At 41.8% G+C, this 72,089-nt stretch overlaps 1 protein-coding gene across 2 annotated transcripts; it reads left to right on the forward strand.

Moving 5' to 3' along the window:
- Positions 1-17,749: 17,749 nt before the first annotated feature.
- On the forward strand, positions 17,750-50,454 carry LOC121874013. 2 transcript variants are annotated; one of them, XM_042377891.1, is made up of 12 exons: positions 17,750-17,857; positions 17,994-18,097; positions 23,214-23,310; positions 23,951-24,105; positions 24,279-25,241; positions 32,332-32,679; positions 32,822-32,963; positions 33,445-33,608; positions 40,749-40,844; positions 41,205-41,321; positions 41,522-41,933; positions 49,168-50,454. In XM_042377891.1, the coding sequence occupies exons 1-12, from the start codon at positions 17,797-17,799 to the stop codon at positions 49,173-49,175; spliced, it is 2,667 nt and encodes an 888-aa protein (XP_042233825.1). In that variant the 5' UTR covers positions 17,750-17,796; the 3' UTR covers positions 49,176-50,454. The 2 variants fall into 2 exon arrangements, with proteins under 2 accessions (XP_042233825.1, XP_042233824.1); XM_042377890.1 differs by lacking the exon at positions 49,168-50,454 and having other exon boundaries at positions 41,522-42,566.
- The last annotated feature ends 21,635 nt before the right edge of the window (positions 50,455-72,089 follow it).

The raw sequence follows: 72,089 nt of genomic DNA on the forward strand, positions 1-72,089 counted from the left end.
CAGGTATAGGTATAGGTATAGGTTGTGTTCTGACCTCACTCAGTTGTGTTCTGACCTCACTAGGGGAAAGGTCACGGCAGGGTTAGCTCCCGAGGGATAATTATCAGATATGGCCAGCGTTATGTGTGGTCTGGGGTCTGAGAGTTTGTTGGCCAAGCTGGAATGGGCCATGGAAGAATTGGAGAGGGCCAAGGAAGAAATAGAGAGGGCCACGTTGGAGAACCTGAAATTAAAAGAAGAGATGGCGAGATTGAAGGGGGAGGCGGGACAGGGAAAGCCAGTGTCTGACGAAAATTCAAGAAAGCCAGTGTCTGACGAAAATTCAAGCGAGTGGAAGGTTGTAAGGAGAGGGATGACCAAACTGGTGATGAAGAAACACACCAAGGATACGTCAACAACGACATCAGCAGCTAAGTGTACCAACTCGTTCAGTCCCTTGATAGACGAATTGGACATTAGTACAGTCAGGGACAGGGCTAACAAGGAAGGTATAAAAACTTTAATTGTTGGTGACTCACAGGTAAGGTTCTTGGACAGGGCTTTTTGTGGTAAAAACTTTATTCAGAGATAGTGAAGAAAACAAATTAGGAGAGATAGTAGTGACTAGTAACGATGTTAGTAAGCAAATAGACAAACCAAAGCCTAATAAGTCACCTGGTCCCGATGAGATATTTGCCAGAGTATTAATGGAATGTAAGGAAGAGCTTAGTATGCCCTTAGCAAAGTTGTTTAACATGTCCTTAAAAACAGGTGTAGTACCAGAATCCTGGAGGATAGCGAATGTAATACCGATTTTCTAACTACTGCCCAATCAGTCTAACATCAATAGTAGGCAAATTAATGGAAGCAATCATTTCAAACTCTATTCGAAATCACCTGGAGAAGCACCGATTGATCAATGATTCCCAGCATAGCTTCACAAGCAGACGTTCATGTCTAACTAATCTATTAACATTCTTTTCATCAGTTTTCGAATCGGTGGACGAGGTGCACAATTATGATGTGGTATATGTCGACTTACCAAAGCCTTCGACAGAGTCCCCCCACGAAAGACTAATTAGAAAGGGGGATGCACATGGCATCAAAGGCAATATCCCTAAATGGATTAGGGCGTGGTTACAGGACAGGAAACAGCGAGTGAGCATTAATGGCACTAAGTCCCATTGGAGCAACGTCACAAGTGGAGTTCCCCAAGGTTCAGTACTTGGACCATTATTATTTATTATATACATAAACGACATAGATATCGGCATAGACAGCAACATAAGCAAATTTGCAGATGACACTAAAATAGGACGTGTTATTAAATCTGACGAGGACTCCACAATACTTCAGGAAGATCTAAACAAATTTTTCGAATGGTCTGAAAAATGGTAGATGAAATTCAACGTGGACAAATGTAAAGTACTCAGTATAGGAGATGTAAACAGGGAAACCAGATACCAGTTGAACAACGATGCCATAGAGAAATCCAACTGCGAGAGAGATTTAGGAGTAATGATAAGTAGGAACCTTAAGCCAAGTTAACAATGTGTTTTTGCTCGTAACAAGGCTAATAAAGTACTTGGGTTCATACAAAGGAGTGTTAGTTACAAGACTAGCGACGTCATCCTAAAACTGTATCTTGCTCTTGTGAGACCACACCTGGATTACACAATTCAGTTCTGGTCACCGTATTACAGAATAGTTATAGAATCCTTGGAAAGAATTCAGAGGAGAATGACAAGACTAATCCCGGGCATTAGGAACCTTGAGTATAGAGACAGGTTAAAGCATCTTAATTTGCACTCCCTCGAGAGACGTAGAGCGAGGGGCGACCTGATAGAGGTGTATAAGTGGAAGACAGGGCTAAACAAAGGGGACATTACAAAGGTACTCAAACTATCCAACCAGGAGCGAACTCGTAACAATGGTTTTAAATTAGACTAATTTAGATTTAGGCGTGAAATAGGTAAACACTGGTTTGGAAACACAGTAGTGGATGAATGGAACAAGTTACCAAATATCATCATTAACTCGAATACGCTGAATAGCTTCAAACATAGGTTGGATGCTTATATGAGCAATAGGGGTTGGGTGTAAACGGGACTGCCCAGTATGGGCCAATAGGCCCCGCTGCAGTTATCCTCCATTCTTATGTTCTTAATGACCCTACTAATCTTCAAAAAATCACTGCAGCGGTCGGTAGTGATGTCGGAGGGTAAACTGACCCAACCTTCTCACCTGGTTACAAATCTTCTTAATTACGAAATTATCCAATTTATACACACCATTATTCAAATTCATGTTGATGGATTCCGTATGTTTAAAGAGACTAGATTCTATAATGTTCCTACTGTCAATTGAATTACAAGGTAATATTGAGGAGGCATTATCCCAGTTAATGGAATGCTTATTATCCCTCAAATGAAAAAACAGAGCATTGGATTCCTGGCCTGTTCTAACACTATATTTATGTTACATAAGAATATATGAATGGAGGAAACTGCAGAGGGCCTCTTGACCCATACTGGGCAGTCCCGTTTATACCCAACCCCTATTGCTCATATAAGCATCCAACCTATGTTTGAAGCTATTCAGCGTATTCGAGTTAATGATGATATTTGGTAACTTGTTCCATTCATCCACTACTGTGTTTCCAAACCAGTGTTTACCTATTTCACGCCTAAATCTAAATTAGACTAATTTAAAACCATTGTTACGAGTTCGCTCCTGGTTGGATAGTTTGAGTACCTTTGTAATGTCCCCTTTGTTTAACCCTGACTTCCATTTATACACCTCTATCATGTCGCCCCTCAGTCTACGTCTCTCGAGGGAGTGCAAATTAAGATGCTTTAACCTGTCTCTGTATTCAAGGTTCCTAATGCCCGGGATTAGTCTTGTCATTCTCCTCTGGATTCTTTCCAATGATTCTATAGCCATTCTGTAATACGGTGAACAGAACTTAACTGCGTAATCCAGGTGAGGTCTCACAAGCCCTAGATATAATTTTAAGATGACCTCGCTAGTCTTGTAACTAACACTCCTTTGTATGAACCCAAGTACTTTATTAGCCTTGTTACGAGCAAAAACACATTGTTTACTTGTCTTAAGATGTCAACTTATCATTACTCCTAAATCTCTCTCGCAGTTGGATTCCGCAATGGCATCGTTGTTCATCTGGTAACTGGTTTCCCTGTTTACATCTCCTATATTGAGTACTTTGCATTTGTCCACATTGAATTTCATCTGCCATTTTTCCGACCAATCGAAAATTTTTTTTAGATCTTCCTGTAGTTTTGCAGAGTCCTCGTCAGATTTAATTAAACGTCCTATTTTAGTGTCATCAGCAAATTTACTTATGTTGCTGTCTATGCCGATGTCTATGTCGTTTATGTATATAATAAATAATAATGGTCCAAGTACTGAGCCTTGGGGAACTCCACTTGTGACGTTGCTCCAATGAGATTTAGTGCCATTTATGCTCACTCACTGTTTCCTGTCCCGTAACCACGCCCTAATCCATTTAAGGATGTTACCTTTTATGCCATGTGCTTCTACCTTTCTAATTAGTCTTTCGTGGGGGACTCTGTCGAAGGCTTTGCTAAAGTCGAGATATACCACATCATAATTGTGCCCCTCGTCCACCAATTCGAAAACTGATGAAAAGAATGTTAATAGATTAGCTAGACATGAACGCCCATTTGTGAAGCCATGTTGGGAATCATTGATCAACTTGTGCTTCTCCAGGTGGTTTCGAATAGAGTTTGAAATAATTGATTCTAGTAATTTACCTACTATTGATGTTAGACTCATTGGGCGGTAGTTAGAGGATAGTGATCTATCCCCCTTCTTGAAAATCGGTATTACATTCGCTATCCTCCAGGATTCTGGCACGACACCTGTCTTTAATGACATGTTAAACAACTTTGCTAAGGGCATACTAAGCTCATCCTTACATTCCTTTAATACTCTGGCAAATATCTCATCGGGACCAGGTGACATATTAGGCTTCAGTTTGTCTATTTGCTTATTAATATCGTTTTTAGTCACTACTATCTCGCTTAATTTGTTTTCTTCACTATCTCTGAATGGAGTCGGTGCCTCGGTATCATGTTTAAATTTTCGGTGATGAAAACTGTTGAAACATATTTACTCAGATTATTGCTCATTTCTCCGTCGTTATCAGTTAGCTCGCCGGTATCTGAACGTATTGGTCGAATCTTATCTCGTGTTTTAGTTTGATACATTTGGTAGACTCCTTTGGGGTTTGTTTTTACCTCCCCTGCTACCTTCAGTTCATAGTTCCTCCTGGCTTTTCTTATCTTGGTCTTAACCCTACCGGCCAATAACTTATAATACTCCCTGAGGTAAAATTCGCCACGATTTATCCTTCTACCTATAGCTTTCCTTTGGCCAATAATGTTCTTTAAATAACTGTTTAATCATTTAGGGTCATTGTTGTCTGATCTGAGTTTTTTGTATGGTATGTTCTGCCTTTGTGCATTAAGTAACTCGTTATTTAAATTTTCGTGGAACTCGGCAATCTCAGATCTCTTTATCAGGTCGGTGTCATCTTGGTTCACATCCAAACGTGATACCCCCTCTCTCAGCTGCCTCTTTAAACTATCAAAGTTTGCCCTTCTGAAATCTGGGACTTTAATGGAATTCCCTTTACGTCTGACCTGAAAATCTAACTGGAATCTAATTTCGTTGTGATCGCTGTTTGCAAGTTCGTTCCCTACCTCGATATTGCTAATGAGGTTTTCTCTGTTTGACAGAACTAAATCGAGTATATTATTACCCCGGGTGGGTTCGTTTATATGTTGACTTAGGAAACAGTCCTGGATCGTTTCGAGGAAATCCTCTGATACAGAGTTACCCGTAAGGTCAGTCCAATCTATTTGGCCAAGGTTGAAATCGCCTACTATACAGACTTTGTTGTGTATGGAAGCCCTGCGCATTTCATCCCAGATAAGTCGCTCATTAACTCTATCAAGATTGGGAGGTCTATATATTACTCCTATGATTAATTTTTTCCTACCGTCGATTAATTTTATCCAAATTGTTTCTGTATTCCACTCAGTTTTTATTTCCTTATTTATTTCGCACTTCAGATTATCCCTGACATAGATTGCTACTCCGCCTCCTTTCCTGGACGGCCTATCAGTATGGAACAATTTGTATTCCGCAATTTGGTATTCGACAGGTAACTCACGTGAGTCTAGGTTGATCCATGTTTCAGTGAATGCTATTATGTCGATTTTTTCGGTACATACCAAGGCCCTAATATCATCCATTTTGTTTCTCATGCTTCTACTGTTCGCGTAGTAGACATTTAAGTTAGTCGTGTTCTGAGTCCTCTCTTTACCGCGGTTAGGTTTAAATTCCCTGTCTAATTTAGTTTTGTCATCTTTCCCAACACTATTTCCCGGTAATCTTTCACTTGGTTTATCCGCTACCTCTGTAGTCTCTTCCACCCCGTGTCCATATGTTCCCCGAGCAGTTCAAAGACTTCGATATCTTTTGAACTGCCCCCTGTAGAGACCCAGCCAGGGTTGCCACCCCCTCCCGAGACAGGTGTACCCCATCCGTAGCATAAAGGTCCCTTCTGCCGTAGAAGTTGTCCCAGTTGTCAATGAATGGGACTGATATTGACTTGCAATATCCGTCAAGACGGCCGTTGACACCAACCACCCTTGACAAGCATTCATTGCTAACTTTCCTTCTAAGCAACACACCACATATGATAGGGATCCCTCCCTTAGTCCTAATACGATCTATAGCTGTCTTGAACTTATCAAGAAGCTCCTCACTCCTACACCGGCCAATATCATTGCCTCCTGCACTGAGGCAGATAATGGGTTTGTTCCCATTACCAGACAAGATATTGTCCATCCTGTCAACTATATCCCCCACCCCAGCCCCTGGCAAACACACCCTCATCCTATTTTTATTTTTACCACAAAAGGCTCTGTCCAGGTACCTTACCTGTGAGTCACCAACAATTAAAGTGTTTATACCTCCTTGTCAGCCCTGTTCCTGACTGTACTAACGTCCATTTCGTCTATCAAGGGACTGAGTGAGTTGGTACACTTAGCTGTCGTTGTCGTTGTTGTCGTAGCCTTGGTGTTTTTCTTCACCACCAGTTTGGTCGTCCCTCTCCTCACAACCTTCCATTCCCCAGAGTTATCGTCATTCACTGGCTTTCCTTGTCGTTTAAGTCTAATTACAAGATCTTTACCTGTCTGGCCCAAGTAAAACATATTACAATCCTTGCAAGGGACCTTATAAATGCAGCCATTTGTATTGTTGGGGGAGTTCTTGTTTAACATTTGTTTAACAGTGCATGTGGTCGCATGGCAGGTAAATCAGACTGCATATTGACTCGAACTGTTCATATACGTTTCTTATTGGAAGCAGTGGTGATGATTGTGTGGATATTATCATATTACATATTAATTTTGTAGCTAAAAGGTGGCGTAGCAATTTTGTGTCTCATAGTATGCAGTTTTTAGAAAAAAATATGCTCGTATTATGTTGATCAAAAGCATTGATTCAAAACTAATTGGCAACGCTAATTTAACACAGGGTATAATCTTTTTACTAGTCTGACATTATTGTCTAGTACAACCAACTTTTTTTTCTCAAACAAGTGAAAATCTTTGTTAAAACAATCACAACGTCTTTGAATGCTTAACACACACGCCTAAATACATCAGGTGAACGCGCAATGGTTGACTCCACATAATGCTAGTTTCTTTATTTCAATCAATAAAGTCTTTCCCGCGACTTGGGCAAACAGTACCACCCTTGACTCGACCGCCAGCGACTCAGTCCTCAAGTTTACCTCGCGTTGTCAACAACTCTCTTCTGAGACCTGCAGTCACTCCATCTCCACTGAGACTGTAGGACGCCATTTATTACTCATCTTTATTAAGGTTGTGGTACTGTACTGTTACTGCTTGTATTGGGTGACGTGAAAAGATGAGGGAGGGTCATGTGTGGTGTGTTAGATTACGTGTTGTCTTTACTGTACTTAAATTTGCCCCTCAGGTAATTTATTGGTTTAAACACTTAAATTTTACTCTTTCCTTCCATTGTGACGTTTAACTATATTTCTACAGTAATGCTATAGTATTCTATAGTATGTATATTGGGTGTTGTGATGGGTCGATGCATAAAGCCCTGAATTAAGGTTCATGTAGGTGAAATATCAATTTCGTCTTTTTGAAAACCAAACAGTGTGAATATTAACTGTCTGTTCAATCATCCAAAATGTCTAAAACATGAAACGTGTGAGCGAGTTGATTCCCAAGGAAATTAAGAAGCAATTCGTTAATAAGATCGTGTATTGTGTTTTACATGTAAAAAGAAAATAACGAATAAGACATGTATCGTCGAGCAAAATACTCGCATATTAAAATTACTATTCTTTACATTGATTACTGAAAATATTATCTGAGCATTTCCTCATTGTTGCTAAGATGTATTTCAAACACTTATCATTATTGAGGAATCTTCGTCCATGAGACGGAGGCAGACGTTCATGGCCATCGAGGGTATAGTGTTGTACAGGGTGATTTAAAGGCCTGGAATCACACGATTATTTTTAAAATTTAATACAATAAATGTTCAAACTACGAGCCCCTAACAAGCACAGGTCAACTTTTGAACGCAAGTTTCGTTCAACGTTTCCTAATACAGACACATCAGTCAATTTTAGCACATTAATTCCTGATTACACTACTGAAGATCTAAAGACTGCACTCAGGCGCCAATATGCAACTTACTTTCAAGAATCAATATGTGAATACCTGTCAGAGGTTTGACGTTTCATTAATAGCATTGAAAAATAAACATTCATATGAATTCGGATTTCTGAAATAACCCTACATTAAGCGAGAAAGATAGATAAGAGTTGTCTATCCTGGGTGAGATAAATAATATCAAAAGTTATATCAGTAACAATAATGTCATAAATGTGACAATAATATACCATACGTACTGCATATGTGTTATGTGTTTTGGGGATAATTACACTTTAGCGATCACTTATATATATTCCTTCGATTTCCAAAATTCAATCTTATTTGTAAGTTGGGCTGATGGTAAAGGTAACCATACTACAGATTGCAAATGAATTGCGTCACACTAACCTAACCTAACCTAAGCCAACCTAACCTAACTTAATTTAAGTATATATTTTACTCAGTATTTAAAAAGTGTAACTTTCATATTCGAAATCTACAGTATATCCTGTTAAACAGTCTTTGGATAAGCAGTGTCTTGTAACACTATTACATTCACATATTTTGTCTTTGGTTAACTATTATAACTCTCTATGGGTCTGCCTACCTAATTATCTACCTAAGAAAGGTCAAACAGTGTTGAGCAGGGTTTCCAGGCCTATTTTTGCTCTGCCACTGGGGACTCTCACTACCCCATATTTGATGGAATTACATTGGCTTCCAATTAAGGCTACAATAGAGTTGAAATCTGTCTAATGAATTTTAAGACACTAATGTTTGGAGAGCCTAATTACAGTATTTGGCCACCCTATTAATTCCACTGACTAAAATTCTAAAAGGACTTTGCGTAGTAGTGATGATCCTTCACACCTTGAGAAGCCTAGAGCAGTATGGTAATGTTCTTTTACTGCTCGATCCGTTTCCTATACAGCACCCATGAAGCAACTGACTTTTGTGGTGGCCTTTAAGAAACAACTTAAAACCTTTTTTTTTTTTTAAAGCTTATGATCCTGAGCAGGGTACAGTGATGGAGAATTACAGTGTTTAGGAAGTATTAAAATTAAGGTAATATGAATGATATAACTCGAACTGCCACTTTTTGTGATCTTAGGGAGGTACTACCGTCTTGGAAGATATTGGAAGCATAATGTGTTGTCTAATGGTAGACCCTGCTGCTATATGGCATCACAAAAATTGTGACCAAGTCCAAGGTTGATGATCTGACTTTATGCCTCATTTACAAACAATTGCAGGGTCTCAATTGTTTCTCTTTCTATTGGCAATACAACATACATACTGTATATCGTATCTCACATTTTTTTTTAATATTTGTATTTATTTTTAGTCCTTTGGTATTATATTATATTATATTATATTATATTTTTATTTAATATTTTTTTATTTTTTTTCATTTATTATTATTATTATTATTATTATTATTATTATTATTATTATTATTGTTATTATTATTATTATTATTATTATTATTATTATTATTATTATTATTATTATTATTATTATTATTATTATTATTACTAAAGCTTGGTAAATTATACAACAAAGGAAAACAATTTCATCGAGGAATAGTAATACATAAAACTCATTTGGAAGAAGTTCACACACGTTCGAAGATGAACATCTCAAAAAGCGTAAAATATGGATGAACCTTTTAAAAGATACTTGACGTAAAGTGTCGTCACAGTGCACAATACCCTACTGCATGATTATGTACTCGGGGCCAAATTCGGAATAACTTGTCTCTTGAAAACGATCTAGTGTAAGCTATGTCCAATAATATTTGGTAACTCAAGATCAAAAATGAAGACTATGTGTGTATGTGTTTGTGTGTGTGTCAGCCAGGAGTTATGACGGTATGTGTGTGGTCCATGGGTTATATGATGCACTGTATGAGGTTCACGTGTTATAACTGTGTGTGGTCCATGGGTTAAGATCGGGTGTGTGACGGTCACCATGGGTTTTGATGGTGAGTGTGAGCCATAGGTTATATGTTATATGTGTGCTTAGTCTATGGGTTATATGGTGTGTTGTCCATGGGTTATATGGTGTGTGGTCCATGGGTTATGTTGTGTGTGTGTGGTTCATGGTTTATGTGTTGTGCGATTGGTGTGTGGTCCATGGGTTATGTGGTGTGTGTGTGGTCCATAGGTTATGCAGTTAGTATGGTTCATGGGTTATGATGGTGTGTGTTTGTGTGTAATAATAATAATAATAATAATAATAATAATTAACGGTTTATTGAAAGAGCTTGGCAGCCAGAAGGCTGAAAATATACAGTTACATATTTGGGGAATGGGTTTCGAATTACAAATAATATACAAGTAACACAAGTGATACAAATAAGATAAATAATAACTAGATGGGGAAAAGCTCAAACTACAGTTCATTTCAACATAGTGACAGTGCAAGGAGTAGTGTTTACTGGGAGTGAATACACTGGTTTATTACAAGTTATTGATAATTTTACAATGGTTGGGACTGGGCTGTTCTTATAGCGATCAGTTCGTGCACGTATGGGCTGGATGCGGTTGTGGTGTCGAACAGCAATTCTCGGGCTAGGGATCTCAGGTGGTAGTAGGAGCCGGTGTCGACGATGGTGTAGAAGCTTCTTACCAAATTTGCAGATGAGGTCGTGGTGATGGTCAGTGAGAGTCGAAAGGGTCAGTGTGTTGAGCGCTTCTTGATATGTGGAGTAGGAAGGGGAGTGAATAATCTTGCATGCCCTCTTTTGCACTTTTTCTAGGTGTTTACGTTGTGTGGCATTTAGGGAGGAAGACCAGGTGGGGGAGGCATCGGTGAGCTTGGGAAGTATGAATGTTGTGTAATGTGTGTGTGTGTATGTGTGTGTGTGTATGTGTGTGTGGTCTATGGGTCACTATAGTGTGTGTAGTACATGGGTTATGGAGGTAATAATAATAATAATAATAAACGGTTTATTAATAGAGTTGCAGCCGGTGGCTGAAAATATACAGGCTTACATTTAATTTAGACATAATGATATAATATGCATTGAATACATTTACAGGGCTGTGCAGTACATAAATCAGGAGTTGTTTATTAATTTAACAATAGATGGGATGGTGCTGTTCTTATATCTATCGGTGCGGGCTCTTATGGGCTGAATTTTGTTGTAGTGGCGGACTGCGCGAGTTGGGTGGGGGGCTGCAGGTGGCAGGAGGTGGCGATGGCGAGGGTGGTGCATTAGTCCACGGCCAAACCTTTCCAGTGCTTGGTGGTGGAGGTCACTGAGGGATGGCATTTCCAGGGTGGAGAGAGTGTTGGTGTAGCCGGAGTATTCTGCGCCGAGCATGATTCTGCAGGCCCTTTTCTGTACCTTCTCTAGCTGACGTTGTTGGGTGGAGTTGAGAGAAGACGACCAGGCTGGTGACGCATACGTTAGTTTGGGGAGAATAAAGGCGTTGTAGATGGTCCTCAGCTCTGGCGTGGGTGTCCCAAGTGACCTAAGTCTTCGTAGCATGTAGAGACGGTACGAGGCTGCCTTGACTGTGTTATTTACATGGGCCTTCCAGTCAAGTTTGTTGTCTATAGTTACACCCAGGAGTTTGGCAGACTGCACCAGCTGGAGATTTTTTTTATTTTTTTATTTTTTTTTTTTAGGTTAAGGTGGGGAAAGGATGGAAGGCATGCTGGGGCTCAAGGCACAGCCAGACATGAGGGATGGAGAAGTCACAACATATAGTCGTGGGGGGAAAGGTTGGAAAAGAAGTTTAATGAGTTAATTGGAAAATAAGTTTAATGAGTTAACGGCACCCACTGTGACTGCTGGGGCTTGTACTGGAGTGGTGGCGGTATTGTGTGTGTGTGTGTGTGTGTGTGTAGTCCATGGGTTATGATGTGTGGGTGGTCCATGGGTTGTGTGGTGTGTGTGTGAGTGGTTCATGGGTTATGTGGGTTGTGTGTGTGTGGTCCATGGGTTATGTGGGGTGTGTGTGTGTGTGTGTGCGCGCCCATGGGTTATGTGGGGTGTGTGTGTGGTCCATGGATTATGTGTGGTGTGTGTGTGTGGTCCATGGGTTATGTGGGTGTGTGTGTGGTCCATGGGTTATGTGTGTGTTTGTGGTCCATGGTTATGTGGGGTGTGTGGTGGTTCATGGGTTGTGTGGGGGGTGTGTGTGAGGTCCATGGGTTGGTGACAGTGTGTGTTTGTGAGCGGTTCATGGGTAAGATGGGGCGTGTTTGTGTATGGTCCATGGGTGTGTGTGAGGACCATGGGATTATATGTGTGTGTGTGTGTGTGTGTGTGTGTGTGTGAGGGACCATGGGATATATGGTGTGTGTGTGTGTGTGTGTGTGACTATGGGATATATGGTGTGTGTGTGAGCGGCTTATGGCTTATATGATGTGTGTGTGTGTGGGGGAGGGGACCATGGGATATATGGTGCATGTGTGTGAGTGGCTTATGGCTTATATGATGTGTGTGTGTGTGTGTGAGTGTGTGTAGTCCATGTGTTATGTGGTGTGTGTGTGTGTGAGTGGCTTATGGCTTATATGATGTGTGTGTATATGTGTAGTCCATGTGTTATGTGGTGTGTGTGTGTGTGGTCCATGGGTTATGATGATGGGTGTGGTGCATGGGTTATGATGGTGTAAGGGGTTAATGGGTTATGAAGGTGTGTATGGGTCATTGGTTATGTGGTATTTGTGTGTGTGTGTGTGTGTGGGCGTGTGTGTGTGTGTGTTACCCGCATGGATGACGGTAGACTGTCAAAGCAGCCACTTTACAGTCACCTAAAGAATAGTAAACTTAACACTGGCTGGCAACTGAAAAGGTATAAGGATAGTCTTAAGACAAACCTGAATAAGTGCCAAATTGATCCCCTCACCTGGGAGACGATTACCCTACACCGTAGTGCCTGGAGACGCACCATACGAGAAGGTGTCAGTACTTTCGAGTTAGCCCGACTGCATACCGAGGTAGAAAAGCTCCACCGCGGAAACACGCTGACATCGCCCCCCAACCGCACTAGATGTAGCCCTCTACACGTGCAACATCTGTCGACGACCCTGACGGTCCCGTATCGGCCTCTCGAGTCACCTCAGAGCTCACCAACGAAGGTGACATCCTTAATAACTCATATCATTGTATAATAGGAGGATGATCGTAATACTCGATTCCGAATGAGAGTAAAGTAGTAGTAGTAGTGTGTGGTCCATGGATTACAAGGTGTGTGTGTGTGGCCCATGGGTTATGACGGTATGTGTGTCTCATGGGTTATGATGGCGTCTGTAACCCCATGGATCATGACGACGAGTTACCCTTAAACCAGTGCTGTGGACGTATTATAACCCATGAACTGAAACAGTGGATGTGGATATGCATAACCCATGGGCGAGAGTGACCCATATGGTCACCGGGTTATGTGATTCATATGTCAGTATGGTAGGTGAGATCCACCCATTAATCAGACCTCTTATTGTGTTTGACTGACAGATAATACCAGGTTACAATTGCAGCCCAGGAGTTAACATCAGGACAAGTGTGATGTATGAGCCAGCGGTAAGGGTTAATGTAACTCATGAGGCAGAATGATGAGTAAAAGTAACTCATGAGGCAATTTCACGAGTTAGTGACTAGTGGAACAGCATGATGGGTAAGTATAACTCATACACCAACAAGATGACTTACAGGAACTCTTGGGACCCCGAAAATGTGTATTGTACATGTTGACACAGGAGAGGAAAGTATATTACCTACAGTGATAGAAAGTCGGTGTGTGACCCATGGCACACATAGCATTATGTCTGATCTAAGTTAAGAACATTGTGTCTGCATGGTGTGAGTCTTGGTAAGAACAATATCTGTGATCCATTGGCATGTATAGGACATGTGGTTGCACATGGCAAAAAAAATAGTGTTTGCGGGTGGCGAAGGGCAAGAATGATGCCTTGGAGTGCGTGTAAACCAAGGATGTGATTGTGCGTAACCTACAAAAATTTAATGTTTGTGAAAGACCCACGGCAAGAATAACGTTTATGTATTACTCATGGTAAGAACACTGTGCGTGATCCACTGACATGCTCAGTGAGTTTGAGTGATTTATGGCAACAACGGCATTGGTGCGTGCATGTTGGGTAGATGTGACTGACCCACGAGCCAGCATGGTTGGTCGGTGTGTCCCACGAGCCAGCATAGTGGGGTGGGTATTATCCGTGAACGAGCTTGGTGGGTGACCTATGAACCACTTTGAAGGATATTGGCTACAAATATAGCAGATGAAATGTAAAAATTTGCAGTTCAACACAAGATGCGTAAATTTTTCAATTCCACTAAAACGATATATAGCCCAACTACTCATGGCGTGGCCTTCTCTGTGCAACTGTTGGTAACTCCCTAATTAAAGAAGAAGAAGGCATCCCTCAGCAATGGAAAGAGCACTACCATTCGTTGCTCAACCGAAGCAATGATGTGGATGTCCTGACTACCCAGCAGGTTCCTCCCACCCAGAGCAGACCCACCTCAGCAATCCTCCACCCCTGGATGAGGAAGCAACTGTCATCAAGCAAATGAAAAACAACAAAGACACATGGCTTGATGGAATCCTAGCCACTGTGTATAAAACTGCTGTCCGCAGCTGGCAAGTTTATCACCCGAATCCTCCTAAACAGACTTTTTCTTTAGGCGGAAACTTCCTCCCAGAATATCAATGTGGTTATACACCATCACATGGCACCACTGACTTGATCTTTGCTCCCCGCCTTCATTGACTTTACTAAGGCCTTCGATTCGGTCAACAGGTAAGGCTTATAGCTGACCCTGAGTCGTTTTGGGTACCCACCAAAAATCATTGCCATTGTGAGGCAAATCCACGATGCCATGAATGGCAGTGACCTGAACAATAGCACCCAGTCTGAGTTCTTCCCCATCTATATGGGAATAAAATGAGGATATGTACTAGCACCGACTCTCTTTTCCATTTTCTTCGATCCTTTCCTTACTCGTGCCAGTGCCGGTTTACCTGGTGGGGTGGACATCCAGTATCAGATGAAGGGACTTTTCAACATAAGATGACTCCAGGCAGACGACCTCACTCTCGTCGCTCAGAGTGAACACGAAATACAGGAAATCCTGAACACCAACACAGATGTGTGTGTGTGTGCACAATTTGGCCTTGAGGTGAATGCACGTAAGACTCAGATCTTCTTTCAACCTGTCCCTGGTTCAACCACACCTTCACCATCCATCCAGCTTAAAGCTCTCTCTAATGTTACCCCCTTCCAGTTCCTTGGCTCCCACCTTCTCCACCACCGTGTACATCGATGAAAAGATTCAGCATCGAATCAAATGTCCATCTCAAGCTTTTGGCAGTCTCCATACACATGTCTTCAAGTGTAGAGAACGAAAATTATCAACAAAGTTGCACGTTTATCGAGTACAGGTCCTCCCCACCCTGCTGTATGGGAGCAAAACATGGGGCACATACAGGAGGTACCTGAAGGCACTTAAAAACTTTCACCTACGTAGTCTTCGTTTGATCCTCCGAGTTCGCTGTTAAGACAAGAGATCAAATGCCAGTATTCTCCCTGACACCAATTGTGGAAGCAAAGAGGCTAACATTATCCATGAACAACTACGTTGGACAGGCCATGTTACCCGCATGGACGACATTTGACTGCCAAAGCAGCTACTTTACAGTCACCTAACGAATTGTAAATGTAACGCTGTCAGACAACGGAAAAGGTATAAGGATAGTCTAAAGACAAACCCGAAAAGTGCCAAATCGACCCTCTCAACTGGGAGACGTTCATTCCACGACTGGTTTAAGAATCAATCATGTGAAACACAAAAACTTGCAGATCAGCACAAGATGAGCGAATTTTTCAATTCCACTCAAACATTTTATGGGCCAATCATTCATGTCGCAGCCCCCCCTCCGCTCATCCGATGGTAACTCCCTAATTAAAGATGAAAAAGGCATCTTTCAGCGCTGGAAAGAGCACTACCATTCACTACTCAACCGAAACACCAATTTGGATGCCCTGACTACCCAGCAGGTCCCTCAGCATCCAGAGTTGACCCACCTCAACTATCCTCCATCCATGTATGAGGTAGCTATCGGATCAAACAGAAAAAACAACAACAAAGAATCAGGGCCTGATGGAATCCCAGCCGAGGTATATAAAGTAGGAGGACCTCTGCTTACTCGCCGTCTCAACTCTCTCCTGGAAAATATATGGGAAAAAGAAGAAATCCCCAAAGCTCCGAAAGACGTCTCCATCGTCAATATTTATAAGAACAAGGGAGACCGGTAAGACTGTGGCAACTACCGTGGGATCTCGCTACTCTCCGTAGCTGGCAAGATTATCATACGACTCTTCCTAAATAGAGTTCTTCCCGAGGCGGAATACTTCCTCCCAGAATCTCAATGTAGCTTTAGAGTTTAGACCATCACGTGGCACCACTGACATGATTTTTGCTGCCTGCCAGGTACATGGCCTTCATCGACCTAACCAAGGTCTTCGACTCGGTCAACAAATAAGCCCTCTGGCGGACCCTCAGCCGTTTTGGATGCCCACCAAAATTCATCACCATTGTGAGGCAACTCCACGACGGCATGAACGGCAGTATCCTGCACAATGTCACCCAGTCCGAGTTCTTTCACATCCAAACGGGGTAAAACAAGGACGTGTGTTGCCACCAACTCTCTTTTCCATTTTCTTGGCTGCCTTCCTTACTCGTGCCAGCGCCAATTTAGCCGGCAGGTGTGAACATTGAGTACTTGATAAAAGGGAGGGTCTTTTCTTTATAAGACGACTCCACGCAGGAACAAAGTTGTCGTTTGCTCCCATTACTGAACGTCAGTATACGACGACTTCACCCTTGTTGCTCACACTGAATGCGACCTACTGGAAATCGGGAACATATACGCAGATGCGTATGCATACTTTGGCCTTGAGGTGCATGTACATAAAACTCAGATTCGCTTTTAACCTGTCCCTGTTTTAGCCACTCCACCATCCATCCAACTTAACGGTACAACCATCTTTAATGATACCCACTTTCGGTATCTCGGCTCCCACCTGTCCACCACTGTGGACATCGATGAAGAGATTCAACTTCGGATCAGATGTGCATCTTAAGCCTTTGGTAGACTCCTTACCCGTGTGTTCAGCTTTAGGGAGGTGAAATTATCTATAAAGTTGCACGTATATCGAGCAGTAGTCTTCCCCACCCTGCTATATGGCAGCGAGATATGGAACACATACAGGAGGTGCCTCAAGGCACTTGAAAACTTTCACCAACGTAGTCTACTTTCCATCCTCCGTTGGACTGGCCATGTTACCCGCATGGACGACATTCGACTGCTACTTTACAGTCATCTATTGAATAGTAAACGTAACACTGACGGGCAACTGAAAAGGTATAAGGATAATCTTAAATCAAGCCTGAAAAGTGCCAAATCAACCCCCTCACCTGGGACACGATTACTACACACTATAACGCTTGAAGGAGCACCACACAAGGTATCACTACTTACGAGTTAGCCTGACTGCACACCGAGGCAGACAAGCGCCAACGCCGGAAAGATGGTGCCGCCGCCCCTCTCGCACTAGATGGAGCCATCGACATGTGCAACATCTATGAACGACTCTGACGGTCCCTTATCGGCCACTTTAGTAAACTTGAAACTCACAAACGAAGGTGGCGTTTTTTATAACTCATACCATTTTACTATAGCTGGATGATCATCATCCTCGATTCCGAGTGACAGCAAAGTAGTAGTTGTAGTAGTAATAGTGTGTATGTGTGTGAGTGCGTGTTGATAGACCGTGGTTTATGAAACTTCTTTGTTTTAGTTATATTAAATATGGCTTAAGTTTAGTTTACAGCTGCTTAAAGTTAACCGAGGATAGCCAAGAGGATCGTTTCAAATGAATCATTCGAGTATCGTTTTAGACTTTCCAAATAATAAAAATGATGTAAAGGAGTTAAGAAGTAAAATACTCGCCATCAAAGTGTAGTAATTTCTCTCACTTCAGGTGTAAGTCATAGGTTATTGACTACTAGAGGGAGTGAGTAACATAAACGATGTCGCCAGGAGTCGTCTTCTTCTGCTCGCTCGTCATGGCACACGTGTTCCCTCTGCCTGGTAAGTGTTACACCAGCGCAGTCTTACCTGCAAAATTACATGCCACATAATTTCTTGTTCAACTTATTGATCTCACTGAAGAAATGCGAGGCATTCTTAAGTTTGAAACAGATTTTTCTTGTTTTGATTTATTCAGTGACGGGAAAACAAGTGAGGGTGGTGAGGTTTCAGCGAATGGAGATGGCGTCTAATGACAGCTTCCTTGACAGCGGGGAGAACGCCTTCCCAGAGCTCTCTCAGGTACTTGGTGCTATATCCTTTTGATTTCTTTCCATATGCTATTATTTAATATATTTCAACATCCCATGATTTCATGTATTTCAGCACACTGTAATTTTCTCTATATCATTATGGTCCGATTTAATTTACGAAACAATGCTCTGATTCTATTTACCTATACAGCAATTATAAATAGTTTTAAGTTTACGGGCTAGTTAGAAACAACGTGTAGTAGCTAAAAAAGATATGTGGCAGGGTGGGTCCGACCCCAATACTTGTAGTCCGTGGTCTCATATTGTTTCAGATAGAGTATGCACAGATACTTTTTTTAGCTACTGCACCTGTTCATAGTGGACCTCCCACACACCGACTTAGTCACGATAAGCACAGTAAAATTTTTTCGTAAATTGGAGAATATTATGGTTTCTCCCCAAACAGACACAATTTGCCAAAGAAAAAAATATATTTTGACACACACACTCACACGCACACACACACACACACACACACACACACACACACACACACATGGTATGCACAATTTCTTATTTCATATCCTATCATGGTTATAAATTTTTTGTATACATTTATCAATTTTCTTGTACATAGAATATAAGTATAATTTGTTTTTGTTTTTATTGTTCTCTTCACAAAAATTACTTACGGTGATATAATGTGAAGATCAAATATTTTAATGGAATATCCTTCCTTCCTTAGGCTATAGTAAGCCCCTTTATAGTATTTATACTGTATATACTTGTGACACTTGCCAGATGCTTCTGGTGTCATTGTACAGGGGTACCTAGTGACAGCACTAGGATCCCGCTTCCTCTATCAAGGAATAAACAATTGAAATTGATTGAATTGATCAAATATTTAAATTCAAAATATTATATTTTCTTGATAAAATAATTGGTTTTCATTCATAGATGAGAAAGGATTAGTATTTATTTTAACTAAAAAACATCGATTAAAGTATCTTTAATCCATAAGAAGTCTTCTGTAAGCTCTGGAGGTTATATTTTCAGAGTACGTATAACATCCTTCACAATTGGGAAACAAAGATTCTGAGCATAGCAACCACGACTGTGAATATAACAACCACGACCATGATCAAAACAACCACGACTATGATTATAACAACCACGACCATGAATATAACAACCACGACCATGATTATAACAACCACGACCATGAATATAACAACCACGACCATGATTGTAACAACCACGACCATGAGTATAACAACCACGATTATAACAACCACGAATAGGATTATAACAACCACGACCATGATTATAGCAACCATGCCCATGAATATAACAACCACGAATATGATCATAACAACCACGACCATGATTATAACAACGACGACAATGATTATAACAACCACGACATTGAATATAACAACCACGACCATGATTATAACAACCACGACCACGATTATAACAACCACGACTATGATTATAACAACCACGACTTTGATTATAACAACCACTACCATGATTATAACAACCACGACCATGATTATAACAACCACGACCATGATTATAACAACCACGACCATGATTATAACAACACGACTATGATTATAACAACCACGACCATGATTATAACAACCACGATTATAACAACCACGACTATGATTATAACAACCACGACCACGATTATATATTAACAACCACGACTATGATTATAACAACCACGACCATGATTATATAACCACGACCATGATTATAACAACCACGACTATGATTATAACAACCACGACTATGATCATAACCAGGACTATGATTATATCAACCACGACTATGATTATAACAACCACGACTATGATCATAACCACGACTATGATCATAACCAGGACTATGATTATGACAACCACGACTATGATCATAACCAGGACTATGATTATATCAACCACGACTATGATTATAACAACCACGACTATGATCATAACCACGACTATGATCATAACCAGGACTATGATTATGACATCCACGACTATGATCATAACCACGACTATGATTATAACAACCACAACCATGATTATAACAACCACGACCATGATTATAACAACCACGACTTTGATTATAACAGCCACGACCCAATATATCAGTTGGGCAGGAGAAGAGCCACTCCAGATATGGGAGCAGTACTCCAAATTAGGACGAATGAATCCCTTATATACTTGAAGTAACAGCTCAGGAGTGAAGTAGCTACGGCATCTGTGCAGCATCCCCAGCTTTCGGGAGGCAGCTTTAGCAATGTTGAGGATGTGTGGCTTTTATGACATGTTTCAGAAATGGTGAGGCCTGGCATATTTATTTTATAATTTGGCAGAATGATAGCATCGTGAAATGTGATTGTTGGGAGATCATCTAATTTGGAAAGTGTAATTGGTAAATACTAAGTTTTATTAGTATTGAATTTAACCAAGTTTCTACCTCCCCATCCCGAGATGCTGATGAGATCCGCATGCATAGATGTAATGATATCAGCTCTAAAAACAGATCTAGCTCGAGAGTTAGGGGGAAGAGGAATGTGTGAAGAAGAATGAAAGAGTAGAATCATCAGCTTAAGAATTGATAGAATTAGTTTCAGTGTGACGTAAATCATTGATAAAAAGAAGGAAGAGAGTAGGTGAAAGAACAGATCCTTGTGGGACATCACTATTGGTAGAGAAAGAGTGACAACAACTGCCATGGATCGGTTCTCAAAGAAGGTTGAGATTAGAGAATAAAGTGGGGGAGTGAAACCATAAGAGGGAGGTTTAGAAAGCAAAGACTTGTGCCATACCCTCTCAAATGCCTTAAAGACGTCTAGGGCCCCGACGAAAGTTTCCCCATAATTCTTAGCAGAGGATTATCAAAGATGGGTTCAGTAGGAAAGCAGATAACCAGTTGATCTCGCATTGAGAAAGCCATACTGGTTATCCAACAAAAGAGAATGGCGTTCAAGGTGATGGAGAAAATGGGAGTTTAAGATAGTTTCAAAAATCTTAGCGAAGGATGACGTTATGGCAATGGGGCGATAGTTAGAGGGATTAGAATGGTCACCCTTCTTCGGGATGGGCTGAACCAAGGCATGCTTCGAAGAAGAAGGAAAAGGTTGGGGTTTTGAGACGAAGGTGAAAGAGGCGAGCAAGCACCGGGGCCAGAACTTCAGCAAACTCCCTCAGAACACGAGGGGGTATTCCGTCCTGCCCATGCGTCTTACTCGCATTCAACCTGGATAACACATCAGCAACCCTACTAGAAGAGATTATAGGAAAGTGCATAGGTTCAGTAGGGGTAGCAGGGTAGGAGGGATAGAGTTGGAATCGTCTAATATGGAGTTAGAGGAGAATAAGGTGATAAAGAGATTGGTTTTGTCAGTGGGTGAGTTGGCTATAAAGTTATCAGATCGAACAAGAGGGGGAAAAGATGGAGTGAAGAAGTTATTACAGATGTTTTTGGTTAAGGACTAGAAGAATTTACTAGAGGAAGAATGTCAGGACATCGGTCTTTCTTTTTATAAAATTCCGCTTGGCTCTACGAAGAGTAGCCTTACAACGATTCCTAGAAGTAATGAAAGAGGAGTGGGTAATAGGAGAAGGAGATAGTTTCATAGCTTGATTTGCCCTATGTCTCCCCCTGCATGCAAGAGAGCAGGAGCTATCAAACCATTATCTTAAAGTGAAAGTTTTGGTAGAAGCTAGGATAAATGCACTCATAATACCCTGTATAACCCCAGCAATGCTGTCAGCACATACTGAGGCGTCCCGAGTGGAAAAGCAACATTCATCCCAAGGAAAGTCGGTGAAGAATTATCGCAAGGATTGCCAGTTTCCCCCCGATAGTGCCATAGTTGACGTTTAGAGGGAGGTGGGGGAGGTGGTCGTGCCCAGTTTGATTTATAGAAATAAGATTGCGATCAGACGACCCTAAGGGAGCAAAAATTGGGTATGAATAGTCATCCCTTTCAGAGCCAAGTTACTCTCTGTGATGTACATTGAAATCCCCTGGGTAGAGAATCTCGGTGTTGGGGTGTGTGGATAGCAACGACTCATGACAAGATAGTCAAAGAGTTCCAAACAGTTGATAGAGTTGGGAAAACAGTATAGGAAACAAAAGAAAATAGTCATAGTTGGTAGAGATATTTTGAGCCAGATGACATTCAAGATCCCTGGGTCAAGCTATAGGTGTACGTGTGTTGCAGTAGGAGCATACACCTCCCTTAGAACGGAAAGAGGTATAAAGGTTGTAGTTGGAGAGAGACTTGAAAACGTTTGGGTGAAGCTGCTTTGGTCAGTTGAAGTTTCGGAAAGTAGTAAGAAGTCGGGGGAAGAGGTTAATAGATGGTGCTCTACAGAAGGAAAATTGGATCTCAGGCCGCGATTGTTGGAAAAATGAAGTGTGAAAAAAGCCGATCCTACAGCAACCGCGGTGGCGTCAGTTGAGGACCCATCCGAGAAGGCCCAGCTTCAATATTAATATCAACTGACATAGGAGAATAAAATAGAATGAATAGAACAGATCAAGAGTGAGTACGTTTATATTTGTTATGTTGTCAATAGTAAGAGAGACAATTGAGACCCTGCAATTGTGTATAAATGTGGCAGAAAGACAGATTAGCAACCTGGGACTTGGTCTCAATAAATTTTTGTGATGCCTTATGGTATCCGGGTCTACCATAAGTACCTCCCTGTTTGGTAGCTGCCTACTACCTACTACCTTAATAGCAATTATTGTGGTAACATAATGCTGTTTAGCTTCTTGTATGCGTTACTTGTAACATTTTATATATATGATTATATTTCCATGGTGATTATATATTTTATTTTATTAGCAATACCCAAAACACTCTCACATTGACGGCCATGTTGCAACCTAGTGATACTAGTGGTGTATTTCAGAGTCGTACCACATTTAAAAATTTTCAGTGCAGTCTAAAGAACAATCATCCCAAACTTGGTGCACAATCATGTCACTAATTTGCTCCACCACCAGTGATATAGTATTTTGTTAAGTGATTCGAAGCTCAATCATGCTTACATTATATCAAATATTAGCCTTAAGAAACTAATTCAAGTGAACATTGTATAACAGAAGTTACAATAATAGCCTTACCAACTTCGACACTCCCTCACCCTCAGTGGACTCTGTGTGTGCGGGTGCGACTGTTCCATTTAACTCGCCTCAACACAATCCTCAGCTACACCACCGGCGAGCACTACCAGGAGATTATGCTGGGTAAGAATTATTTTACTGAGTCAGCCTCTGCGTTGGTGTTGGCTCTGATGTGAGATCTCATTTTAATGTTTGGTTTGATAGTTAAATCACGGCAATGAATTGATGGCCAGTTATTTGGCTATTCTCAGGAATGTGTTAATGCTTAACTTCTGGTCTGACTTGAGATTTAAATTTTGGTCTGATTGAGTGAATATTCTAAAGTTTGGTGGGGTTTTATTTATGTCTTTGGTTACTTAATTTAGCTCTGACTTGAAAGATAAGTTGTGAATGGTGATTTACTGCTGTGTTTGTTGTGGAGCCCAAAGTTTGGTTTCAATTTAATATTTGAAAGTTGATTACGAGATTAAAGAGCCAGGAGGATAACAGTTAGAATTAATCCAAAAAATTTAAGTAAAAATTTAAAATGTGAATGATGAAGGTAAATAAGTAGAAATCCTAATTTGTTTGTGCTCTTTTCATTAAAGTTTATTACATTATTCTTACTTTTCTTGTGGTTATACGTATACCGTTTCTACATTGCGTATATTTAATGGTTAATTAATCTGCCATTACATTCAAATGAAATTTTCGTTCTTTCTTGTATGTGCTTCTAAATCTCGTCAGTGAATATATTTATTTCGTAGACTTTTTCGATCTGTAGGATTTGATTGGCCTCAGTCAAACCTGCGCCTGGAGTGTTGCAAGTACGAAGGGTTTATGGAGATGGCGGTGCCTCTCCGCCTGTACACTTGGCACCAATTATGTCTGTCTGCGGATATGGCCAAGGACGTCCAGTACATGATCTTTGACGGCCAGGTTAGTCACCAACTTTTTAATTATATAAAGACACTTCCTTAATGGATAAAATATGCTGCTTTTCCTTCAAAGACAGATGAAAAATATAAGTAAATTTTCAGCACCAGGTGATATAATGATGCCTAAAATGAAACTTACGCGTTATGAAATTTATTTATAAAATATCTTTTCAGGTGCATCAGCAGTTGATTCGTCGTCCCGGGGTTACACGTGAAAAACTTTACAGAGTTCGAGGCGGTGGTCGCTTTTATCTGGGAAACAACTACAACCCGGCATCTGAACTTATGGTCATCGAGACCTTCCATGGTGACCTGGCAGACTTCAAGTTTTACGATGTTGCTTTGTCCGTCGAAAACCTTAAGGCTTTTGCTGCTTGCCAACCAATGAATGATTTACCAACTCCTCTTTATGAATTTGATGTAAATATGACAAATTTAATGCCAAATGGTGACATCAACATATATCAGATGGATCTTGGGGACATATGCACAAAAACACCTGATCTAAATATGATCATACCCGAAAAAATTAATTTTGACACATCATTAACTATGTGTGGCTTCTTCACTGGGGGCATCATAGTACCCAATAATGATGAGGAAAGTGTAGCTATATATGACAAGTACGATGATTTCAACAACTATTGTGCAGATAGCTGGGGAACCTCGTTTTGGTTAGGCCTGAGGGCAAACCTAACAAGCAGATGGTGGACAAAAGTGTCAAACGGGAAACCTCTAACATGGGCCGATTTCGCCACAGGTTGGAAATACCCCACCGAGGAATACAGGTGCATGGCCTTTGGTTCCATTAACTTCAAGTATAAGTGGTGCGCATCACCCTGTGACATCCTCCAGTGCCCCATATGTAATTTCACATCAATCCCTCAGCTACACTTACGTGGACTTTGCGAGCTCTCGCAATTTGATCGCTACTACTATCCGTATGATTACTATAACAAAAAGCCAGTATTGGAAGGCCTTTTCTTGAGCAGAATGACTTGGATTAACGATACTTGGGTGATCAAGAGCCGCCTGGAAAATGAAGTGGAGGCCCGGATGAGCTCGAGGAACGCCGACGATTATCCCTTCGGTCTACATACTTGGAATGTGCAAGGCGACACCTGTACTCAGGAGCAGGTATGTTACTAGCGCATGCTTGGGTCTTCAGGGTTTGATGTTTCATTAGGTATTTTCGTTAGTTTCTCCCCTCAATATTTGTTTTTTTTAAATTTCGTTTAGATTTGCTTCACATCGGTAAAGATCAAAGCTGAAGTATTTGATAAAGAAAATATCTGCTAACTTATACAAAATATTTGTGTGTGTGTGTGTGTGTGATGCAATTCCTGCTTAGGTATATGAAGTAGGAGCACCTCCTCTTGACCACCTGCTTCCACTCTCTCTTGAAGAATATAATTATGGGAACACGAAGAAATCCCCAAGACCTCGTGAACAAGACAGACAGATTAGACTACAGCAACTACCGGGGGATATCATTTTGCCCAGAGCCGGCAAGTCTCACCGAACTTCTTAACAGACTCCTCTTTGGGGTAGAAAACTTCCTCCTGGACTCACAATGCAGATTTAAACCACTAACATGATCTTTGCTGCCCGCTAGATACAGGAGAAGAGCAGAGAACAACGTTAGAGCCTATGATCTAAAGATCGAAAAATGTACGTTTACCCCGAGTGGGGCAGGCAACCACCTGCACTACGCACGGAGGTCTAGAATCCGTTCACCCCACTTCATCTAAGTTTCAATCTTTAAATCAATTTGCCATACCCAAGAGGCCGCGTGTGTTTAATGCATGTATCAGCTACACCGAGATGAGGTGCAGGCAGCTGGGCACCCCACCCTGGGTACATTACCGACCGGGGGTACACGTACACGTACGTTTGGGCTTACTGTATACCTGGCCTTCATTAGGCTTACTAAGGCTATTGACTCATTCAGCAAGGAAACAGTTTGGTTATCCATCAAAATTATTCACGATTCTGAGGGAACTCCAGGACTCCGCAAAACTACAGGAAGATCAAAGACAATTTTTAGAATGGTCTGAAAAATGGCCGATGAAATTCAATGTGGACAAATGTAAAGTACTCAGTATAAGAGATGTAAACAGGGAAACCAGATACCAGATGAACAACGATGTTATAGAGAAATCCGACTGCGAGAGAGACTTAGGAGTAATGATAACTAGAAATTTTATGCCAAGTAAACGATGTGTATTTGCTCGAAACAAGGCGAGTAAAGTACTTGGGTTCATACAAAGGAGTGTTAGTTACAAGACTAGCGAGATCATCCTAAAACTATATCTTGCGCTTGTGCGACTTCACTTGGATTTCGCAGTTCAATTATGGTCACCGTATTACAGACTGGATATAGAATCCATAGAAAGACTTCAGAGGAGAATGACAAAACTAATCCCGGGCATTAGCAACCTTGAGTACAGAGACAGGTTAAAGCAACTAAATTTGCACTCCCTCAAGAGCTGTGGAGTGAGGGGCGATATGATCGAGGTGTATAAATGGAAGTCAGGGCTGAGCAAAGGGGACATTACAAAGCTACTCAAATTATCCAACCAGGAGCGAACTCGTAACAATGGTTTTAAATTAGACAAATTTAGATTAAGGCGCGAAATAGGTTAAACTTTGGTTTGGAAATAAAGTAGTGGACGAGTGGAATAAGTTACCAAATACCATCATTAACTCGAATACGCTGGATAGCTTCAAACGTAGATGGATATATAAGCAATAGGGGTTGGGTATAAATGGGACTGCCCAGTATGGGCCAATAGGCCCGCTGCAGTTTCCTCCATTCTTATGTTCTTATGTTCTTAAGTCTATGGAGCAGGAGGTCTTAAACTAATCCACAGTCTTGGGCCTTCTGGCTAAAGAGTGGTTGTAGTGGGGTGAGACACGATGAACAATACAAAAGCCTTGATCACATTCATACTAATGGAATAGTGGTGACGCAGTCACGACTCGCCTGGTCTCTTATTTCCTGTAAACAAACACTGGCATGGGTTGCCTGAGTAGTCCTAAAGCAAACCCTTGACATATACATGGGAAATGATTAAGCTACTGCATGCAAAAAAGTGAATACAATCTTAATATGTCAGCTATCTTGCCATTAAAGATAAAGTGTTGTGTTATTTCACACACAGTGTGCTTGGACCTGTCCCTAAAAGGATCTATCTTCACACAGTCGAGGACGTAGTATTCGAGTGTGTGGTCACATGTTTGACCACACATTTTGCATTTAGATTTGTTCACATTTGCTTTAGGGATATACTGCCAGAGGTACTTATATCCTAACCTTAGTCTAGCGGTTATATCTTGTAATCTGGTGTTCTTGTTACTTGCTCCATATACATGTTTCACTTGATACATCTCATCATGGTAAACAATGGGTTGACTAATGCCTGTTTGCACTTGTCTGATTGCATCAAATTCATCAATAAGTTCTTTCCTAATTACAGTTTTGAGGGTTCTTTTTGATAGACCCATATTGTATTCAGCAGTGACTTTGTTAGACGCGAGTTTGGCGAGGGCATCAACTCTCTCATGATTTTTGAGGCCACTGTGAGAGGGATCCACAGAGTTTGATCTTGACACCCCGATAAACAAGGTACGCATATTTTTATCTGGCTTCGGAGACAAGCGCGTGAAAAATTAAGTTGCATATCTTTAACTTCACTTTTGTAACCCTGAAATAGTGCAGCAGCCCTTCTGTTAGTGATGCAACTACTTATCCAGTGTAACAGACGACCTCCTATATCCATTTTGGCAAGTTCATACAATATATGTTGCCTATTGGCAATGTCAAATGCAGCCTTTAGGTCAAGAAATGTGGTGTGTCTGTGTCTTTCATCACCATATACAGCTAAAAGTGTACTGATGCAATTATGTACACCCTTACCATGGGTGAAACCATTTATGTTTGGGGACATGTGTTCTATGAGTCTATATAAGAATCTTCCATGAATCATCCTCTCAAAGGGTGGAACTGGGGTTTGGGATTAAGACTGTCTGAGACAGGTGCGAGTAGGGTGGTGCTCTTCTTCTGTGCTCTCCACTTAACTGCCTTCACTTATCCCAGAGTTGTTTTCTTGGCGTCGCAATATACAGTATGGATCACACACTTCTCCAAGTCATCGAGGATCTCTTTTGGGGCTGGGAGCTCTATGCCACACGATCTTAAAAGGTCACGTGCCTCTTTACAGCTTCTTGCTAGTGCTGTAGAAGACAGAGCTAAGATCGCATCCGTTGTGTTTAGGAAATGGAATGATGCAAGCCGTTATTTCCTCGTTGCATAGTCATCGAGCGGTTATGAGCTGCGTTATCCTCTTCGGACATAGCACTCCCAATATCTGCATAAACCTCTAACCAGAGGACGCTGTAGACGAAAGCATTGCAGTGTAAGCCTCTGCCTTGGAACAAGCAAACTATGGTGCAGGCTGGCCTGTACTGAGATTCTTTGCACTGACGCCAACACAGTAGATGATTTCGACAACAGATGTGTCTACAGCGCTCTAGAATCCAGCCTGCAGAAATGCCTACAAGCGAATCTTATTGTCTGCTTTGCCCAGGAGAAGATGGAAGTCTTTGATTGCAGGAAACTTAACTTCTGACTTAGTGTAAACATTACTGATTCCTGCACCCTTCTGTCACAGCATGCGCTCACAGTCTTTGACTGTGTGTTTCTGATTGTATGGGTCATTCACGCCAATGATCCGCTTGCTTATTTGTGTCTTGTCAGAACTGTGTACACCACCTTATCTTTATAATCTCCAGGTGTACTTGTTACCGTTGCCCGTCTCTCGATCTTCAGTGGTTGGGGCGGCCAAGAGCCAGATTAGGCCCTTGTCAATGATTGTCGTATATTTATCACGTTACTGTATTGGTGTCATCGTGAGTTTCTTTTGAAACTTGTTTTTCTGCACCTACCGCATCGTGCCTCTGGCGTTGAAGATCGAAAGACTCTCCTCTGTCACGAGATGCTGTTCAAGTCTGAGAGAATCACTCTCTTCGACTTGTCCAAGAACGGAAGCCATGGCTTTTGTTTCCATTTGCTCTGTATTTCCTTTCATATTATCATTGTCTGCGTTTTTGACTTCTTGGGTTATAAAGTTTTAGTGTTTGCTCCGCATGACTCGGTCATTCAGCGACTTTGCCTTGGAATAAACTCTCTCTTCTAAACACGCTCCCAATTTCCTCATGCTATCTTCCTTTGCAGATCTGAAGTCAGCACCGAGTGTTTCTGAAGCTGGAATTCCTGACTGCAGTGAACGAAGTGTCTAGTTGGTATGATCAAACGGATCGCAATTGAATTCAGTGAGACATACACTGAGATCTTGAACAGCTTGATCATCTGTCTTGATTTGACTCGCCACGGAATCGGCATACTTCATTTTAGCATTTTTTTTTTTTTGCGATCAGCATGACGATGCACGCTTGCCTTGTCCTCTTTCGGTTTGCGTTATTCATGTTACGAGTGATAGAAAGTAACTGTTTTTCGATGGATTGTGATTTTTTAAGATCTCGGAAGGCATGTAATTTGTATAAGGGGAAATGAGACCTCAAAACAAGAAAGAAAAAATAAATCCCTATCCATTTCCCCATGCTGAAATTAATAACCATTTTGGGTCCTAAGTTATACCATTTTTTTTTAACATGGCCTACAGCGGCTATCTCGGATTTGGAGGTCAAGATAACCCTAAACCAAAAATTGACCATCCCATCAGATTTCATACTTCAAAATTAGTGGAAAATTACCCCTTCTTCATGATTCTAGTGTATTTAGTTCAAGAGTTATCAACAGTCTTATGCCTGAAAAGACCACCAGCGACCATTTTGAAATTCACGCTCCAGCGGGGCTAGCCCCATATTTCAGAGGTACATAGGAGCTAAATCTTTTCTAAATACTGCACTCCAATGTAAGCAGATCAATAATAAAAAAACGGTAAGAACAAAATGGTCATCGGATCCATGAAAATGACTCTACTATGATGAAGATATCAGTTTAACCGGTGAGGTGGACATCCATACCAGATGAAAGAACTTTTCAACAAATGACGCTTCCAGGCAAGGACAAAGATGTTGGCCCCTTCCACCACAGAACTTAGATGTAGACGACCGCACCTCATTGTTCACACTGAATATGACCTACAGAAGATCCTCAACACTTCCGGGGACACTTTTACACGTTTCATCCTCGAGGTGAATGTACGCAAGACACAGATCCTGTTTCGTCTTCCCCTTGCTTCAGTTACACCTTCACGCCACTGCAGACAACGGTAAGGAGATCCAACGTTGATTCATGCGTGCTTCACAGGGCTTTAATAGACTGTAAGTATCTTCAGCTCTGGAGAATTAATGCTATATTTAGCTGACAGGAATTAGAACTTTCAGTAAAGCTACTCGTTTATCGAGCCGTGGTCCTCCCTACCCTGCTTTATGGCAGCGAGACATGGATCACACACACAAGAAAAACCTGGAGGTGATTTACAACCGTAGTCTCCGATTTATCTGCCGAGTACGCCAGATCTTCGCTGACACCTACTGTAGGAACAAAGAGGCTGACATTTTTCACTCAAAATAATTTGGATAGACCACTACCAAGGTAGCAACTTTACTACCACTTAAAGAATGCTAAACGTAGTGCTGGCTAGCAACGGAGAAGGTATAAGGACAATTTTAATGCAAACTTGAAAAAGTATCAAATGACACTCGCACCTAGTAAACCATTGCTTCCAACTGTGACGTTTTGAGAAGTGTCGCACGAGAGGATGCTAAAACCTAAGAGGCTGTTCGACTACACGCCGAAGCGCACAAGTACCAGCGTTTAAGAGACACGGATGCCGCCCTTTCCATAATAGATGTAGCCCTCAACCCTTGCAATTTCTTAGAACAACCATGCCGAAGCCGTATTGACCAATGAAGGTGAAACCATTGAAAATTCTTGTAATTTTGTCATCGCTGGATTATCCTCATATGCAACTCCGAGTGACAACAAAGAGAGAAAGAGTGCGTGCGTGTATGATAAATTTTAATTTATTAGTTGTAAACATTACATAATATTACACCCATTTAGGGCTTATGAAATATTAAAGAAGACGAACACTTCACTAAGATGGAACGACGCTTCAATGAAACCAAAGGCTAACTCAGTGACCCAGTCAGTATAACCTGCATTTAAGATAAAGAAATTACCAGGGCCTTCAAATGGCTGTCACACAGAGAAATTATAAATCTTTCAAGATGTCTTGTTAACAACGGAGCTGTAAGATATCACTGATTGCTCGTAATAAGCTACATATACCCACCCTGATTTTGTCTAAACAATATTCAAATGTGTGCATTACTCGTTATCACATGCCCTTGGCATTTTAATAATCTCTTTCCTCTTCTAAGACTCCATGCACGTACTTATAATGCAAGAGAAACTGAAGGAATTTCCCCGTGTTAGAGATTAGTATAAGGGGAATACTATTACAACAAGAAAGGTTCCTCACTTTAGACACATTTATTACTTGCTGGAAAGATATTCTGCAGATGTACTGTATGTGGAAACTTTATGTCAAAATGATGGACATAACAGTGCCAAATTATCTTTTAAATCTCTTAAAGTTTTGATAAAAGATCCTTGCTGCTTATGCCTTGATACATCTGATTAACACAGCTAAAACAGCCAGATTAATCCCGCCAGGAACTCCATTGTTAGCTCAACAAAATCCACTAACCTTGTGACGGTTCTGTTAACTTTGTGGAGAGTTTTACTTATATGGGTCAGATTGTAGCTAAAAATAAATAAAAATGTAATGATAGCAATATTATTGATCAGTTTAGTGTTTTCATTGTGGTAGAAAATTACTATTCCTTACAATGTCGTGCACTTGTCAAGTTATTGTGAAGTGACTGTAAATTGTCTGGATGCACTAAGAAGGCCCAAACTGCTCAGTTTAATGCATACGGTGAAGACATCTAACAGTACACTGATTGTTACACTGATGCAAAGGTGTACTGGTTCTCCGGGTTTACTGGAGGTGAGAGTGCAGACTTCAGCCACCGTTATCAATGCCTGTTTTTATGACTTTTTATCATATAAAATACTGCTAACATTATTATTACTGTATTTCATTATTATTATTAGTAGTAGTTCTAGTAGTATTAATAGTATAGTAGTATGAACTGCGCTACAGGATTTGTCTGAATTTACTACAATCAGGTACAGTTGTTGCTGACTTCGTGTGAACCGTCTGACTTCACATGCAGTGACGGGTCATGCATCAAGAAGATCAAACGCTGTGACCAAGAGGTTGACTGTCCAGATAACACGGACGAACTTAACTGTGATGTTATCAAAATACCTGAGGGATATTCAGCACAACTTGCCCCACCGGCAGTAGATTCCCCACAGTTATCTCTACACATCTCGCTCGACATCACCTCAATCAGGGATTTTAACATCCTGGGATTCATGGTGGCAGTTGACATCATTCAAAGTATCAAATGGAAAGACGCGAGGCTCATCCTGAGGAACCTCCGCCAAGGAGATTTTCCCAACGAAGCAAAGGTTAGTGTGTGTGTGTGTGTGTGTGTGTGTGTGTGTGTGTGTGTGTGTGTAGATATGTGTACTATCTTTGTTGCCTTAAGCTGATAAGAAGACAAATTAAGTGTACTTAAACAGTATATCATTTGTGTGTTGTGTATTCTAGAGCTTTGATAAACTGTGGCTGCCGGACATCCTGGTGAAGGATGGGACCTACAGCCCTACCGATCTGCAGATCAGACGAGTGAGGATGTTGGTGCGCCGAGACGCGAATTCTCTGCCTGATGATGATTCCAACTATTCAGAAGGTTTGAAAAGTGTCCCATTTGCTACCCGCTTTCGATCTTTGTTAATGTTTATTAATGTTGCCGTCTTTCCTCGAGAAGGAAAGTCAGAGAACTAAGAGTGATCTGAGTGTATGAGTCTGTTTTGTCTGTGAGAGTTTCAAATGACGTGAAAGAATAGGATAATAAGGATAATACAAGAGGAAAGTGGTAGTACTGTACAGTGAAAAAGTAGTAACGATAGTAGTTAAGACAATTATGAGACTTGAAGACTGTGGTTCAGAAAGTAAGGTTATTCGTGAAAATGGTGGTGGTGCAAAAAATTGGAGAAGTGGTGTGGTTAATCTCTTATCTGCAGCTTGTTAACCAATTGTCGCATAATGAGTCCTCGTCAGTATCTTGAAAGTTTTGACTCTCGTGATGCTTTCCAATATAATCTTATGACAGGTGAATTTCACACGATGTTTATTTGTGAAACACTGAAGTTACTTCCCACTTGGTGCAGATGAACTGTACCGCGGGATGAACAATACTGTGAAGCTGGAGCAGCAATACACAGTATCAGCTATGTGTCAGTTCCTTCTTCATGCCTACCCGTTTGATTCCCAGAAGTGTTCTATAGTCTACTCCATCCCAGACCAGTCGGTGGGAAAAATTTTACTGCTTCAGGTAAGTTGAAACTCACTTGTTGATTAACCGTGTTGGAGATGTTGAATTGAATTGAATTGAATTGAAACATTTTATTTAGCCAGAAAAATACAGATACAGAGTGGATAGATATAACAATATTAACATGGCTGATCCAGTTCAGAACCTGAGCTCTCTTTGAGGCACCTGATATATACTATACATTTATCTTAAGGAAGTATTATGTACCATTTAGTATCATCTGGAAAAGTACAATAGCATGGTGGTAATAAGTACATATCATTATGTTACCACGGTTATCACATCAATATTTATTTATATTATTATTTATTATTTTTATTTATTATTTATTTATTTATACATACATATACACATACATATACAGTACATACATACACACACACACATATATATATATATATATATATATATATATATATATATATATATATATATATATATATATATATAATCAACCAGCAAAGAATCGAACCCTCGACCTACTGGGTGGGACTAGGTTCGACCTACTGGGTGGGACTAGGTTCACGGCGCCATCAGCTCGATGAACAGGCTTTGTGTGAAATATAACAGAGTCTAGAACTGCTTTTAGTGTCCTTGTGGCCTAGCCGGTAAACGTCCCCTAGTCCCACCCAGTAGGTCGAGGGTTCGATTCTTTGCTGGTGAGGTCGTTGATTATATGTTCAAAGTCCGCGTGTTATATGGACTAAAAATGAAGTATATATATGTACCTCGCGTTTCATACCAGCTGGATTCGGTAAAATGCTACTGACACCACATACGAGGCACGGGCAGTTTCCCAATGAGGTTCACGGCGCCATCAGCTCAGTGAACAGGCTTTGTGTGAAATATAACAGAGTCTAGAACTGCTTTTAGTGTCCTTGTGGCCTAGCCGGTAAGCGTCCCCAAGTCCCACCCAGTAGGTCGAGGGTTCGATTCCTTGCTGGTGAGGTCGTTGATTATATGTTCAAAGTCCGCGTGTTATATGGACTAAAAATGAAGTATATATACATATATATATATATATACATATATACACATATACACACACATACATACACATACAGATATACATATAGATTAGAGTGGAATTTAAAAAACATAAGTATAATGGGGGAGCAGTACAACCTGGGTTGTGCAGAAATAAGGTTGAACAAGAGGACAGAGCTTTCAGGATTATGTCTAGTTGGCAATTATGTGTATTGCAATGGTAATTACTTATATATTTACATGATAATTTCCGATAAAACGGATTTGGTGGTACAATAAAAGCAGGTACTGTAAATATAGTAAGTGTTACAAGAAATATTCATACTTTGACAATAGATATTTTTTTAGAGATGATTTAAAGGAAGGGAGCGTAGTCTTTGCTCGGATGGGTGGGGGTAAGTTGTTCCATACCTTCACGCCATGATATTTTATGGAGGTCTGGGACTGAGAGGAGCGCATGGGGAGTGGTCTTAGTCGCTCTGGGTGCCTTAAGTTGTATCTCTGATTATTCTGGAACTGGAAGTAATTATTGTCAAGCAAGTGATTGATAGATTTGTAAACAGAGAGGGCACAGCAGTAAGTGTTAATATCTTCGAATTTTAAAAATTTCAATATAGCAAATTTTTCGTTTGTGTGATCTGTTTTTTTGAAGTAGGTCATTGTCCGTACAACTCTCTTTCGTGCAGTAACCAGAGATTGTGTTTTTGAAGACCCAGAGGCCCCCCATAGTGTGTGACAGTGTATCAGGTGTTGGTAAACTAGATCATGATAGATTTCTTTCATTGCTGTGAGAGTGAGTGACTGTCGAGTGTGATACATGATACCGCACTGTTTATTGATTTTACTGTGAATGGCTTGTATGTGGTTTCTCTAGTTAAGTTTCTCATCAACAATAACTCCGAGGAATTTGGTATTTTGTTCGCAATTGAGGACTATATTACCAAGGTACAGGGGGTTTAAGTCTGGAGGTAAGTTTTTTCTTCTGTGAAAGATCGTGTAGTGGGTTTTCTCAAGATTTAGGGTCAGTTTATTACGTATTACCCAGGTCCCGACTTTAGTTAATTCAGTGTTCATAGTTCTCATCAAGGAATGGAGGTCTGAGTTGCTGGCAAAGAGATTACTATCGTCTGCAAATAAGTTGTATTTTATGAGTGAGCTGGCGTGGACTATGTCGTTTATGTACAACAAAAACAGTACTGGACAGAGAATTGAACCTTGGGAGACTCCATACAAGATTGGCGAGGAGTCAGATTGCTAATTCTAATAGCAGACAGACTGAGTCCTGTTGGACAGATATGAGGTAAACCAATTGTGGGACAGGCCCCTAACGCCGTAATGTTCAAGCTTTGAAAGGAGGATGGTATGGTCGACAGTATCGAAGGCTTTAGAGAGGTCCAAGAATATACCGACTGTGAACTGACTGTCATCAAAGGAATTTAAGATGTCATTAGTAAAGGATAGCAGAGCACTCTCAGTTGACCTTTTAGCTCTAAATCCAAACTGGGAGTCTGTAAAGATGTCATTGGCATTGCAGAAGGAATTTAGTCTGTTACATGCTAGCTTTTCCAGTATCTTACTTAAGGCTGGGAGGACTGATATGCCCCAGGGGCGGTAGTTCTTGAAGAGACCTTTGTCCCCAGATCTTTTATATGCCGGGTGGACTTAAGCAATTTTCAGTTTATCAGGAAAGACACCACTAGTGAAGGAGGAGTTACAAATGTGGAGGAGAACAGGTAGTAATAAGTGGGACACTTTTTTAATGATGCTCATTGGTATATTGTCTTCGCCTGCTGCTGCATCTTCGGACATTTTTTTGATGGCCAGTAATTCATCTGCTGTGACAGGGAATAAGAATAGTTCATTTTGCTGTCTGTTTTGCAGGTAGGCTCTAAATTCCTCATTGTGATCAGGGATGCTCTCTGCAAGATTTTTGCCAACATTAATAAAATATTCATTGAAGTGGTTGGCAATGAGGGAGGGTTCTGTTATAACTGAATCGCTTATCATAAAAGCTGAGTGGGGAGCCGAAGGCTGAGTGTTCCTGTTCTGAATAGAATTTATGACATTCCAGGTTTTCTTACTGTCGCCTGATGCTGACTGGAGCTTATTTGTATAATAGTTACGTCTGGCATTTCTAACTGCTTGAGTTACTCTATTTCTGATACTTCGGTAAGCATCACCGAAAGTTATGGGTCTCTTTGCAAATTTCCATTGGAGTTTGTGTTTTTCCTTTATCATTATCTTAATTTCGCTTGTGATATAGGGTTTGGAAATGGATACAGTTTTCACTGACCTAGTCTTGAGCGGGAAGCATTTATCAAGGCAAGCATTGAAGATGCTAGAGAAGTTACAGCTGTTCACGTTAAGGTTGTTGGAGGCATAGACAAGATCCCAGTTCGCATTCATTAGGTTGTTTTCAAAAAGGAGCATGTTGTCGGCGCAGTAGTCTCTGTATTGAATTGAGACTCTACTAGACCTTCAGGTCTTGTGGCTGTTTTATACATGGCAAAAACTGGGAAGTGATCTGAGATATTGTTAAAAATAAATCCACTTGCTAGGTTGTTAAGAGTGTTGCTAGTCCAGATATGAGCTATCACAGTGGCAGAGATGGCAGTTACTCTAGTGGGTTTAGTTATAGTGTTGAAGAAGAGTTTAGAATGACAGGTAGCAAGAAGGTCTAATACTGAGGTGTCGGTTTCTGATTTTAATAGATCAAGGTTGAAATCTCCTGTGATGTAGCAGTCTTTCCTCTCTGAACTTATGACAGAGATAAGCTCCGAAAATTTATCAAGAAAATTCCTTACATTAGTGTGGGGTCTTCTGTAGATTATCCCTACTACGATATTTTGTGTGTCGTTACGTAATTCAATGAAAACACTCTCCATGTACTCCTCCTGAGCCTTTAAGTCATCTCTTACAGAAGTGTCATACTTGATATCAACATATAGGGCGACACCACCACTGTGTCGTGACGTGTTGACGCAGTGTCTATTGTAATTAGGAATGTTATACAAATGGTCAATATCGTTAGTGAGTTTGGTCTCACAGAATCCAAGTACATCAAATTTGTGGGCAATAGAAGATAAACACTGATCTAAAAAGGTATCTAGATGAAGGGGAATACTGCTGATGTTATGGCTAATCAAGGAGAAGGAATGAGGTAGTAGGAGACTAGAACTAAACTCGGGAGAGTCAGGAAAGTAATAGTTACAGTTGGGGTTGGTGTAACCCAGTGAGTTTTGTAGAAAGACATCAGGATCGATATGAGGGAATATTGTGTCGACACCATGGGGAAATGGGGTGTAACACTTACGATCCAGCACATCTAAAGGAATGACATTATTGTGGGGACATTGATACTGATTAAGGAACAGTACAAACTCAGGGTCACTGAGGTGTGAAAAAGGAAGATCTAAGAACATTATAATAGTGGGGGGGTAACGTACTCACAAGTGCTACAACCAACAGAATTAGGATGACTGTTGAGGGTGATTCCCAGATGGAGTGGGAGGTGCTCCTGTCACTCGGGTTTGAGGGTTGCTGGTTTCCACCACAGAGGGTAGACGTGTAGTACTTGAGTTGGCCGACAGGGGGAACTCGGTAGGAGAGAGTTCTCGGGGCTTTGGGGGTTGGTACAGCGGGTGGGTGAGTGGGCGGGTGTCCACTTGCGGTACCGTTCTTGCCTCGCAAGCGAGATGTCACGGGTTCGATTCCCGGGCCGGTGGAAGTTGTTTGGACTTACTTCCTTGCCCCCATTAGTCCCTGTTCACCTAGCAGTAAAGTAGGTACCTGGTGTAAATCGAAAATTGCGAATTCGTATTCAGGGAAAGTTGTTGGAGCTTCCAATAACTTCATGACATAAAACCACTGACTCTTCAGGCTTCTACGCCCTTGACTCTTCAGGCTTCTACGCCCTTAACTCGTGAGACATAAAGGCAAGCATGAACTTAGCATGCTTCCCTGTTGGGCGCTGTAAACGCTTCTGCGCTTCACCTTACACAAGGATGTTAGGGGGTGCCCAATAAATATTAAAAAAAAAAAAAGTACTTAACTGCCTCGGCACGTAGTAGATCTAACTCAACCTTTTAACACCTTCTCGTGCGGTACTTTTCCAAAGTAACAGTGTGGGTGATCGTTTTCCAGGTGAGTGTTAATCAGACACTTTTTAGATTAGTCTTGATAGAATCTTCTTGCCTTTTCCGTAGCCCGCCAGCACTACGTTATTCATTCTTTAAATAACTGTCGAGTAGCTGATTTGGCAGTCTAATTTCGTCCAGGCAAGTATAACGTGGCCGACTCCATAGCCACACATCTCTTGTCGCTAAACTTTGCGGAAGTTTGGAAAATGGTAACATTGGTGTATGAGTGCTGAGCTGGAGAATGGCTGCAGTAGAGTTGATTTACAAGGAGAGACAGATGAGAAGCTGCAACTGCCCATTTTGGCTCTCCATTTTACTGATATAGTGGTGCTGGTATCGGCAACTACTGGTGTGAACAACAGCTGCAATGGACTGTCGATAACCCAATTTGTTCGGGTACATTAAGCATTGCCATCATCCAGCGTTGTTGGAAAAAATAACACACACACACACACACAAATAAAGAAATAATCACTATTTTTTGCTTTCGCGATATCGTTCTCAGCAATGTACTCTCCCCCATATTGTTCTCTAATCTCGAGCTTCCTTGAGAACCGATCCATGGTAGTTGTTGTCGAGGGATCGATCTCTCGCTCTTTCTCTACCAATAGTGGTGTCCCACGGGATTCTGTTGTTTCACTTACTCTTTTCCTTCTTTTTATCAATGATTTATTTCACATAACGACTAATTCTATCCATTCTTACGATAATGATTCTACTCTTCACTCTTCTTCACATTTTCCCCTTCCCCCTAATTCTCAAACTAGATCTGTTTCTAGAGCTGATATCATTTCATCTATCAATGCGGATCTGTGCAGCATCGTCCGAATGGGGAGGTAGAAACTTGGTTAAATTCAATAGTAAAAAAAACTCATTATTTACCTATTACGCTTTCCAAAATAAAGATTTCCTCCAATCACATTTCAGGATGCAATCATTCGACCAAATTTTAAAATAGATATGCTAGGCTTCACTATTTCCTCTAATATGTCATGGAAGCCACATATCCACAACATTGCTAAAGCTGCCTCCCAAAAGTTGGGAATGCTGTACAGATGCTGTAGCAACTTCACTCCTGAGCAGTTGCTTAAAGTTTATAAGGGATTAATTCGACCTAACTTGGAGTACTGCTCTCATATCTGGGGTGGCTCTTCTTCTGTCCAACTATTAGATAGGGTGGTATCAAAGGCATTTCGTTTTATTAATTTTCCTCCTTTCGTTGATAATCGCTCTTCCCTTTCTCTTGACCTCAATGTTGCTTCACTCTCTCTCTCTTTTACAGGTACTTTAACGGGCAATGTTCGGTGGATTTGGCATCCTGTGTACCACCGGCAAGGCCGTGGGCTCGTAACACAAGTCTTGCCCGTGGTGCTCACCGTTTCTGTGTGGATGTCGGTCACATTAGTATAACCCGTTATAGTACCTCCTTCTTTCCTCACACAGCCAAACTGTGGAATGCTCTGCCTTCTTCTGTGTTTCCATACTCATACAATCTGCCTCACTTCAAAAACTGGTTTTCCGACATGTTCGTGGTGTACAGTACATTAATATAGTCCTTTTCTCTTTTATTTTTAATTTCTTTTTACTCTTAGTTTTCACCCCCATAGGCCCCGATGTGGGTCGATGACCTGTGTCCGGGTGGGCACTTCCCTGTGAAAACAAAAATAAATGAATAAAAATATATCTACTCTCACCTTCATTGTCACAAGATAACATTATCTTAAAAGGTAATATTCTTATAGGTTATCGAATAACATAAACAAACAGTTTCCTTAGTTTCCCGCACCGTAAAACTCGGACCCAAGCTTCTTCCTACTGCTCTCCATACAACCTACAACCTTCGCCTGTTTCACTCTTAATTAAAGAATCTTGTTTTCTTTGAAGTTCGACCTTATCCTTCTTATAATTCTAACTCTATCTTCATTTTAGAGAGCTACTTTGTGGCTATTGGCTACCCCTTCCACTGTAGTCCTTAATTCAACTGAACAGAACTTCACACTATCACTCATTACAGGAGGAGGTGAAGTTCACAGGGGAGCGGCGGCTGCTGGAGTACGAGCTGGTCAACGAGACGCTCACCGCCCATGGTAACATGTCTGCCGCCGTCCAGGTAGATCATACTCTATGATTGTTGTCCAAAGTGACGGATTTAATGAGTATATCAACAGAGAATAAGATACACACACACACACACACACACACATTCAGTGAAAAAAAAAGCTTGTTATTCAACTGAAAAATTCGGCAAGGTAAAGAGATCAGTGTTTTGACCAATAAGGAGGATCAAAATGATGAAAATACAATACTGCAACGATGCTCTGATGATTATACATAGCGTTTAAACATATTCTTATTCCCTGCACAGATGTCAGGGAGCCGTGTATAACTTCTATAACTTTACGGGTTCCATTGATGCTTCTCCTAGGGTTCATTTGTCTGTTGTGGTAACAGTTGGTTTCCTTGTCAACAGCTGCGGTTGGTGTTCCAGAACCAATATGGTTATTACATCGGCAACGCTGTGGTGCCCAGCTTGCTCATGGCCACCATCTGTTACCTCACCTTCTTCTTCGACCTCGACGACTTTACGGTTAGGATATATATATACATATGTATATATATATATATATATATATATATATATATATATATATATATATATATATATATATATATATATATATATATATATATATATATATATACACATATATATATATATATTTTTTTTTTTCTTCCCACGGTGATACAAGCTTCGTCTTCAACTTACTGAGATTTACTTTATCACAGGATCGCATAATGGTCTCACTGACGTCCCTGCTGGTGCTGGCGGCGCTCTTCACACAGACCAGTCAGTCCATCCCTAAGACCGCCTACCTCAAGCTTATCGACATTTGGTACGTCACCCTCATTATCGCTGACTTCCTCATCATCGTAATGCTTGTGGTCATCGAGAACCACAGGCTGCATGAGTCAATCACAGGTGACTCGTCAAGCCGTGTCTTTCATAATACACATAAGATCACTCCTGTAGAGTCTGCTGGACATCTCACACCCGCTAAGGACTTCGATGACAAAAAGAATGGATCAAGTACAGCCAGGAAGATGAACACAATATCTAAGTGGTCATTCCCAGTGTTGGCAACAATAGGATGTTTCTGCTGGATACTGCTACACCTCCAGGCGGCCCCGACCTCTCATGGTATATATGCATAACCGTTCACATACTTGTAGTTTCCGTACATGGGTAATAAATGTACAGTAGATTATGCATATCCTAGAAGAACCAGTGCAATATTGATGCCTCTGCTTTCCAGTTCAGACCTTCCGTATTCTTTTCCCAATCACCATTAATATTTGGAATAAACGGATACTGCGCGGATTCAAACTAAGTAATGACCATAGTCGGCCATGAAAATTTTTTGAGCTAACAAATATATTAAATAAAACCTTACGTCATTCAAGTGACCAGATATATTCTTCTTCTAATGAAATAATAATTAATTCTAGCATCATCAAAACTGTTACATAGTATATATCTGTTAAATAGCTCATTTAAAAGTTAGGAAAATAGTGAAAACATATGAAGATTCTACAGGCTGGGTCGCTTATATCACGAGCCCTTGAGCCCTTTACAAAATATAATTGTTATAGCTTCTCAATAGACACTGAAAATCCGTTTTATCATGAATAATGTGCTTGGGCCTCTGGTAACTTCTCTCACTTTAGAAACAGAATTCGCAGAAATTTCAAACCGACATTTAAATTTTAAAAGTCGGGCTTTGCAAAAAAAAAAAAAAATGTAATATGAGCGAGACTCCTGACCACCATGGGAAGGAAAGTACAGGGACAAGGTATTCTCTCTCTCTCTCTCTCTCTCTCTCTCTCTCTCTCTCTCTCTCTCTTGCCTAACAGCGATAACTTCAAGGTAATATTTGTAAACTTCTGGCTGGTCATAGGCGATGATGTAGATCAGCCTAATACATATAAATTAATAGTAATAGAAAACCTAACCTAACTTAATCTAATTTCGATTAAAATTTTTAAAGCAAACATAATTATTGTTCTTATACGAAAGTTATCCCTAATAGCCTAATTTTAATTAATTCGACTCATAACAGTTCACAATTCCATCTGCTCCGGTCTGCCTCAAGAATTAATAGAAATACTCCTTTAAAAGTTTATCTGAATACGAAACTGGTGTGAACATCAGACCAAGAGTGTATATGTGTAGACCTGTGAACTGTAAGGCCTGTGAGGAGTGGTACTTGCCAGTACACCGTCCCACTTAAAAGTAATTTGCTTGTTGTTATTTAGAGTCCCGTTGTTATTAGCAAGATGACTGAGACTGTCGATAATATAATTGATGTCTACCTTAGTTTCACGTCTTCCATAAAAGGGGGGCTAATTATACACAACACTGGTGTGTATGTACAGTGATAGTTACAAATCTTCTTTACATTTGTACAGATAATTAGGCTGGCCCCATTATCTAGTACTGAAGAGATCCCGGTGTGAGTCGCTCTTGAACTGAGGCAAGCTCCGTGTTAGGCGAGCTCATACTGAGGCGGTTCAGTGGTAGATGTCTACTCTATGGGGTCCAGCCAAAGACTAACTAAGGGGCCCGGCGTTTTGCCAAGCTCGCTACTAATGTGATCTATGAGTCAAACTTCTAGAAGGTTCTCGAAGGAGGAAGTAGTCACCTCTGTGAAATGTCAAGCCGACCACAGGTCAGCGGTGTTTACATTACGTTTAAAAATAACCGGCTGGAAATGATCCCGTTGACCCATGAATCACTCTTAACTGGTGGTGCATTCTCTATATACATATATAATTATCTAACTATCTAAAATACTTGACGCATTGCAAGTGTGAAGCAAAGTATCTAATTACTGAATATGAGCAATCAATTCAGTGTTCAAAGAATTCCTTATACTCAGAGGGAGAGTTGCATCATACTTCGACACTCAGGTAACTCAAAACATCCCTGCAACTGAAGCTGGGTGTTTTGTCTTACGCCAAGCGCTATAACCTATGAACAACCTTTACCCTCTACAGGTCATTGAATAATGAATGTTCATAATTATACATCCGTGGTTGTAAGTCGGGTTACATACGTATATGGGTGTGAACCCATGGATATGGTGTGTGTGTGTGTGTGTGTAATAATAATAATAATAATTAACGGTTTATTGAAAAAGTTCTGCAGCCCGAAGGCTGAAAATATACATTGGGCATAAATGACTTATTACATACATTGGTGGTTTAACAAAAGCCTTCATTAGAGAAAGGTAAAGGAACATACAGTGAACATACAGATTATTGTAGGTGTTGAACAGCAAAAACGTAGTGTAGTAACTCCCTCCCAGATGGTGTTAGGAGGGACCTCACGTGGTGTAGTAGTTCCCTCACAGATGGTGTTATGAGGGGCCTCACGTGGTGTAGTAATTCCCTCACAGATGGTGTTATGAGGGGCCTCACGTGGGTAGTAATTCCCTCACTGAGGGGCCACGTGGTGTAGTAATTCCCTCACAGATGGTGTTATGAGGGGCCTCACGTGGTGTAGTAATTCCTTCACAGATGGTGTTATGAGGGGCCTCACGTGGTGTAGTAATTCCCTCACAGATGGTGTTATGAGGGGCCTCACGTGGTGTAGTAATTCCCTCACAGATGGTGTTATATGAGTGAGGTGTGGTTCCAGGCCTTCCTATCGTAGACGGATTAACACATCGCTGGTAGTTGGGTCTCACGGGCCGTTATCACTGGGTACCTGGGACCTCACTGTGTGAAAGGTCAACTTGGGTACCACTGTTACTGTTGAGTTGTTCTCACTGACTTAAGCACTGTTCACCACTGTTCACCTCTGTTTAACACTGGTTCCATTTCTTTCCTAAATGAAATAGTAACTTCTGGCGTGAACTTGTTGATATTCCGGTGGGGAGGAGGGTTCAGGGGAGGGAGTTGGTATGGGCCAACATAACAGTTGACCTGGCTGCTCCGAGAGGAGCGCCAGGTACGTCTTGACCCTTCGGTGGTCAAGGATGTAGTGTGTGTGTGCGCGTGTGTGTGACACGGCGCAAAAAGTTGTGTATATACTATAGCTGTATTTTTAAGAATAAGTAATACATACAGTTTACAGGAATGCATATAAGTCCTGCATCACAAGGAATATGAACAAAATAATTATTCAGTTTATTGTTCAATATTGTTCAATAAATATGTAAGCTTTAAAAAATTTCAGCACTGATATTAGCACGTTTTGTCCCTCAGCTCATCAATGTACCTAGAGGTCTATTGATATAAACGACGGATTTCAAGAGTCCCTACAGGAAAACAAAAAAAGATGAAATAAGTGAGAAGTCCAGGGACCTGGGCTGGCACTCAGCAGGACCTTTCAACCCGATATCCCAATGGTGCATACCTTATGCGCCACCTTGATATATAATAAGTTGGTATCGTCTCTTAACAAATGAGAATTATGTGTGAAGTAATCACAGCGCCTTTAAATTAAAGGTATAGCACACATCTCAGCACATCATAATATGAACACTCAGTAACCGACTCTTCATTACAGTCATCAATAACAATCATTGTTGACTTGAGGACCGCTGGGAGTGACCCAATCTAGTCCTCTTTTCCGGAAATTTCGGTCACTCCACCTCCGGACGTGTGTGTTCAGTCATATTCGGGCAGCATCTTGTGACAGTAGCAGCATCTGTTGACTATCACCGTCTAATGTTCAAAACAAAAACTAGAAGCTTATTCATTATTGCATAATTATACAGTGTGGTACTTTGTGATAAATGTGTTTGATATGTGACAGATTTATTTATATACGTGAGTGATTTTAATATTCTAACCTTTATTATCAATCTGTTTTCTTCTTACTCTTCTTTGATACACTTTGAAGTATGACATTTACCTAATATTTGTCTTCTGGTGACAGAGTTCAATGTTATAATTTTCATCAAGTGAAGAACCGACTAGAGCGCTGTAAGTATTATTTATATACCTGAACGAGATTTACTAGAACTTACCTCTTCTGTGTATGTTTGATTATAATAAAATGTAATTCTGTCCTATAGCAGTGAATGATAAAGTCTGAATTTTCAATCAGAACATAATGGCTGACGTAAACGTTGGCTGGTCCGCGTCTAAATTAAAGGTTGTGAGCATGACTTGTTATGGTGTAAACTGTATAATCATAAGCTTTAGGTTTATGTGTGTTACTTACATTCTGGTCTATACTTTATAATCGCTTTAGATTATATTTCTTAGATGTAATTCACGTCAAGGGAATTCTCTACACATCATGTCTGACTCATGATATATCCCTCGTCAAGAGTGGCCGCTGACTAAGGTAAAAACAATAGCAAGGAAAGATGTTTGTGGTGGCGGACAAGAATATATACTGTAGGTGCATAATAATGTTTATGTGTTAGTGTGGTTGGTAGTGCGTGTTACCTCAAAATGTGCTGAGTCATCAAATTTAAGTTTTCTTCACTTTTATATCTTATTTTATTAGTTTATTTATATACTGTATTCGTATAAATCATATACTATATACTAGTATATTAAACTACTAACATATTAATCCTCTTATTGAAAATGTAAAAAGTGTGATAGACAAATTTTATTTTTGATTAAATGATTGGCAGGTGTTTCATTCATTTGCCAAACCAACAAACACTGATTAAACATTAGTAAACAACTTAACGAACTTAGGTAACGAAATTTCTCTATTCGATGTCCAGCGATACTCAGTGAAATCATTTGAAAAACAAAATTTCTATGTGCCAAGATACATAAAACTAAAAAAAAAAAACTAGCTGGGGTACCCAACGTTGCCCGAGTTTGTTCTATATTACAAACTGTGATCCTGCACATCACAGATGTCCCTCTTCAACGTAGGAGTCCCCCCTCAATTTAAATATTCGCGATCATCCTCCGGGCCATTTATTTACGCCCTCATAAATCACAACTTGTAACATTTACCAGGTGGCGCCGGCGTCCAAGTAGCACTTACCGTACGACAACTTCCATTTATGAATATCTGTTTTCCCATCGTTTCGCTTGTGGTAGAAGCGGTACCGCTCTTGCCTCGCAAGTAAGATGTCACGGGTTCGATTCCCGGGCAAGTGGAAGTTGTTTGGACACTCTTCCTAGCCCCCTTGGTCCCTGTTCACCTAGCAGTAAAGTAGGTACCTGTTGTAAATCGAAAGGTTGCGAATTCGTATTCAGGGAAAGTTGTTGGAGCTTCTAAACTTGAACTGACACAATCCGGAGGAGTGGTGACCCGAGGATCACACACCCAACACAGACAAAACCAAATACGTGCGCTATTCGGTAACCAAATAAACGCAGTCGTGTAAAGCCACGGCACTATCTCTCCCACTACAATTCCCTTCCTAACCTCCTGCTCCTTCCTCTGTCCTCTTCCCTGCTCTGCCTTTCGCTACCAACAACTTTTGGAGCTTCTAAACTTGAACCATCGTTTTTAATTTTGTACCTATTTTAATGGGTTTGGGTTATGTTATTTTGTTTTATCATTTGCGGAGTTAATAAATCATTGGGTTGGGTAGGAGGGTGGTTTTATAACATTATATAAGTGCTGGTGCAGAATGGTGTTCCTACCTCTGGCAGGCCAGTAGGGGCACAGGTCACTGACCCACATCGGCTACTGGGGGGCGAAAATGTAATAATAATAACAATAATAATAATTAGTTCACAGTAAATATTTTTTAATAAAAAGTGCAAAATTGAAAATAAAATAATAATAATAATAATAATAATAATAATAATAATAATAATAATAATAATAATAATAATAATAATAATAAAGAACCATAAAGAAATACAAAAATGAAAAAAAGATCAAGAGTGAGAAACAATTGAGACCCTGTAATTGTGTGTAAATGAGGCAAAAAGTCAGATCAGCAACCTGGGACTTGGTCACAATTTTCAAGATGGCATATGGTAGCAGGGTCTACCATTGGACAACACATTATGCTTCCAATATCTTTCCAACGGCTAGTTCCTCCCTGTTTGATAGGTGCCTACTACCTACTACCTACCATATATATATATATATATATATATATATATATATATATATATATATATATATATATATATATATATATATATATATATATATATATATATATATATATATATATATATATATATATATATATATATATATATATATATATATATATATATATATATATATATATATATATATATATATATATATATATATATATATATATATATATCATCTGAAATGTGAATACAGGAACTTCGTGTTTCTTCTTTCCTTGTGGTTATCAATATATATATATATATATATATATATATATATATATATATATATATATATATATATATATATATATATATATATATATATATATATATATGTGCGTGTGTGTGTGTGTGTGTGTGTTAGCTTCAATAGCTTTGGTTTTGTGAACATATCAGCCTGGTGTAAAGTAAATAAAATTTTTTTTCGTTATTTCTATAAAAATGAGATTCTACTGTTTTCTCACTTGTAACAATAAACAACATGTGTACCATGGAATAAGAAAACTGTAAATGCACCACAGAGACAGGTAAGACAAGTAAGGGAATTAAAAACATGAATAAGCTTTTTATTGCTCAAAACAGTCAACGGAAGTAATAACAAATAAATATTCAGAAAAAATGTGTTGAGAGAAACAGATGAATACCGGTGAATAAATTATCTTGAAATTGTTGCTATCAGTGCAAGTGTGCTGAATGAAAGTATGAGGGAAACGTTTTATAATGTAATTAAAAGGTAGAAGTGAGGCAGCCAGGTAACAGAAGACATATGCACTAATAACGTCTCACACTATATAAACAGTAGTCGCCATTACATGACGAGGTCCATGCACAACGGATATTTATTGTGTATAAGAATGCATGAAAATTTTTAAACTTAAGTCTCCCCGACAGTTACTTTAACATGCTGTATATAGAGAGCTCAGGGAATGGCTGTGGCTTTTTCTGGTGTCGATGGTGTCTTGTTCTTCACCCAAAGAAATTTCCAGTAGATTTGACTGTGGTTTACTGTCAGCCCAGACGCCAGTAATTTACTGAGGATTTTACAGTTATTTCAGGCCTTATTGTAATTTATCGGACCTAACATACTTTAAGACATGGTTACATGATTTATGAATCATATAAAATTATATATATTTCATTTTAGTACCCGTTGTACAAGAAAATACTGTAAAATCTGTTTACAGAAATTTCTTTCAAAGTATTACATTAACGAGTCGTAAAAATTACAGTAATTTATTAGAGTGTTCTGTTTAGTACACCCAACATGACAGAATACCTATGACAACTGCCTTAATAATGATCTCTCAGATACTAAATTAAGAAAGTTTTGTTTCATTCTTTCGCAGAAACATGAAGCAACGAAGGTTATTCAGTCAAACTTCATATGCCGAGCGCACCGGAATTGTGTGGATGTGGGTAAATGGCCTGTCTGCTCGTGCCATTGCTCAAAAGACTGGCACCAGTGTGACCACTGTATGCAGGTGGACTAAACGTTGGAAAACTGAAGGAAATGTCAACACGAAACATCACACAAGAGCGACGCAGAAGAAAAACAACCTACCAAAGTCCAAGAATACTGTAGGTTATCAGACACCAAGAATCTCGTTGGATACTCCTCGTCGTCTTCAGTTTTACTCCGCAAGTGCGGTAGCTTCCTTCCCTTTGATGGAGCGAGAAACTTACTACTTCCCTACTTCTTACAGTGATCGTTGTAGGCTTTGTAAAATGTACCAGTATATTCCTCCTAAATTGTTACACTTAGACTTCAGAACAGACTTTAAGAATTATGCAGACTTACAGTACAAAAACAACGCATGTTACATTAGAACTGAATTTGTAAATAATCCATGAAGAGTGTATCTGTCATCCATGAAGCAGAGAAATAACTATGAATAGGAAATAATATATATCTCACGTTTACGTATGTTTAAAATTAGTGGACAACGGTTAACAATAGATCTGCTCAGTAAGTTATATTACAAGGAATCATTTTTATGAGAACGAGAAGTTTTCAGATATTTGCTGGTATGACTTGACAAAAATCTCTGGGGTGTTGGTTATGATCGTACTACTCTTGTACTATGTAGTGCAGACTAAACTTACTCATTTTTTTGATTAATATATGTCTATCATTTAATTTTGTTAACTTAAGATTCATTGGCTATGTACAGATACTGTACTTCATTTATAAATACATTAGTTACACTGTTTGCACTATAGCCTGAATTTCCGAAAAAGGAAAACATAATGAAACGGGTTGAATTTATCCTCCTTTTGTTCATTCAATAGTAATAAGCATACACATAGGTATATACAACTGATGAAACTGACTCTCCTCGGAGAAGCATACTATATTATGCTAAATGAACAGCAGCACTAACGTATGGATAAATAACACACATCTTCATATTCAAACCTTAGACACATGAAATATAATAATATAGTAAATATACTGTATTATAACCTGTAAATGACACATCAAATCAATTAAAATGTTGGATACATTAATCATAAGCAAGTTGAAAAAGAATGTTAGTCAATTAGTGGGAAAACTAACTCGTACCAACCCAAAATCGTACCAAACCCTTAACAACTTGTTAAAAAATCGAACTTAACAGACCATAAACGCCCGATCAACCAAACTAATAAAGTTCATTTATCTAATGACCTATATTTAATATCCAATATTTCTGTAGCTGAAAGCCAAGCAACAAAGCCAGTGACTCTGCGCTGGAGGTCGCTTACGGCGTCAAGTTCAATGCAGGTTTAATTTAGATTTAGGCGCGAGACAGGTAAACACTGGTTTGGAAATGGAGTAGTGAACGAGTGGAACAAGTTACCAAACATCAACATTAACTCGAACAGTCTGGGTAGCTTCAAATATAGGTTTAACAGATATATCAGCGATAGGGATGGGGTGTAAAAGAGACTGCCCATTATGGGCCAATAGGCCTGCTGCAGTTTCCTCTCCAGTCTTTTGTTCTTATGTAATATATTAATATAAAAAAAAATCACTGCTGCACTCACACACACACAGATTCAGATTCAAATTTGCCCCCGAGGGGGCTAGTTTATTGGGCACCCCCTTACATCCTGTGCAAGGTGAAGCGCAGAAGCGTTTACAGCTCCCAACAGGGAAGTATGAAAAGTTCATACTTGTCTTTATGACTCGTACATTAAGGGCGTAAAAGCCTGAAGGGTCATAGGTTATGTCAAGTTACATAAAGTGAGAGAATGATGAGTGTGTGGGGGGAAAGTTCCCGGTACATTTCATCTGTTTATGGCAAAGAGTGGCAGGTCCCTAATAATGTCAAATGCCAGGCCTGTGACTAGGAGGAGGGATATCTGGTCTGGGAGGGAAGAGGTGTTGGTAACGGCTGGGGACCTATAGGAGGAGGTCATAGGGCAAGTGAGGATGTAGTGAGAGAGGGTGTGAGAGTTGGGTTGGCCACAAAGTTTACAAACAGTGCGGTGAGGCTCAGGGTTGCCAATGTACTCCCATAGGTACCTGTACCCTAGGCGCAGTCTCATGTATATAAGCTGTTGAGATCAAGTCAGGGATTGATATTCTTTGTAGTGGCGGTTGTCGTCACCGGTTACAGCGTCATAGTGGCATAGTGTGATGCTACCCCGTTGTTTCAGGTGTGTCCAATTTTCGTTGAATGCCTCTCGTTGTGTGGCGTGTATGCGAGATTTGAGATGATTCAGGGAGAGGGCGAGAGTGGCTTCAATATCTTCTTCTTGTGTAGCTTCTTTGGCAAGCCGATCAACAGTGTCACAGGCAGTTATTCCTATATGTGACGGGATCCAAAGAAACTTGACACGGATGTTATCAGTTTGTTCTAGCCCGGCAACGCCGGCTAGGGTGTGTTGGGCGGCAGGGGAGGAGGGGAAGGGTAATTTAAGCCTCGCTAGCACAGAAGTGCTGTCACTGATTATAAGGAGGTTCCGGCGTTCATTGTGAGCATAGGTCGCCCCCTCATGAATGCCCGCGAGGATGGCTATGTTTCAGCATCAGTGGAGGAGGCCCAGTCGTGGACCCTGATTTTCCTGCAGGCCAGGCGCTCAGGAATCCACGCAGCTGCCCCAGCGCTGCCCAGCGTGGTAACAGACCCATCACAGTAGACGACGATAGGAGGGTGGGAGGTCTTTAGAGAGGAGGCGACATCACTAATCTGCTCAAGGCAGTTAAGTTTGAGCATATACCTCAGTTGGGTGGATTTACGACCAGGGAAGGTGTGGACGACAACATAAACACACGGGAAAGTCCACGGCGGTAGAGGCGGATGAGTGTACTCGGGAGGGAGAGAGGTCGAGGGGGTGTAGAGGTGATAACGCAGGATGTCAGCAGCAGTGTGGACGGGCTATAGTTGAGAGGGAGGGGGGAAGTAATGGGGACAGGCCGGCGCAGGAGGGTGTTAAGATGTGAGTTCAGTGAGCGCGACAGGGGAGTCGGTTGCTCACTGCGAAGAAGTTTAACACCAAGGATGGCATTGAGAGCAGTAATTCGATCGCAGACGGGAAGCAGGATTAGTTCGCGCTGCATGACTTCTATTCTGGTGGTCATAGGGCAGCCGAGGATGAGTCTCATCGCTCTGTTTTGGATTTTCTCTATGCTTTGTTTCTCGCGCTGGGAGGCAACTACAAGGACAGGAGAGGCATAATCTATGACAGCTCTGACGATGGCAATGTACATGAGACGTAGGACCCTGACAGAGGCTCCTTTGAGGCCGTGAGTGAGGGACTGGAGGGGCCTCGTTCGTTGGCGGCACTGGGAGATGACGTGGGCGGCGACAGCGGAGGTGGTGGCTCTGGTAGTGGCTCGCACAGGTAGACCAAGGTACCTGTAGGTGCGTACTTGATCGATGTCTTGTCCTTGCAGAGTCAGTGGTGTCTGACGCCGGAAGCGTGAGATGAACTTGGTTTTAGTGTGTGAGATGACTAGCCCGAGTGTTTGACAGGTCCGGGCGAACGTGAAGAGTATAGGTTGTTCATGTTGCACTGTAGTAATTTGGAGGAGAATATCATCAGCGTAGCTTATGATGTGACCGTCTAGGGCGCGCTCAGCAAAGATGTCGTTGAGGCGGCAGATGGAGTTCATGAGTACATTGAAGAGTGTAGGGCTGAGTACACCTCCCTGAGGCGTGCCAAGATCAAGGTCCCTGATCTTAGAGTAGTGGCCCTGAAAACGGACACGGGCCTGTCGATGGGAGAGGTAGTCAGCAATCCACGTGAGGAGTTTTCCCTTCACATCCATGTGAGTGAGGCCCTCAAGGATCACTTCACTGTTGGCTTTATCAAAAGCACCCTTGAAGTCGACGAAGAGGGAGGTTTTGGCGGAGGTGTCTGCCATGTAGTGAGCGATGCAGTGAGCAGTACTCTTTCCGGGGCGAAAACCATAGAGGTCAGGGTGCAGGTGGGCTTCAATTTTCCAGTGGAGGCGGTGGCGTATCATGCGCTCTATCATCTTTGAGAAGCAGGAGATGAGGGATATTGGACGATATTCATCTTGTCTGCCTGGTTTAGGGACTGGGATGGTGGTGGCAGTCTTCCATAAGTGAGGCAGCTGACCAGTATCAAAAGAGAGGTTAAATAGACAGAGGAGGGGGTTACCAGGGGTGGCAATAAGGGTATTTAACACATCATATGTGACGCCATCATCGCCTGGGGCGGTGGACCGACCACGCTTAACAGCATTTAGTAGTTCACACTGCGTGAAAGGCATGTCAGTGTCTGCAAATAGGTCTTGGTACTAGAAGATGCGCTGTCGGCGTTGTGGTTGCAGTGCGAGGGTGAGGTCTCGTACAGCGGGTGGTAGCGCATCAATGGAGGCGGCCTCCTGCCACGTCTGGGAGAGCGCCTCAGCCCGGGCAGCTGGTCTGGGGTGGAGCGCGGGTCTTGCGTTGGTGCCCCGGTCACGGTTAATGGTGCGCCATATATCACCTATAGATGTAGACTGGTCAATAGAAGAAGCAAAATCAAACCACTGCTTCTCTCGTGCGAGAATGATGGTAGATTGGAGCTCTTTATTTGTGCGCATCAAGAAGCGTAGAGAGTCAGGGGAGCTGGGAGATTTCTTCCACTGGTCGACTGCTATTCGGTGCCATACTCGGATAGACTTAACATGAGGGTCACGGTTAACGTTCCACTGACTCCTGGGCTGGCGGTTAGGGCGGCGGTGTTTTGGGACAGGGCGGAGGAGGTCAGTGCATTGTTTGGACAGATCAAGGTAGAGTTGGTCTGCGGTGGTGACAGTGTAACCCTGAAACCATTCAGCAATGGTAGTGATGAAGGCAGGTATGTTGGCAGGGGGTAGGCTGAGCCTAGGGCCCTTGGGTGGAGCGGGTATTCTCACATACTGGAGGGTAGTGTGGATAGGGAAATGGTCACTGTGGGGGGGAGTGGAGGATGCGGGTGGAGTGTGGGCGGTGAGGGTCAGAGTAGAGAGCTATGTAGTCAAGTTTCCCTCCCCCGATGTGGGTGGGTGATGGAGGGCAGAGAAGACGTACAGGGTCATCAGTGGTTTGTAGGTAGGAGAGCCAGGAGTTACCCCGGGAGTTTGAGTGGGGCCCCTGGGAGCCGAGACTAGGGTGACGGGCATTGAGGTCCCCCACAAGGAGGGTGGGGGTGGAGGTGATATGGTGTGGTAGGACAGGTACAGTAGGGGTGGAGGGAGGCACATAGACATTGACAATATTGAGGGACATACCTTTTAGTGTGATTGTGATGGCATGTGCGTCGGTGGTGTCGTCATCAAGGGGGACGTCGAGAGGTTGGTAGGGGACATCCTTCTTGACGTAGATCCGTAGTCCACGTGCATGGCTTCGTGGTAGTCCGTCGATGCGGAGAACAGGAGTGGATGGGCTCTCAACACATGTGTAGCCACTGAGCACATAGGTACCAGCAGCACACCGCGTTTCTTGGAGGCACAGCACGTCGACGTCTTCAGTGTAGACGTAGGTTTTGAGGGCACCAAACTTGCTTTGCAAGCCGTTTATGTTCCAGGTGAGTACCTGCAGTCCTGTAGCGTTGCTATCCATTGTGGTGTATTAGACTGATTACCCCTGACGTGGACGGATGGGCCTTAGGTGCCGGCATGTCGGTGGAGTATGGGTAGCCGGGGGTGGAGTCCTCAGGTCCAATAGGTAGCCCTGGTGGAGACAGCACAGACACAGGAGCAGGCGAGGCTTGAGGTGGGTAGACAGGTTGAGGCACCACGTGACGTAAAGATGAGGCAGGGCTTGGCTCGGGGGCCCCAGTACACACAACCTGTGAGCAGGGGGGGCTCACAGGGGGACTACCAGCTTGTGTCAAACCAAAAGAGGGGAGTGACTGGGTGGCAGCAAAGGGCAGGAGTTGGCGGTGTAGGTCGGAGATGGCGGTACAGAGTGTAACCAAGAGTTTCTCAACATGACTGGTAAATTCTTGGAAGAGGGACATGATCTGTGTCATGTCACTGGAGACGGGTTGTGGGGGGGCACTGGTGGCGGCACAAGGCTTGACAGCGTCAGGGTAGAGACGGGGTTGTGGGGGGGCACTGGTGGCGGCACAAGGCTTGACAGCGTCAGAGTAGCGACGGGGTTGTGGGGGGGAACTGGTGGGAACACGAGGCTTGATAGCGTCAGAGTAGAGACGGGGAGGAGGCTCAGTAGTGGTTGAGTTAGGGAATGGTAGGTGCTGTTGTGGTGCAGCCTGGTGAAGCCAGGCAGGGGCAGGTGACCCAGTAGACTGAGGGGGGCGTTGTGGTAGACGCAGCCCTTGGGGAGGCCTCTCCCCTGGGACAGAAGGGCGACTGGGGCACTGCCGTGAGTCAGCATTGTGCCGGCCGCCACAGTTACAGCACCTGGGCTCAACTACATAGCCCACACCACCCCTATTAAGGTGGTCTTTGATTTTCTGGGCACAGGCGGCGGAGTTGTGGTTACGTGAGCAGAAGCGACATCTAGGACGATCACGTCGGCAGCAGGCAGTGAAGGTGTGACCCCAATGAGAGCAGATAACACAAAATGCAGGCCCAGGATGATAGGGCTCTGCATAAAGTGGTGGAAGGATTGGATGGGCTTCCACAGTGGTTGGACATACCCTTCCCTTCCACTTGACAATAACAGCAGCTTGTGGAGTGTGTCCCCGGTAATGTCGACGTATACTGAGTATATTAGAATTAAAGTCACGTGCATCTTCGATGTCAGCGTATAGGGGGAATCGTTTCACTAGGATGTGGCAACATTCATCAGCGTCTGCTGGAGGGGCCACTAGGACAACCCCGTCAAAGCCAACAGTACTAAGGGTTTTATAGACTTCAGGAGTCTGACACTTGATAAAGTTCCGGTTCTTACCTTGTCGGAATTGAATGTTGGGACCATGCTGTCTGCAGTACTTCATCATCCAATTAAACCGATCCTCGACAGATTTTAATGAGTCCTTGGGAAAGTGGAGATTCAGCTTACTTGTTTGTTTGGCAGAGGGCAGGGTGATAGGGTCCATGGCATTGCTGTTTCCACTGTGGCTAGTGTTTCCCATAGAAACATTACCGTCACTGTCATAATCACTGGGGTCTGACTCTTGAAGGGTGTTGGATTCAGTCAAGACCTGCTGTGTTTTATTCCCAGTTGAATTCCTTCTGCTTCCTTCTGTGTGTGTCATCCTTTTCTTCCTATCATTCATGATCTCATCACTGTCGCTTCCTTCACATTTCTTCGCCTCCTCTCGCCTCCTCTTCTTTTCTTTCTTACTAATTACTTCTTGAAAATTGTCTATCACTTCTATTGTTGTTGGCCGCGGATTGTCTGCTTCTGATTCACTACTTGAAAGCCTCAGGTCGTCTTCTAAGTTGTTCAGTAGGGCAATCTTTTCTTCTTTAGCCAAAGTCTTCATAGGTTTCTGCCCACCACTCTCCCCAGGCATTGTGCAATGCTTGTGTTCGGTCACAGGCGAGATGGAGAGGCAACGACGTCACTACCACTTCATTCAACGCCACGCTCTTCGCACTGCGCATGCGCAGATACGAAAATAACCGACCAGAGGGTCCAGGCAGGCAGTCCAGATATTTTATCTAAAATATTGTCTAAGTCCAGCAACTATAAATTTCACAAGCGACACTGTGCTTACAACTGGGCTCCACTTTAGTTCTCTAAACAGACTGAAGGTAGTCGTCTCACTAAATTCATCAGAATTGGGAATTGTAGGGAGAACTCACTCACAGCCTTTGTTGACGTTTTACGGTGCGCATGTCGAATGGCACACACATTAACATTGAAGCGGGGTCTTCTCGGATGGGTCCCACTGCTCGGGAAGGTTGTGGATCCCAGGGACGATCTGATCATCATCAAACTACAGGGGCCTCAACTGACGCCACCGAAGTTGAAGTTGCTGGAAGATTGGTTTCTTTCACACTTCATTTTTCTAACATTCTCGGTCTGAGATCCAATTTTCCTTCTGTAGAGCACCATCTATTAACCTCTTCCCCCTACCTCTTACTACTTTCCGAACTTCAACTGACCAAAGCAGCTTTACCCAAACCTTTTCAAGTCTCCAACTACAACCTTTATACGTCTTTCCGTTCTATGGGAGGTGTATGCGCCTACTGCAACACGCGTATACTTATAGCTTTATACATGGAACTTGAATCTTCTCTTTTTAATGTCATCTGGCTCAAAATATCTCCACCAATTATGACTATTTTTATGTTTCTATACTGTTCTCCCAACTCTACCAACTTCTTGCCATGAGTCGTTGATATCCACACATCCCAACACCGAGATCCTCTACCACGAGGATTTCAATGTGCATCACAGAGAGTGGCTTGGCTCTGCAAGGGATGACCCAGGTGGAGTTGAGGCACTCTCTTTTTCCTCACTTAATGATGTGGAACAAATAATTAAATAACCTACAGGTGTTCCAGATCGACACGATCAACTTGCTAACATTCTTGATCTTTGTTTTACCTCTAACCCCTCACACTATTCATGCTCAATTTCTGTCCCCTTAGGGTCTTTTGATCACAATCTTATTTCTATTTAATCAAATTGGGCACGACCACCTTCCCACCCCCATCTAAACGCCAACTATGGCACTATCGGAGGGCAAACTGGCAATCCTTAAGTTAATTCTTCCCCGACTTTCCCTGGGATAAATGTTTTTTTTTTCACTCCGGACGCCTCGGCATGTGCTGACAGCATTCCTGTGGTTATACTCGGTGGTATGAGTGAATTTATCCCATCTTCTACCAAATCTTTCACTTTAAAATCTGGTTTGGGCGCTCTTGTTCTCTTGCATGTAGGGAGAAATATTGGACGTATCAAGTTATGAAAATATCTCCTCCTGTTACCCCACTCCTCTTTCGTTACTTCTAGGAATCGTTGTGAGGTTAGTTTTCGTAGGGCCAAGCGGAATTTTATAAAAAAGAAAGACCTCTGACCTATCTAACTCTTCTTCTAGGGAATCCTTGTGGTCCTTAACCAAAAACATCTGTAATAACTTCTGCACTCCACCTTTTCCTCCTCTCTTCCGACCTGATAACTATAACTAACTCTGCCCCTGATAAAGCCAATCTCTTTGGCACCTTATTCTTCTCAACCTCCACCTTAGACGATTCCAACTCTACCCATCCTACTCTTACTCCTCTTACTGAACCACTGCAATTTCCTATGGTCTCCAGTCGTAGGGTTGCTGGTGTTATGCAGGTTGGATGTGAATATGGCGCATGGACCAGACGGAATAACCCCTCGTGTTCTGAGGGAGTGTGCTGAAGTTCTGGCCCCTGGGCTTGCTCGCCTCTTTCGCCTTTGCCTCAAACCCCAAATTTTTCCTTCTTCTAGGAAACATGCCTCGGTCCAGCCAATCTAGAAAAAGGGTGACCATTCTAATCCCTCTAATTATTGCCCCATTGCCCTAACTTTATCCCCTTCTAAGATTTTCGAAACGATCTTAAACTCTCATACTCTCCGTCACCTTGAACGCCTTTTTATTTTGTCAGATCACCAGTAGGGCTTTTGCCAGGCGAGACCTAATGGCGATCTGCTCTCCTACTGCACCCATTTTTGGTCATCTTCTCTTAGGGATTATAGGGAAACTTTCGTAGTGGCCCTCGATATCTCTAAAGCATTTAACAGGGTATGGCACAAGTCTTTGCTTTCTAAACTTCCCTCATATGGTTTCTCTCCCCCACTTTGTTCTCTCATTTCTAGCTTCCTTGAGAACTGATTCATGGCAGTTGTTGTCGAGGGATTGATCTCTCGCTCTTTCTCTACCAATAGTGGTGTCCCACAGGGTTCTGTTCTTTCACCTACTCTCTTCTTTCTTTTTATCAATGATTTACTTCACACTACGACAAATTCTATCCATTCTTACGCAATTGATTCTACTCTTCACTCTTCTTCATGTTTCTCCCTTCCCCCTAATTCTCAAACTACAGTAGATCTGTTTCTAGAGCTGATATCATTACATCTATCAATGCAGATCTGTGCAGCATTTCCATTGGGGAGGTAGAAACTAGATTCAATTCAATATTAATAATAAAACAGTATTTACCTATTACACTTTCCATAATCGAAGATCTCCCACCAATCACATTTCCAGACGCAATCATTCTGCCAAATTTTAAAATAGATATGCTACGCCTCACCATTTTCTCTAAAATATCATGGAAGCCACACATCAACAACATTGCTATTGCTGCCTCCCGAAAACTGGGAATACTGTACAGATGCCGTAGCTACCTTACTCCTGAGCAGTTGCTTCAATTCTATAAGGGATTCATTTGTTCTAATTTGGAGAACTGCTCTCATATCTGGGGTGGTTTTCTTCTGTCCAACTGTTAGATAGGGTGAAATCAAATGCATTTTGTCTTATTAACTCTCCTCCTTTATTTGGTAATCTCTCCTCTCTTTCTCTTCGCCGCAATGTTGCTTCACTGTCTCTCTTTTACTTGTACTTTAACGGGCAATGTTCGTTGGATTTGGCATACTGTGTAGCGCCGGCAAGGCAGAGAGCTGGTAACACTCGTCTTGCCCGCGGTGCTCACCGTTTCTGTGTTGATGTCGGTCACAAGAGAATAACCCGCTATAGTATATCCTTCTTTCCTTATATAGCCAAACTGTGGACTGTTCCACTCTCTGTGTTTCCATACTCTTACAATGTCTCACTTGAAAAAGCTGGTTTTCCGGCATCCAACGTGATGTAGATTGATATAGTCTGTTTTTCTTCTATTTTTAATTTTTCCTTACTCTTAATTTTTCGCCCCCTCGACCCCGTTGTCGGTCGATGACCAAGTGCCCAGGTGGACCCTTCCTGCAAACAGACCCCAAAGTCAAAGCCATTACACAGTTCCCACGTTTTGTAAATGATTTGATTTTTTTGATTTTGCCGCTTGCAGCAGCTACTTTGTGTGCACCCACACTCATCCTGTGAGCGTAGCAAAAGGATTACAGAGTAGGGTTTACAAAGGGTCATAATAATTAACCCCGTTGTCAGGATATTATGGCACTGAATGTTACACAGTATTTCATTTACATTATTTGTTTAGTTCTATACATAAGGGTAACTTATTCACAAATGCGTGAGTACAGGCGTGTGAGGCAGTATGTCTGGCCTCACACTTTGTTATTCACATTTGCGTGGGAAGTATTCAAGCACATTGCGTATTTGGTTCTGTACATGAGAACTGATATAGTTACTAAGTGCAAAAAGTGGATACAATCTTAATATGTCGGCTATCTTGCCATTAGAGATGAAGTGTTGTGCCATTTCACACACAGTGTGCTTGGACCTGTCCTAAAGGTTCTATCTTCACACAGTCGAGGACGTAGTGTTCAAGTGTGTGGCCATATGTATGACACACACTTTATTTAGTTTGTTTACATCTGCTTGAGGAACATACTGCCAAGGTACTTATATCCTAACCTTAATCTAGCGTTTACAACATCTTGTAATCTAGTGATCTTGTTACTTGCTCCATATACATGTTTCACTTGATACATCTCATCATGGTTATGGATCGACTAGTGCCTGTTTGCACTCTACTTGCGTCAAACTCATCAATAAGTTCTTTCCTAATTACAGTTTTAAGGGTTCTTTTGACAGACCCAAATTGTATTCAACAGTGTCTTTGTTAGACGAGTTTGGCGAGGCATCAACTCTGTCATGTTTTATGAGGCCTATGTGAGAGGGATCCACAACAGTTTGACCTGACACCCCGTCAACAAGGCACGCATATTTGTGTCTGGCTTCAGAGACAAGAGCGTGACAACCTGAGTCGAGGGTCAAGGGCAAGTAGTGAGGATAGAGAGTCAGTGATGATGAGACTGTCAGTAACAGTGGTTTCAATGAATTTAATAGCTGTGAGTATGGCAACTAATTCAGTTTGTAGAGTGGATGCCCAGTTGTTAATTCTAACTCCTTTCTCAATTATATTACCGTCAGGTTGAGTCACAACAATAGCACTTCCAGCCTCCCACAGGCGGTGTTAAGAGATCCATCAGTGTAGATGGTCTGTGATATTATCATCAGTCTGTAGAGTGTGTATGTGTTCAAGAGCTCTCAATTTGGCAGTGTGTTGGAGATAAATGCTTTGTATAATTAATTTTTAGGCGGATATGTCGGTATTGTGATATCGAAGGGAACTGTCCGCCAGGGTGGCAGGAAGCGCTGTTGTGTCTCAACTTTGTACAGGTGGTCTAGTCCAAACATCTTCATATGTGTAGCTGTAGTTTGGATCCATTTAGACTCACCAGTCCCATGGTTCATACATTCTAGCAATTTTAAGGAAACAATGTTATCAGGATCACCACGCAGAAGCCTCAGGGCTATCATGAGGTTGACTTCAATTATTCTATCTTTAACACTGGGTATACCTAGTTCTTTCCTCATATTAAGTACTTTAGTGCTCATGGACATCCTAGGATAATTCTGAGGGCTTTATTTTGCATTTTCTCGAGCTTGTCAACGCCTTTCCTGTCACGAATGACCAGGGCTGGTGCGTGGTAATCTATCAGAGATCTTATATAGCCTAGGTACATTGTTTTAACAATTCTAATATTAGCACCATAGTGGGCTGTACCCTACACTTCTAAGAGGTCTCAGTCTGTCAGTACATTGGGGTTAGCTGTTGTATGGCAGGTACAAGGGACGGAAACAAGATATTTAAAAGAAGAAACATAGTCAATAGTGTTGTTACCTATCTTGAACTTGGCGGGGCCGCGTTTGCGGTTACCAGCTTGTTTGTTGAACACCTTAGTTTTCTCAGTGGAGATAATAAGACCGAGGTTCTCACAGGCTGCGTATACATGGTTCAGGTGGTTTGCATTTCACGATGAGTTTTAGTATGTATAAGGAATATCATCAGCATAGCTGATTGAGATATTGCTGGGGTTGTCTGGTATTAAATTTAATAATGCATTCATAAGAACATTGAACAAAGTGGGGCTAAGTACTCCACCTTGAGGGGTACCAAGTTGCATATCTTTAACTTCACTTTTGTAACCCTGAAACAGTGCAGCAGCCCTTCTGTTGGTTAGGTAACCACTTATCCAGTGTAACAGCCTACCTCTATATCCATTTTGGCTAGTTCGTACAATATCAGTTGCCTATTGGCAATATCAAATGCAGCTTTTAGGTCAAGAAATGTGGTGTATCTGTGCCTTTCATCACCATGCACAGTTCGGAATGTGGTGATGCAATTATGTACACCTTTACCATGGGTGAAGCCATTTATGTTAGGAGACATGTGTTCTCTGATTCTATATAAGAGTCTGCCAAGAACCATCCTCTCAAAGGTTTTACACAGGCAGCTGGTTGGTGATATGGGACGAAAAGCATCAGGCTGTCCTGGTTTCGGTATTGGTACAACAATACTGCTGGTCCATGATGTGGGTAGTTGGCCCTCGGCATGACTCATATTGTACAATACCAACAATGGATTGCCTGGCACGCGCCTTAGTAGTCTAATGATGTTGTAGGTGACTCCGTCCTCTCCAGGGAAAGTAGACCTACCCCTGGCGAGGGCGACGTCAAGCTCCCACTCAGTATATGGAACATCACACTCATCGTGCTGTTTGCCCAGCATAAAGCTAATAAGATTACTTCTCTCTACAGACTTCGCATCAAGGAGTCCCCGAGTCCTAGCTGGTAACATGTCATAGCTCGACACATGAGCCCACTTTGTTTATAGCTCATTCGACTTTTGCAGAGGGTTTGGATGGGAGACGTGTCTTCTGTTTTTACCTCTGATTACCGTTCATTCATTGAGGAGAATGCTAGGTTTTTCTTGCAACTGATTATGTTACTGAAGAAAGACCGACTTTTGTCTGTAGTTATGCACTAGAGAATAGTTTTACTGCATCTAAGACAGCTCTTACTAATGAACCGGTTTTGGCATTTCCTGACTATACTTAACCATTTACTCTGTGTACCGAATCCTCAGGGCAGGGTCTAGGGGCTTTACTCATGCGGCTGGACACAGGAGGGAAACATAGAGTGAATGCTTGCGCCATCCGTAAACTTAAGGACGCAGAAACATGCTATTCAGTGAAGCAGCTGGAAGCGTTAGCTCTTGTTGTGTCTCTGAAGAAATTCAAGGAATTGGGTAATTCTAAACCACAATGTGTTTATGATAAAATGTCAGATTCTGCATAGTTTCCATGTTACAATACATTTAAGATGTTGTAATAATGAGAGTGAATTTCATGTGAAACTCCCTCCCCTCCTGTAACTGCCTTTATCGCATTCGGTAGTACACGGTCCCTGTCTCATTGTACCTGTGTTAGACATCTGTATCACGCTGTGCTGCTGTAGATAAGACATCTGTGAATAAATGATTACAAAAACCTAGGCGGGTTTCACATCAAATTCACTCTCCTTAATACAACATCGTAAATGTATTGTAACTTGGAAACTATGCAGAATTTTACATGTTACTAGAAACATTGTGGTTTAGAATTATCCAAGTATTTCATCCTCCAATATATATATATATATATATATATATATATATATATATATATATATATATATATATATATATATATATATATATATATATATATATATATATATATATATATATATATATATATATATATGCTGATAACCACAAGGAAAGAAGAAAACACGAAGTTCCCAAGCGCTTTCGTGTAATTCACATCTTCAGGGGTGAGTGCAGACTAGAGAGAGAAATACAAACCAAGGTGTATATATACAGAGGAGGGTGAGACCAGGTCCACAATGGTCAGGTATTAGGTAATGACCCTACTAATCTTTAAATAGCACACAACGGTTGGTGGTCAGGTCAGATGGTCAGGTGACCCGGCCTTCTCACCTGGTTACAAATCTTCTTAATTACAAAATTGTCCAACTTGTACATGCCGTTACTCAAATTCATGTTGAATGCTTCTGTATGTTTAATAAGACTAGATTCTATGATGTTCCTCCTATCAATTGAATTACATGGTAATATTGAGGAGGCATTATCCCAGTCAATGCAATGCTTGTTATCCCTCAAATGAACAAACAGAGCATTGGATTCCTGGCCTGTCCTAACACTGTATTTGTGTTGTTTAATTCTAGTTGCAAGATCTTTACCTGTCTGGCCTAAGTAAAACATATTACATTCCTTGCAAGGAACTTTATAAATGCTCCCTCGCGGCCGTTTTGACCTCCACAACGCCCTACATCCGTATTGGAAGATACGTGAGGACCTCTACGCAGATGGGGATCTCGTCCTGTACGGTGCCCGTGTGGTCGTCCCTGCAGCTCTCCGTCGTCGCGTTCTGGCCCGCTTACACGACAGTCATCATGGAGCAGAGGCCACCAAGCGCCGCGCAAGGCAGGCTGTGTACTGGCCCGGCATTGACGCGGATATCGTCAATACGGTCCGTGCCTGTGAGCCGTGCCAGATCATGCAGCCCAGTCAACAGCAGGAGCCCCTCTTGTGCGACGACGAACCCACCAGGCCCTTCGAGTCCGTGTCGGCTGATTTCTTCAGCACAGCTGGGAAACATTTCCTAGTTGTCGCCGACCGACTCTCTGGCTGGCCTGTGGTGGTAATCTGTGGCTCGGACACGACGTCCGCAGCCACCATTCGCCACTTCCGGCACCTCTTTCGTGACCTGGGCGTCCCTGTACGTCTGCGGACGGACAGTGGGCCACAGTTCACCAGCCGGGACTTCACAGGATTCCTGGAGCGTTGGGGAGTCCGCCACATCGTGTCAACACCCCACTACCCACAGTCAAACGGCCATGCTGAGGCTGCGGTCAAGACAGTCAAGCACCTCATCCTCAAGGTGGCCCCTTCAGGCAACATAGACTGTGAGGCGTTTGACAAAGGACTCCTGGAGTTACGTAATACTCCCACCCACACAGGGCGCTCCCCTGCCCAGATCCTGTATGGTCACCCTCTCTGCTCTTGCGTTCCTGCACACGCCAAGGCCTTTGCGAAGGAGTGGCAGACCAGAGCCGAGAGCTGCGACCGCCGCGCCGCTTCACGTGCCCAGGACGCCAAGGCTCGGTATGACGACCGTGCCCGCCCTCTTCAGCCACTGGAGATTGGTGCCCTTGCCCGCGTCCAGGACCCGACGACGACACGTTGGGACAAGGTGGGCATAGTGATGGGCGTCGGCCGGTCGCGGGACTACAAGGTCAGGATGCCGAGTGGCCGTGTCTGGTGGAGGAACCGCCGCTTCCTCCGGCCAGTCTCACCCCCTGCTGCTGGCCCCCTGACCGAGGACGAGTCCCCTACACCTCACGAGGATCCACCCCACAGTGCACCTCGACGCTCGGAGCGACTTAGGACTAAGAAGTCCGCTCAAGACAAAGACTATGAGCGTGAGGGGGGAGGGAGATGTAGGTTATGTATCTAAGCTACTGTGCCGAGTAGCAACCTTGTATATAAGCTAGTGTGCCGAGTAGCTTCTATGTATATAATTACGTGGCAACACTGCACGTCTTATGTGGCAACATTGCCCCGAGGCTGCCATATGGCAAGGCAGTCTCAGTCTGACTGTGTGAGCCGTGCATGGCACACGCTAGTCACCACTTGTATTTCTCTTATCCTTTAATAAACGGACTTCAGTGTTACCCGGTGTTTCCCTACCCATCACTGCATTCTTCAGGGAACACTTGGAACCTTCACATGCAGCAATTTTTTTTCTCCCCTATTTCTATCTTATATCAATGACAACTCAGTGCTGATTTAATTGACGCAGGCTTAAAACACATGGATGCCCATCTCTTTGCATAAGCACACTGTTCATTTAACCCCTAATTTTCACAAACATCGGAGAGTGTGTATTATTTTATTCCATTTTCCAGAAGCAAAGCTAAGACATGCTTTTAATTTTGTATAAGTATTTTTTCTTCTCCTTTGCTACAATTTTATTTTTTCCCTTTCTCCTAGAAACATTGCTACTGCATACTTCTATTTTAAATTACATTCCAGTGCACATTCATTGCATGATATATGGAACCTTTCCCAATGCATGTAATGACACATTTGTAATCCTGGATAAACCTAGGACACTTTATTAGTAGTCGATGACCATTCACTAATAGCAGTGGAGGATCCTTCGATGCTACCACAATGTAAATCTTCATATCTATATTTGTATATCTGTCCGGCCTATGCATTCACATTTACTCCTGTTGCAGAAGGAATATGTGAACTGGCTATCATACAGATGAACACTTGCACAGTGCACAAACACGCTACTTACACACGCTTCTCCTCCAAATTTGTATTTCGTGCACATCTTCATAATGTGCAGTATTCTTACTTTCCTAATAAGTCCAGCATCAGTTTAAAATGTCAGAATGTAGGCGAGGATTTTTTATGTGCAATGTTATTTTATTGCCTCTGATTATAGTGAAAAGCAGTGTGATCAAAACCATACCGTCCCATCAAGATTTTGGCTTGAATTTGAATTTTACTTCAGGATTGCACCTTTGTTTTTAAATGTTAATATACATTCCCAGCAAACTCAAAACTGTTTTTTGACAATTTAACTTTATTTGCTTATCTCAATGAAACACAACCCTTTATTTGAGGGTATTTTTGACATTTTTTCTATGTTTTGTAATTCCAAATTTTTGGGTACCATTTTTTATTCTATTTTTAACAATTTCATGTTTGTTTTTGTTTTTTCTTTATGGTAATTTCCGAAAAATGCTCTTGTACATAAAAAAACCCTCAGGGCAGTCAAGGCTACTTAATTCAGAAACTCAATCCTGGGCCTAGGTTCCTCAGTTTAGAAGGCATTATATTATTTTTTCATAACCTTGTAGAACTCTGGGGTGGAGGGCTTACAAATTACTGCACCAAGGTACTAAACTATGAGCAACTGTCTAGTGATGATGTCACGTAATCTCATTGGCCTTTGTGCACCTATGACCCAGGTAATGGTCAGCACGCCCAATTATCTCTCTCCAAGGCCCTCCAACTACAAAGTCAAAGAACCTTTTTACATCTTTCTTTGTTTCCTATAACACTCACAGCTCAGAGTGTTAATTACTGTGATATGCCAAGTAATTTTGTTTAGTAATGGTTTTCTTAATAAATGGAGAAAGCATTTAGGTTTGCACTTAACCCCCAAAAACATTAATTAGTGGTACTCTCCAATGTACTTCTAAAGCTGAATCTTCACGATCTTCTTTCAGTGGAATAACCTCAGGTAAACGGAAGAAATACAGATGTCTGGGGGTTTCGATTCTTGATAGCGACGATGGGGTGTGTATGTTGAAGTATGCCCCTATATGGACTTTGAGAGGAGAGAGAGAAGAGAGAGAGAGATATATATATATATATAAATATATATATAAAAGAGGTCCAAGATTCCATTATTGTGAATATTAGAGAACTGGTCGTATGGTCTTGATAGTAACTTGGCAGCCACTCAGAGGACTGTACTGGTATGCGGAACAGCCACACCTTCAAGGGAATAACCTATACCTGGCAGAGACGCCGCGTTGAGTGAGCGTGGGTACTGTGTGACCACATTTACAACGACCAAACAATAACGAAGGAATACTACATCAAAATTCTTCTTCGCTTAGGGGATGCGGTATGAAGAAAAACAACCGCATCTGTGGGCAAGTGGTGACCGGTAGTTTCATCATCATGAATGTTTGCCTATTCTTCTTATGTCTCTGCCAAGAGGCTTTTTGGCAAAACATAGCATCACCCATGTCTCTCAGTCCTCTACAGCCCAGATTTGTCTCCCTGCGACTTCTGGTTTTTCAAAGCTTTTTCAAATCGCCGTTGAAAGGGGAGGAGATTTCAGACCGTGGACGAGATTAAGGAGAATGCGACAAAGCAGCTGATGAAGATTCCCAAAGAGGACTTTGGTAGACTGTTTGAAAATGGAAGGGACGTTGGAAGAAGTGTTTGAGGACCCAAGAGGAGTACTTTGAAGGGGATTAAGGCGCCATTGTCCTAGGTGTAAGCAATATTTTTTTAATAGTAAAGGGCTGGATACTTTCCGACAGGCCTTCAGTGTATATATATTAAATATACATGTATATATATATATATATATATATATATATATATATATATATATATATATATACACTTCATTTTTTAGTCCATATAACACGCGGACTTTTAAACACATAATCACCGACTCACCTACAGCAAGGAATCGAACCCTGACCTACTGGGTGGGACTAGGAACGCTTATCACAGGGCCACAAGGACACCTGGGTAAAAGCAGTTCTAGACTCTGTTATATATTTCACACAAAGCCTGTTCACATCGAGCTGATGGCGCCGTGAACCTCATTGGGAAACTGTCCGCGCTTCTTATGTGGTGTCAGAAGCATTTTACCGAATCCATTACAGGAAACGCGAGGCAAGGTTAGTTATAAGGGTGTTCTCTATTTTAGTCCATATAACACGCGGTTCATGGAACATATAATGACCTCACCAGCAAGGAATCGAACCCTCGACCCATCAGGACTAGGGAACGCTTGGCTAGGCCACAAGGGACACTAAAAAGCAGTTCTAGGACTCTGTTATATTTCACACAAAGCCTGTTCATCGAGCTGATGGCGCTGTGAACCTCATTGTGAAACTGCCTGGGCCTCTTATGTGGTGCGCCAGTAGCATTTTTACCGAATCCAGCTGGTATGAAACGCGAGGTACATATATATATACTTCATTTTTAGTCCATATAACACGTGACAGGCACCCAATTTATTACAATCTTTTTTCAAAACAGGTGATGAACGACCTCAGTGTGGACCATTGTACATCTTCGGTCACCACCCACAATCCCAAGGTTGCTTGGAACGGTTCCATCAAAACTTTCAAATCAATGCTAATAAACCATTCCCCCTCAACTATATAGTCCACATCTTATCGCAGAAAAGATTCACAACTTGTTCACATTAATTCATGAAACTTTACCTTCCAGTGCCTGAGAAGACATCCCAGAGGCTATATAAGCCTACCATATTGCAGACATGGTTTTGTCAGGGCCGGAGCCGGAAAAACAGATGATATGGACCTATTGGAGAATTAGAATTTCACCCTACCTAAAGAAAAGCTCTACAATAGTCATCATATACTCAACAACTGGAGCGAGTATTTTTTCTGTTCTGAATCTCAATCTCAAGCAAAAAGATCTCACTAAGTTATTATCAACATTTCCTAAAGTCACGTCAGACCAGGGTTTTAAATATACCAAACATGATATTAAGCTTAATCTCAGATGATGTACAAACCCATTAGGCAAGTAACTTCAGCATATCGACTAAATCCAAAAAAAAAGAGAGATTATGAAAAAGGAGAGATTTTTGTTAAACATAACTTAGCTGAGCCTAGTATCCTCTATGGCATCACCTTGCCTTTCTTTCCAAAACCCGATAACACTTTTTTTTCGTTTCTGTACCGATTACCTTAGTGAACCAGGTCACTGTCTCAGACTCCTACCCTTTACCTTTTGATTGAAGATATAATAGACAGCATAGGCTGCAAAATTTATAACTACAGTGGACATGTTGAAAGGAATTATCAAGTGGGACTCACGGATAGGGCAAAAATAATTCAGACGAGAATCATTTAGTTCTTTTTCAATATTTGGTTATATGTTTGGCTTTTCTAATGCTATGGCTACATTCCAGAGGGCCATCAATTACCTGATTCAGGATTCCAGATGGGACGTTCGCCTACCCGATGACCCGTGTGGTGTCGATTTGGTCAGACGAACATCTGGTGCGTTTAAGATACTGTCGGTATCGACTGCAAGAGACTGATTCACCATAAACCTGGCTAAATCTGCTTTGGCCGGGCCTCAGTACCCCTACCTGGACATATCGTTGGGTATGGTATAGTGAATCATGATCAACGTTAGTGCCATCTTGTCCTTCCCCCACCCAAGGACGAGGTGCATGAACGCGGCGCTTCTGGGCATGCGGCTACTACCGCCGCTTCTGCAGTAACTTCTCCAGCGTGGGGCTGGACCCCTCATACACAGACCTACCATAGTTCTGGCGGTCCCTTAGATCTGGAACCAGAGGTGCCAGCTCCACCCCTGGGGCCTTTGCTTGCAAGCTGTAGTCCACCTCCCCCCTGACTATACCTTGCTCCCTTCCATCTGCAACCGACGCTTAGCGGTGTCGGAGGGGGGGCTGTGCTCCACAACCGACCCAACCACTGATGTCCTTTCACCCTGTGGCATACTACTCCGCCCAGTTGAAAAAAAACATCGTAGACCAACTACTCAATTACAGAAGGAGTGTCTCTGGCTCTGGTGTTGGCAATAAAGAATTTTGAATATACCTCCAATCTCATTAACAACCCAGAAGGCTCCTCACCGACCATAATCCGCTCACGTTCATCCAAACCAACATTATTTCTCCAACTAGCGAATCTCTCCGCTGGGTCTCCTCAACCAGCCCTATAATCTACAAGTACGGGCACATAAAGGTGGACAACCTGATTGCGGAGTCCTTATCCTTAGTTCCAGTGGAAAATGCAGCAGCTACTTCCAGACGCACCAGGTGACGCGCTCGCCGCCGCCACGTGGTCTTTTGAGGTGTGTGTTACGAACCACGCCATCTATTGTCATGATCTACCACTCATAGCACCACGAAAGCAACAATTATTAACGGTAACGAATCCTGAAAGTATGACTAGTTTTAGTCACCACCTGGGTTTCTTCATATCCTGCCTGGTTGCGTCACCTCCAAGTCTCTCTCTCCTCATCAGCTCCAGATCGAGGAGAGTTCAGTTCACTTTGTGAAGTGAACACACCAGGATCACCTATACTCGAAACCCACGCACAGCAGACTACCTACCATCTCTTCAATACTCAGCCTTACTCGTCAGCCATCTCAGCACTGCACTTGAGTATTTTGTAATCTTATATTGCCTCCTCCCACGTCCATCACTTCATATTTCCAAATCATGTGTATAAATATGTATATACCGTTACCAATGTTATGTATGTTTAGGTATATGTTGGAATTTATAGTTGATATTTTCGTTAAGGATTTATGGTACTTTTATTATACAACAAAAACTCGGATCCTTTGTCTACCCTTTTATAGTCCGATTGTCTTTGTTTTTTATTGTTGTTGCCTGTTGGGATCTGGGTAAACTTTTAACTATATTCTAAATCCCCAACTCGAATAATAATATATATATATATATATATATATATATATATATATATATATATATATATATATATATATATATATATATATTGTGTTACGAACCCTCCACCCAGCACTACGAACCACGCCATCTATTGTCTTGATCTACCTACCCAGCACCACGAGCAACGCTATCTAGGGACGAGACACGAGTATGACTGCCTTAGTTACCACTTCGGGTTTCCTTCTCCATATCCTGGTTGTTGGTCACTTCCTCCAAGTCTTTTGTAGCTCCAATTCAGGAGAGAGCACTACACTCTGGGAAGTGACCACAGGATCATCTATCCTCTAAACCTACGGCAGACTACCTACTGTCTTCTACAATACTCAGCCTTACTGGTCAGCCATCTCAGCTCCTCACTTAAGTATTTGTAATCTTGTATTGTCTCCCCATCCACTTGCTTCAAAATTGTTTTATGTTGTATTAATATGTATATACTGTTAATGTTTAGGTAATATTATGGTAATTTATAGGAAGCTGATTATTTTGTTAAGGAATTCATGGTACTTTTATTATACACAACGAAAACTCGCATCCTTTGTCTACCCTTTTATAGTCCATTGTCTTTGTTTTTTTATTGTTGTTACCTGTTATCTGGAGACTTTTAACTATATTCTAAATC

The sequence above is a fragment of the Homarus americanus genome, unplaced genomic scaffold, assembly GCF_018991925.1.
Source record: "Homarus americanus isolate GMGI-L3 unplaced genomic scaffold, GMGI_Hamer_2.0 scaffold25827, whole genome shotgun sequence".
Classification (NCBI taxonomy): Eukaryota; Metazoa; Arthropoda; class Malacostraca; order Decapoda; family Nephropidae; genus Homarus; species Homarus americanus.

Bases quoted from the DNA above. Each gene is read 5' to 3' on its own strand.
- LOC121874013 (XM_042377890.1), top strand. From the start codon at position 17,797: ATGTCGCCAGGAGTCGTCTTCTTCTGCTCGCTCGTCATGGCACACGTG. The intron at 32,680-32,821 runs GTTAGTGTGTGT...TGTGTATTCTAG, and splicing joins ATTTTCCCAACGAAGCAAAG to AGCTTTGATAAACTGTGGCT. The intron at 33,609-40,748 runs GTAAGTTGAAAC...CACTCATTACAG, and splicing joins GAAAAATTTTACTGCTTCAG to GAGGAGGTGAAGTTCACAGG.